The 56,263-nt window shown below is 41.8% G+C and overlaps 1 protein-coding gene across 2 annotated transcripts; it reads left to right on the top strand.

Annotated features, from left to right (window-relative positions):
• Positions 1-16,723: 16,723 nt before the first annotated feature.
• Positions 16,724-51,469, top strand: LOC310873365 (cell adhesion molecule CEACAM20). Of its 2 annotated transcripts, XM_083785733.1 has the most exons (11): positions 16,724-16,844; positions 17,174-17,512; positions 22,243-22,410; positions 22,827-22,949; positions 27,124-27,402; positions 31,704-31,976; positions 32,685-32,945; positions 33,798-33,915; positions 42,532-42,568; positions 45,324-45,362; positions 48,696-51,469. In XM_083785733.1, exons 1-9 carry the CDS (start codon positions 16,796-16,798, stop codon positions 42,563-42,565), a joined length of 1,644 nt encoding a protein of 547 aa, XP_083641859.1. In that variant the 5' UTR covers positions 16,724-16,795; the 3' UTR covers positions 42,566-42,568; positions 45,324-45,362; positions 48,696-51,469. The 2 variants fall into 2 exon arrangements, with proteins under 2 accessions (XP_083641859.1, XP_083641860.1); XM_083785734.1 differs by lacking the exon at positions 42,532-42,568.
• The last annotated feature ends 4,794 nt before the right edge of the window (positions 51,470-56,263 follow it).

Here is a 56,263-nt window from a genome sequence, read left to right as displayed (position 1 = left end):
TTAATCGCCATGCTATTGACAAGCTCTACTTAATACTTAATACCTTATAGGCCTACCTTTTAGAATGAAATCAAACCAACCATCCCCCCGCCCCATTGCTGATGACTGAACCACAAAATTACACTTTTTAAACTGTATACCACGTCTTTTCCACAGGGCCAGGAGTGCTGAATGAGGGTCTTTCAGTTAAAGCCATCGTTTGGATCGTCGTGGTCCTGGGCGCGGTTTTAGGATTTGTATCCATCTGCGTGTGTTTATACTTCTGCCGCGACGGGCCACTTGACGGTGTTGTTGGGAAGAATATCGAGATCATGCCCGATTTGAAAGGGGAAACATTCTCGACCCTGACCTGGTCGTTTAAGGGAGTGGACGAACTGGTTCCAACTGCTAAATTCGTGAGAGGCGGCGGCGACGTGGAGGATAGCACTACTGTCACTGAAGATCACAGAGAACGCGGGGTGCTCATCGATGGACTGGTTCCAATTGTTACCTTGGTGAGCGGCGGCGTGGAGAATATCGCTGAAGATTACAGAGGACGCGTGTCCATCGATCCGACCAACGGCATGCTGACGTTGGGCCCGCTGAAAACCACAGACAATGGAGATTATCAAGTGAAAATCAAGATCAGTACAGAAAGAACGCTGACATTCAAAACCACACTCCAAGTCTTCCAATCCAGCAGGGGCAGAATCCATTTGTACCGGCCAACAGGCCGGCCGGTACACACCTAGGGCGAGGATGAGAGACCCCTCAAATGGTAACTCTGTCATTTCTCTACCGTTTTGGACGGGGGTGGGCTCATTTGAATCGTGTCGCCCCCCCCCCCCCCCCCCCCCCCGGGGGCGTCTTTGAGGGTCTCAAGGTTAATAAAATGTAATGTGACATGTTTTGAATTACATTGCGGTCAAATAATAGTCATTGTCGTAATATTATGTGAATTTGATATGAATTGATTCGCCAATTGAGTTGCTGTTGTTTATGTTGGTGTAAGTTTTAAATTTTAATAGACATTCAAAATGAATGTATGAAATACTTTGTTTTATCTCGTGCATAATTGTAATGTTTTAAATAATTAAATAAAAAAAGTATAAAAAAAAAGCTTGTTGAATAAACTATGATTTTAGGCAATATGTAGATGTTTACTTGACAGTTTCAAAATGCATGAGAAAAGAGTTAATTTTAATCAGGCTTCTAGCTTGCATGCATTCATTCTCTTAGAACATGAAATACTAAAGTGTATTTCATAATGAGTCTTATTCAAACAAAAGTGTTTTAAATTCAAACATAAATCAAATGCAGGGGTTCACAGCAACAACCACTAAACGGGTCTTCGCTCTTCGCGCATGCGCACATCTACAGTACCCTGTTGAATGCATATTCCATACACTTGAATATAAATCCCAACAGCTATAGCCTCTGTACACCCACGCCAATAAATCACACCTGCATATCATCATACTATAATTAACCGAATGTCTGAGTGTCTGAGTGTGTCTGTCTGTCAGAAACAGTGCCGTAGTCCTTACTGCCTGCACCAATCACTCCCACTTTTCACACAGGCATTGACCATATGAATATGGAGGGCGTAACGAAGCCCTTTTTTCGATTTGACACATTAATGATTATTAATTAATTTATTAGTCAATTACAAACCGGGCGCAGTACCCTTCACGGGGGGGGCAAATATTTCACAACGGGTAAGGACTAGTACAAATAATTACCCATCATGTTACAAAGCTCTAACACTAATGTAACTGCCTCTGTGTCAGTCAGCGCGTGATTTTTTTAGTTCTTTATTTACGTAGGAACCAAAGTTCTCTAGGGCGGAACCATTGCTCTTTTCCGCCTGACATTTATTAGCGTTACACATACCCGAGGAAGTCTGCTGTTTTCCGCATGTTTCAGTGTTGGCAGTTTGTGTATCTGCAATGTGGCTCACCCACCCCTTTTCCCCCTCAATGTATGTTTCTTTTCCCTTTTCACCTCCTCTATGATGATTTCCTGTTTTGACCATATAGTTGTGTATATTCGTACGTCTAATTGTTTTGATTAATTGAAAATAGTGGGCCCTATTGTAAACAAGTGTATTGCCTTATGGTGCCGTCCACTCACAGTTAACAGTTGTATTGAGTTGTACTTGAAATGTACTGTAATTCTGCAAACTTAATAAACCGATCAATCAATCATGACTTGAAAAAGAAGTGTGCAAATGCACAGAGACTTTAGTGGCTTGTATATCTGCTGTTAATGGTGTGTTTCGTCTATTTTTGTGTTTACAGTAAAATGTACCTGCTTTGCACTACTGCATGCTTCAATGAGGAATGCTAACAACCGAACCATGCTAGTTAGCTCACACATCGTACGGACTGGTCTAGTTTATTGTAACCACAGTTTACATTAGTGTATGTGTTTATTTCTATTTTTTTTTTATATAAAAGGAACAAAATACATTTTCGTTGTGGCTTGAGTGTTTATTGCACAGTAATTGAGTAATTGCACAGTTTTGTCGGGTAACGGCGAGCCTTGTCAGAGGGAAATAGCTTCCCCGTCCAAAACGGTAGAGAAATGACAGAGTTACCATTTGGGGGTCCCCGAACCTTGGGGGGGCGACACGATTGCAACGAGCCCACCCCCATCCAAAACGGTTGAGAAATGGCCGAATGGCCGACATATCCACGGACCGGCCGACATATCAAACGACCGGCCGACATATCAAACGACCGGCCGACATAGCAAACGACCGGCCGACATATCCACGGACCGGCTGACATATCCACGACCGGCCGACGGTGCGCACCGGCCGGCCCGAAAGCCGGTACAAATGGATTCTGCCCTCAAGTTCTGGGTGAGTTGCTGTGTACCCCACTTTATTTTAAGTTGAATAATTTAAACAAAAATAATAATTAAAAAAAATGCTAATTGTAGGAAGTTAAAGTTAGTCCTAGAAGAAAGGCTACCTTTACAATAATACTATGGTCATAGAAAATGTAAATAAAATAAAAAAAGAATTGATTCTCAAAATGGACATAACCTTCATCCTACAACATGAAAGTCATTTACAGTAGGTGTTTTCACTGTACCTCTTCAGGGTGTGGCCCTGGCTATAGCTACCCCCTTGCCTGCCTGTAGGCCTCATAAGTTGCAGCTTTTGTGTGTGAATTGAGATCATTTATTAGAATGTAGAAGAGCCAAATGAGCTGGCAGATATTTCAGATTTCTGAGCTGTCTGTATCCCACTTTCTGTATATCCATCCATGCTAATTGAACTGGAAAATGTGTGTGTGCATGCCTGTGTACAGAGGTGTCAGGGTGTATACATAATTCCCATTCATAGAAAGTTGTATTCTTAAAAATTATGTAACTAATGGTTGAGTACAGTAGTGTTATGGGCGGGCTGTTTTTCTGTTGTGTTTCTGTTTTTTTTCCTTTTCCCTATATGGTCTGGCATGGGCGTGTGACTGGCTTCCTGGGCTGTGACGTGGTATCTACCTCCTGTGGAACTACACACCTTGACCTCATCAAGCCCAGCTGATATAAGACCTGCAGGCTCTTCACTCCAGCCCTTGCCAGTTTATTCAGTTACGATCGGTAAAGTCACTGTGCCTCTGAGCTCTACGATTTTTGCTTGCAATCAAATATATTTCTAATTCCTTGTCTCCTTGTGCCCCCAGTGTTCTACGCCGCCTGCCTGCCTGCCTGCCGACCAGCTCAACATAGCCCTACAGCCCCAAGCCTATTTTTGTTTTTTCCTGTTTTGTGAATAAATACCTGAGTTTGTATTCATCTGGTTCTGAGTTCTGCTTTTGGGTCCTATCATACTAAACCCAACAGAATAAACTGGCCACTATGGACTCAGCTGACAGCTGACAGATTTACGAAAAATTCTTGAGAACCAAGGAAGACTATTGGGACAACACCAACAAGCTTTGCAAGAACTTTCTAACAGCAATCAACTCATGATAAATCAGATTGGCCAATTATCCGCTGGCATGAACCTGTTAACCTCTCAACTCAATCCTGCAGAACCAGCTCCGCCCAACCCACAGCAACCTGCTGACAGATTCATAATTTATGTTCCGGACCCAGAGCCATTCTCCGGTGATGTGGATAAGTGTCGTGGTTTTTTTCTCCAATGCTCCATGGTGTTTATCCAAAGACCACTTACCTTTCCTACGGATCGATCTAAGGTACATTATGTAATGGGGCTATTGAGAGGAAGGGCTTTGGCTTGGGCAGAGGCAGCAAATTCTAATCAACCTTTGACTATGCTCACAATCAATGATTTTGTGTCAAAAATGAAGGGAGTTTTTGATCATCCGGATCACAGTGGTGATGCCGCTAAACGTCTGCTATATATTCATCAAGGTTCCAAGAGTGTGGCAGACTTCTCTGTGGACTTCCGAATCCTAGCTGCTGATGCGGGGTGGTGTGACCAGTCTCTTCGTGGGGTTTTTATTAATGCTCTCAGTGAACAGATGAAGGATGAGCTTGCTTCTCGTGATGATTCCACTGACTTTGAATCCCTTGTTTCTCTTGCCATTAAGCTGGATAACAGGCTGCGTGAGTGATGCAGAGAGAAAGGGAGCCGTCCTCGTCCTCGTCCTGGAGATGGGTCGAGCCCACTTATCCCCTGATGAACGCTCTCGTCGGTTCCGGGTGGGTGAGTGCCTGTACTGTGGTCAATTAGGTCACCTGCGCGCTGCCTGTCCCACCCGACCAAAAGACCTGGCTCGTCAGTAGAGGTGGGGGTACTGGTGAGCCATGCAGATTGTTCAACCCTATCCAAAACCAGAATGCAGATTCAAGCTACTTTATGTGTTAATCAGGTCCCTTTGCCGCTTTTTGCTCTTGTAGATGACAGTTTTTTGGATAGCCGTTTTGCCGACCAGGCTAAGATCCCTCTTATTCAGTTGGAAAGACCACTTACTGCTAATGCTTTGGATGGGAGATTGTTGGCCTGTGTAACCCATCAAAATGTACCTGTGTCTTTGGTCCTATCTGGCAATCACAGGGAGTTAATTCAGTTCAAGATAATTATCTCTCCTCAAACACCCCTTGTGCTGGGCTCTCCTTGGCTAAAACTTCATAACCCTCACATTGACTGGTCTGCTGGAAAGATTATTAGCTGGAGTCAATTTTGTCACTCTTCCTGCCTGCGATCTGCTCTGCCCCCTGCTGAGGTCACTGTTGCCTCTCGTCCTGAACCTGTTGATTAGTCCTCCATTCCTGCTAATTATCATGACCTGGCACAGGTTTTTAGCAAGGATCTGGCTCTCTCTCTACCGCCTCATCGTCCTTATGATTGTGAAATTAATCCGCTCTCTGGTGCCCCTATGCCGTCTAGTAGACTTTACAATCTGTCACGTCCTGAGCGGGAGGCCATGGAAAAATACATTAAAGACTCTTTAGCTGCAGGAATTATTCGCCCATCTTCCTCTCCTGTTGGAGCGGGGTTTTTTTTTTTGTGGCCAAAAAGGAAGGTACTTTGCGCCCTTGTATTGACTATAGAGGGCTTAATAACATCACAGTGAAAAACAAGTATCCTCTGCCTTTAATGAACTCTGCTTTTGATTTTCTCCATGGAGCAACTGTGTTCACTAAATTGGATCTCAGGAACGCCTATCGTCTCTTGATGATATTCTTATTTTTTCCAAGATCATGTCTGACCACGCTTCCCATGTCCGCCAGGTTCTCCAAAGGCTGTTGGAGAATAAACTCTACGTGCAAGCCGAGAAGTGCGAGTTCCACGTCGATACGGTCAGTTTTTTGGGCTTCATTGTGGAGAAAGGACAGATGAGAGCAGATCCAGGGAAGGTCAAAGCAGTTGCAGAGTGGCCTACACCCACTACCCGTAAGCTACTTCAACGATTTTTGGGGTTTGCTCATTTTTATCGCCGCTTTGTGAAGAACTATAGCAAAGTCGTGGCGCCTCTTAATAAGCTCACCTCCACACATTTAAATTCAATGAAGGGATTTTTGTGGTTTAAACTGTAAACCTTATAGAAATGGTAACCTGTTAATACTATGGTTAATTGGTTAATTATTACTATCCCTAAAGTCAGTGATGTAAATAGGTTTTCAACGTTAAAAATAAATAATAATAATTATATATATATATATATATATATATAATAAAAAAAAGTGATTGTGATAAAGGACCGAGAGAGTCAATATATGTGCACTTAGGATACCAGGATGGACTGTAGTAAACATTCATTACTTTCCCCCCTCCTGTATAAACATCAGGACATCGGATTTTTTTTTTTAAATAAAAATAAAAGACGGCTGGCCCAGACCGGCCTGGACTGGACCGGCCATTCGGGAGTTGTCCCGAATTTCCCAATGGCCAGCACGTCTCTTCTGTAACTATTATGCTCTGCTGTCTGCTCTAAATGAATACAAAATAATTGAGCAAAGTGAGCAAAGTCTTCGGGCACATGATCACTTATAGCCGTTTAGGCTGGCCTGGCTTGATCACCCAAATAATTCTACACAGTGAAAATCACTGTAGCCTACTGGTATTTCATTCCACGTATATAATGCATGGTCATGTCATGTTTTTATTTTATTGTATACAGCACCCTCTAGTGGTGGTTTTGTCAGTTATATAAGCGCAGATCAGCGTGTGTTTTTCAGTAGAGTTAGTACACATCACCTCCATTCATCGTGTGAATCTCTGTGAAACATATGCCTGTAAGTTTCAAGCACTGTACCCTTTGTTGTCATAATGTAATGTTGCATTGATACATGTTTTGACATTCATGTGGGTATTTTGTATTTTGCACACACTAGTTTGGATAATTGCCAATTAAGGGCCATGTGCTCTGTAAGTTTGTGTGTTTGTACTTAGGCAGTGCATTTGTTTGCATAAATGTATGTACTGTAGCTGTTTCATTTCATGTTTTGAGTGATATCCTTTTGTGTTTATGTTACAGTTTTACAATTACAAAGAAAATGGAAATACAGTTTTACCAACTAAAACTAAAAGACTTTAAACGGAGGAGTTTCAAGCGTCAATTCATTCTTCATTTAATGTGTTAGCTATCTGTCTACTTGGCATTTAAGTTGGCATTTAAGTGTGTTAGCTATCTGTCTAGTTGGCACCTCTGCAAACGAGGGCAAAACTAGAAAAAGTGCCCTTCTGGGCACAGGTCTCCACCAGGATAGGAATGTAGGACATTGCAGCTTGCCTTCATCTGGTGGTTGGATAAAAGGGCAACAAAAGTAAATTATCCACAGATCCATGCAGTTAGAGGTAAAAACACTTTTCGGCCAGTTATAGCGCCACCTTGAGGCTGAGTTGAAATTGTTCATGTGGCATTTCTTCCTCGGCCTAGTGGGAATGTGGGTGCACAATTTCACAGAAATCACGCGATGTGTTCATGATTTGCAGCATTTTGTTTGAAACTGAGCACTCCTGTGAACTTTGGAAGCCAATCTTAACCAATCAGGATGGAGTCTGAGAAATCTGAAAGACCGGTTTCGTTGAATGGCTCTAGAGAGACTGTGTACCAATTTGCGCAATGTTTGGACAAAATCTGTAGGTGTACTGTGCAAAAACTTGTTTAGCACAAAGCGGCCTCCTGGTGGCGCTATAACAGGCCGTTGTGGAAAGTTTGGGGCAGAGGTTCATCGTTGGCATCCAGGGAGTGTGTGTGTAAAATGTGGCATCGACCGGGTTAACGGTGGCCGAGATTAGCTGCTCACGGACACACACACGGACACACGGACGGACGGACGGAGTGCAAAACATACTCTCCCCCCATGCCTTCGGCCTGGTGGAGACAATAATCACCATTGCTGTTATATTATCATAGACGGACTTGGTCATGACCCATTGGAAAGAACCTTGGGTTACCTGTTGTTTATAAATGTGCCACATGAATAAAGATGACTTGATGTTCTGACTGTCTGGGGAGAAAGGTTTCATGTAGGTGTAGCAGTATGGGCTTTGGGTTACCTGCTGTGCAGCCCACATCATTAGTGGGTTGATTAGTAATAGTATTTAGGCTGCGCAGCTCTCACCAGCAGCAGCTGTCTGTCTCTAGTGGCTGCAGCATGGCCACGTTTGTTACCGGCGTCATGTGCTATAAAGGTTTTAATGTTCACCAGCACAGCCGTGCACAACAATGTTTGGCGTGTTGGTTGTTGCTGCAGCGCAGCTTCAATGTTACTTCCTCCTTCTGGAGTGGTGTATTCCACTATTCCAGTGATACACACAAGGTATGTTTGGTGTCCTTCTGTCTCCACACACATTAATTAATTCTGTGCCTTATTGGCACCATTGGAATGTAATGGTGGACTTTGTTGTTTCAGTGTGTTTCTATGCAACGACGTAGCCCTCCAAGCAGAACCCAATGCTACTGAAGTTTCTGACATTTGTTAGACCCAGTGCATTGGGTCCTGTTGCATCAGTATCCTGCCACCTGGTACGTGGACATTCATAAAACATAAACAACATGGATATCGCCTGTCTGCGCTCTTTGACGACATTTTTTTCGTGTGAGGGTTTCTGAATATGTGAAGTATAAGTACCCATACATGCCGCTGCGAATATCTCCTGTGGCGCGGAAGCCGTTAAGCCGTTAAGTCTTTGTTTGACCGATTTGGTCGCTTTGATTCTTCTCTTCCTTCCTTGTTTATTGACACCTCATTGTACCGCCTATCTGGCTAGCTAGTGGCGCTATAGCTATGACAGAGCAGATCAGAGGCAGGGACGTAGCCGACACAAGCCAACCGCACACCGGGAGGCGGTACAATAAACGGTAAACAAACAAGAAGAAATAAAGCGACCAAATCGGTCAAGCAAAGATTAAAAATACTTAACGGCTTCTGCGCCACAGGAGACATTCGCAGCGGGATGTATAGGTACTTAACGTTCCCGAATTCAGAATAACTCAAGCAAAAAAAGGCCGTCACACGCCGCAGATACGAGCTTAGAGAGCATGTTTACGTCCGCGTTACAGAATTCCCATACGAAAATATAGTCATGAACAGGGACCCTACATAAAACTCATCAAAATTTCAGAAAAGCTTTATGTAGGGTTCCGAGAGGGGCTATTCTGTAGCCTACCCAAAGGTAAAACGCACCCGCCGCCTATGATCTCTCTCTCTCCCTCCGTATCTCTCTCTCTCTCTCTCATATAATAATAATATAGTCCTGAAAGTCCTCACCTTGACTTGGACATTGGCCTATAGAAGCTGCTTTAAAAGTACCAGCGAAAACAACTTTTCCGCGCTGCGGGGGCGGGGACGGGCCCCCTTGAGGATTGATCAAACTCTTCGGCTCTGTTTCTATGGCTGTTGCCCGTCACCGTGGCATTATGAAAGTGTGCTACTCTGCCTTAAAGACGTGGTATGTTAATGTTGCTTTTCTTTGTCTGTCTTTCCGGATTTATTGTAGTATTGAATAAGTGGGCTAACATGGCCGTTTATATTGCAGGGCCAGTGAATGACAACACTGCTGTTTTGCTATAGCTTATGCAAGTTATGCTTCACCAACCATACAAAGTATTCTGAATGTCAGTCTACACTCCTTCCCATCCACCGCCTGGGCTCCCATGAGATGGACTGGAGCCATGCTATCTGAGAGAGAGACTCTTATGTATCATGTTAATATTATGTGGTTCACCCTTTGTAGCCTCGGTCCACAAATGCAGGCTTATAGCCCATCATGTTTTGTTATTTGGGTTTGTTCTGTCTTGTTATTTGTGTCCATACCAGACTGCAATCTAGTTCTAGTAGGCTAAATGATGTACTTTGAAGGTATTTCACTGAGTCCCTAACTGCTGTTCTGTGTTCCCCTCTGCAGGACGGGTGCGGGGAACCCCGTTTGGGACCAGGTGGCAGCCCATGGCAGTGGTAACCCCCTTTCTGTTGTGTTTGATTTCAATTATTTGGTTTGTAGGGGTGCCACTGCCCTGGGTCGGTCAGCCTGGCCCTCCCCTCTTCCCCTTAGCACTGGTTCCTTTCCTATAGGCCCAGTATAGTGTTGGCTAACTCACTGTTTTAATACTTTTATCCTGACTGCATTACCCTTTTTAATGACTCTGATGATACAGATGAAACTGTTAATTATAATAAAACCCTTTTGTACTTTGGTTATACCCGTTTCTGCCTTTATTCATTTAAGTGTACAACGAACCTGGTGGAGAGTAATTCAGGTTTCAGGTGGTTTATCTTAATTGGAGTATTTACTAAAACTATTTCCTAGGGCGCAATCCCCTAGGTGGCGTAGTTGGCTATTCTAATTTATACCGCCATGCCACATAGGCTATATCAAACAATAATGGTTGTAGTTATATCTTTTCCTTTCCATTGCACTAAAATCTTAATTCAATTTTGGATGCACGTTTACACGCATAGGCCACGCCCACGCACGTTCACGCACATATACTTATATTCTCAATGAATATGTTGCTAAAGTAATTTCAGCTTTGATCCATTCATAAATATGATATATAATGAGTAAATAATCAAGTAGCATGCATATTTATAATACCTTTTCGCTGTTCAACACAGAAGTCCTGTAGAAGGATAATATTAGAAGTAGAATAGAATGAAAATTACTTTTTAATGTTTTTTAGAGCAACCGGAAGTTGCGTCATCACACCAATATGGCGGAGGCATTGGACGCTGGTTGTTACTATGGGGTTTAATCTACTCTGGGTTTAATTATTTTTATATAGAATCTCTTTGAGCGCTCTGTTGCACTTCCGCATTTGAGCACCAAAATGTTGTGTGTTTGAATTTATAAGTACTTGTATATCACTCAACAGCCCTGCTAGCCCTATAATGTCTCTGATGTTACATACATTGGCAAGTATTTCTAAATACAGAGCCGGTTTGCGGCGGCATGAATGTGGTCGGGTGTGTACTCACTCAATAAATAATTCCAACGACTTGTGAGTCCTCTACTTTCATATCCATGTGATATATAGTTCTGTATGAGTACTTCCAAAAAACAACACTTGGAAAAATTATCACCTGCACAGAATTTCTACGGTGGTGATTTTTATGAAACAAACACTTTGCACATAGCGGATAATTCAAGCTTTTCGTACGGCTGCAAATGTTGGTGAGTTTAACGTTGTTTAATACAATCAGATAGGACTTTTCTGTTTGGATGTATGGGCTGTCAATGGCGGCTGGCTGAAGTGAAGGGCGCTCTTATCATACATCACATTCCGTGCTCAGCCAATCAATTCACCACATTCCGTGCTACAAACACACAAAGCTGTGCATGGGCCCCTCAAAAAACTAGTGTACTTGCAAATTGCGGCTAGGGTGCCCACTGCCCACTTTTCCTGTATCCGTTGAAACTCCCTGTAACTTATACCACACATGACTTGATGATATGCTAATTGTGTTTTTGCCTTGTAATTTCAGAGTACCTACTGTTCCACTCTGATCCAACCTGCAGAGGCAATCAATCGTTCTGTTCAGGTGGTGAATCTGGATCCTGCAGCAGAACACTTTGACTACCCAGTCATGGCAGGTCAGGACTGTCTGCCAGCTACATTGGCAGCCTTTCTTCCATTCCGACTTTATCCTGAAAATGGCAAAAGGCTCTATGCACACAGAATAACTCTTCCTACTTCCTTCAATTTTACAATTTACAATTTAGGCATTTAGCAGACGCTCTTAATCCAGAGCGACTTACATTTAAGCAAGAACAAAAGCAAGGGAATACATCACATAAAAGCATTTATCATGAAACATGCGTAAGCTAAGAAGGTAACAGTGGAATATCTATATGATGAAACTATACATACACTATACATAATAAACTATACATATTCACTACTATGCTATACATATGTACTATGGCGTGCTATGACTATATACAATACAATTATAGTGCTGTCTACATAACATGCTATAAGTCTGTGTCAAATGCTATCTAAGCCAACAGAAATGCTATCTAAGGGGTTAGGGTAAGTGCTATGGGCCATGATGGAGTCTGAAAAGGTGGGTTTTCAGGCTACGGCGGAAGATTGGGAGTGATGCTGCAGTTCTGACTGCAATGGGAAGTGCATTCCACAGTTTTGGAGCCAGAAGGGAGAAGAGTTTGGGACGTGTGGAGCGTTGTCCCGGCGTTTTTAGTGAGGGTACTTCCAGTTTCCCTGCGTTGGCTGATCTGAGTGCGCGGGAGGGTTTGTAGGGTTCAATCATACTTGTAAGATATGGGGGAGCCATACCTTTGGTTGCTTTGAATGCCAGCATCAGAGTTTTGTATTCTGTGCGGGCAGCGACCGGGAGCCAGTGGAGGGAGCGGAGCAGGGGGGAGACATGTGAGAATTTTGGCTGGTTGAAGACCAAGCGAGCTGCTGCATTTTGGATCAGCTGGAGAGGCTTAAGTGCACATGCTGGTCACAGTTGTTACCGATGATACTGGAGGGTGTCTGACTCATGGTGTCTGACTGTTGGTATGTCTAACTAAACACATGCACACTCTCGGGTGCAGTACGTTGTTCAGACTAGTCATTGGTCCGACAAATGACAACCCACCTCATCTCCTAACCTAACCATAACCGCAAGCACGGGAGCAGACGCTAGTCCGACATGCGGATATGCCCTGTCTGAATTACATGCGGTCCTCCACACTCAGAGTTATGGGGGTCCTTGAAATTAAGAAGTTTGAGAACCACTGTACACTAAATGTAACAGAGCCTTCATTAGTATCAACTATCATCGGTAACACCTGTGAAGGACGTATGGAAGGGTGCCTGGAAGTAGGAAGAGTTATTCTGTGTGCATATACTCATACACTGTACCGGTATACCCTATTGGAGAAAGAGCATTACCATTTTCATCACCACCCATGTTCAGTAGAAGGATAGTTGCTAAGGATATTTAAGCTCCTGTTGTTTATTAGTTATTGTCAGAAGAGAATTCAGGGGTGCTCAATATTTATTAAACCATGCGTCTCCAGGCTGTAAACACTAACCAAACTTTTCTCCTCACTTGCCCTTTCCGTGCTCTCACTTTAATGCAGTTTTAGAACTCAGGAATTTTATTCTGGGAGCAATCCTACAGCAAAGGTAGCAAATCTACAAGCTCACAATGCGTTGTTGTTGTGACACATTGTAAGCTTGTAGATTTTTGATGAATACATTTGGTGTGTAGAGAGTAAATAGGAGGGGATCAGGCATTTGGTTTAGGGATCCTGGTCAACTAAGTATAGGGTTTAAGTGTGGTGAGGCATAATGTTGTAATCGTAATCAATGAGGTGAGGTACGAGCCTGTCAAACCAGGGCCCTTGGAATGTTTCCTGTTCGGTGCCAATGACCACTGACGATTGTGTCGTGTATTTTCACACAACTTGACCAACTAAACTATAGAGAAGACTGGAGTTCTCTAGTAGGTTTTACACTGACTGCACCTCACCTTTTGGTACACTGTACCCCTCTCTCAATGGATCAGATTGATTTAAATGATGACGTGTGAATTTTCATTGGCCTCACAATTCGATTAGATTCACCTGATTGTAATTCTACAATGCATCTAAAAAATTTTCTACATTACTGCTCATGGCTACACTTTCATCAGTTATTACAAGGTGTTAAGTACATATTGTTAACTCCTTTTTATTCATAATTTGCTATGAGATGTGCATAAAATCTCTCTCCTTCAAACAACATTAAATTACATTTTGTAAACCAAAATAAATGATATAGCCCCAGCCACTAGTGGTGCGCGGGCCGGCCCGTTGGGGAAAGGGGGGGAAACCCGCCCCGCCTGCTGTGCAATTATCGAGCAGCGGGCGGGGCGGGTCACCCCCCCTTTCCCCAGAAAAGGAGAAAATCAGCATTCCGGTACCTGCTCTCCTATTCCTCCTGCTGAAATCATCAGCTTGTTCTGTTGCTCATCTTGTGCTGAGTGAAGTGAACCGTTCCAAAACAGATCGGCGGCGGCCTATGTCATGTCACGTATGTGTATAAGGGCCGATTCATACTCCTATTTTACCGCTGTTTCGGCGCTGTAGTGCCGAAATGATTTCGGCTCGTCAGAAATTTTCAGTAGCACCGAAGAGCCGACTTTAGGACGGTACCCGCCCCCCCAAACCTCAAATGACGTCAAATGGTAGGCTCTACAGCGCCGAACCGACTTTTATTCGACTCTAAAATAGCCTAGGAGTATGAATCGGCCCTAAGTGTTGGGCAACTTGGGCTTAAGTTTTAAATGTTCATCCGAGGGACCGTCACCTCTCTATCTCTCTCTCTCTCGCTCTCTGGCAATCAAGAAAATGCGATTATGCATGCAATGCGAAAACGGGCGGGTTATTGTTTAATATATTGTTTTGTGGGGCAGGTTGGTGCGGGCTGGCTCCTGTGGCGGGACGGGACGGGTCGGGCGGGTTATGCAAAAAAGCCGGCCCGCGCAACACTACCAGCCACCCTATTGTGAAAATCCTCAGTCCTCATAAGCAAGACAAATTACTCTGCAGTGTTCTGCACATAACAGCTTTAACTAAGACGAGGGCACAGTTTAACTCGTGCGCATACCCGAGTCTACGTGCACGTCCATGTCTGCCCTGGCAAATACATATTCCCCCTTAGAGTAGTAATCACTGCAATATCTTTAAAATCTAGTAAAATAATTGTGACATAGAATCCACTACTATATATATATAGTATATACTATATACTCTTGTGTTCGTAGTGATGTGACAATATTCCCACTAAGGAAACACTGAATAAACTATGGTATGTTATCGAGCTAGACAGCGTTTTAAAGTCGCTTTCAAATATTCAAAATTTTCCAGATAATGGGATCCCTCACCATGATAACATTTTCTTTGAGTGTTGAGTCAAAGTCAAAACTCATAATACATCATGCAGGGAGTCCGTCCTCTTCATTGAAATTGTGTGCTTGCGTTGTGTCTAGATTGATGACTACAGCATGGTGAGATTCCTGCCGTTTGATCGTACAGATGAGGAAGGAATCAATATAGTGCTGCAACACATTGATTTCTCTATACAGTATGGAGAAGATCTGGAGGTCAAAGAACCAAAGGTAAATATAATGCCTGACTTATACTTCGTCATACTTGGTGAACCATGCCAACGCCCAAAATAGCCTATCTACAAACAAGCTCACAACGCATTCTGAGCTTGTAGATCAGCTGTTTTAGGCGTGCAGTTCCGTCATACAATGGAGTATAAATTGAGCATAAGGGCACAGTTACATTTCCGCGTATGAAGCATTGTAGCCAATGCAAGCCTGTTGCTTTGCAGGTTGTTGACAGTGCCTGTGAGACTCAGAGACAGCTCTTGTGCTGATTTTCTGGTGTGTAGCCTAGTTCATTTCACTTAAGTTCTCATGGTTAGCTCACTAAAAGAAAAGTACAAGTGAAATGGCTGCTAAGTGGGGTTCATATTGGTCGATGCCTGATAAAGGTTCACTATGTTGAACTCCACACGTCACTGACGTCAGGTGCAATGGACACAATTCAAAGCTGTCAACGCACCACAACTGTCTTTGCTCCCATCGGATGGAAGTGAAATGGGTTGATTAACCATGTGTGACATGACAGTGCTTGATAAGTGCAAACTTATCAAATTAGGTTGAGGCAGAGCCAGGTTACGAAAATTATGATGAATTATTTCAAGACAAGACAACATAAGAAACCGAGAATATGAAAAGTGAACTGCATGACAACCATATGTGGAGCCATCCTAAGTGCGTCAGTGCAAATGGCTGTTTTTACCTGCAACAATCAAAGAGAAGAGTCATTTATGGTTGAAGTGGAACTTTATCACTGAACAAGTGATGTCAAGGGGGAAAATGCACATTCATAGCCGACTTCTGAATGCTGGGAATGACTTGTTTTAAGACGTTATTTTTGTTTGGTCTGTTAAGATATTTGTACTTTGGCTTATTAGCAGTTACCCATTATAACACTTTCACATCTTTACATGTTTTCGCGTTGCTGATTATTTGTGTTGCATCTTTTGCGTGTAGAGTGTAGCTCAAAGTATTTTATGATATTGAGAGCAATTAACGATACGGAAACAATCGTGATCATCTCAAAGAAGAGAAATGTAGAAATGTTTGATAAACAGCAGCTCACGTAAAGTGTAAAGTGTGTTTGTGTATGTTTGCATTTGTGCGTTGTGAATGCTGAGTCCTGAGTGAATCTTGTAAATGTAATAAATTATACTGACATCACATGAGTTGCTTGTTTGATTTTAGCTTCTAGTTTCACTGGAATTATTGTGGAATTCATAATGCAATGTATTTCTCAACCTTTTTGTTTTCTGTACATTTCCACCAGAGGTCAGTAGTGTCTTGTTGAACAATTACCAATCATTTCAATTTACAGTTAGGCTGTACAAGATATCTCAACTTATTATTGTTATTGTACTGTAATAGTGAAGTTTTTTCTTCTGTGAATACCTGACAATTTTACAATGAAATGTGTGATTCTAACTATGGCTACTACGGTTTGTGTATTTTTACGGTTTTGTACGGTTTGTGCCAAGGCAATAACGCTTCACTATTTATGTTTTGTTATTATACAGATATATGCATGTTGCTTAAATTAACTTGGAGTTGTACATTTGTGAATGGCTGGGTAAGTATACGCAAAACAACCTTTAACCCACATGGAATGTGAGTAAATCCTGCTGAAATTACTCCCACCCCATCGCACAGTTCTTTGTGAAGAAGAGGCGGTCTGATAAGCTCTCACCTTGACTGGGTGTGCACCAAGACTACTGCACTTTTTAAAAGCAACAGGTAGGAGTATTGTTCACTGTCGCCTTGCTGGATAGACTTGAATCGTTTCAGGATGGATATGTTTAACTTGAAGTCATTTGTGTTATTCTTATCCGTATTTGGTAAGTTTTTATTATTTTAACACAGGTTACATAATACTAGGCTACATATGGAGCAAATATATTGCCATAAAGGTTTTGTGACGCAATTATATAATGGAAAATGTGTAAGCTATTTACACCATTTCTAGGCTATGCATTCCGTTTATATAATAACCTATTCAACCTATAATAACCTATTCTTCAGTTGTTTAAAATTATTTATATTCGTAAAATAGCTTTGCTATTTTATTATTACCATAACCGCATAATTGAACTGCACTTTTAGACTATTTGATTTGTGAAATCCAAAGCGTATAGCCAACAATAACTTAACAGGTGGTGCTTTATAGGATGCTGTGCGGGGCAGGACCTTCTCCCACACGACGGGCCACTTGACGGTGTTGTTGGGAAGAATGTCACCATCAAGCCCGATTTGGAACCCGGGGAAACCTTCTTGACCCTGGCCTGGTCGTTTAACGGAGGGGACGAACTGGTTCCAATTGTTACCTTGGTGAGCGGCGGCGTGGAGAATATCGCTGAAGATTACAAGGGACGCGTGTTCATCAATAAGACCAACGGCATTCTGACGTTGGGCCCGCTGAAAACCACAGACAATGGAGATTATGCAGTGCAAATGGTTAACAGGAAAGGAGAAACGCAGACAGGCGAAACCACACTCCAAGTTCTGGGTGAGTTGCTGTGTACCGCCCTTTTATTTTAAGTTGAATAATTTAAACAAAAATAATAATACAAAACAAAATGCTAATTGTAGGAAGATAAAGTTACTCATAGAAGAAAGGCTACCTTTACAATAATACTATGGTCATAGAAAATGTAAAGAAAATGACAAAATAATTGATTCTCAAAATGGACATGATCTACATCCTACAACATGAAAGTCATTTACAGTAGGTGTTTTCACTGTACCTCTTCAGGGTGTGGCCCTGGCTATAGCTACCCCCTTGCCTGCCTGTAGGCCTCATAAGTTGCAGCTTTTGTGTGTGAATTGAGATCATTTATTAGAATGTAGAAGAGCCAAATGAGCTTGCTTGCAGATATTTCAGATTTCTGAGCTGTCTGTATCCAGTGCAAAGACATGAAGCAACCCACTTTCTGTATATCCATCCATGCTAATTCAACTGGAAAATGTGTGTGTGCATGCCTGTGTACAGAGGTGTCAGGGTGTATACATAATTCCCATTCATAGAAAGTTGTATTCTTAAATGTAACTAATGGTTGAGTACAGTAGATATAATCAACTCTTAGTAATAATATAATAATAATAATAATAATTCATGTCATCCACCCTGCACAATCCATTCATGTTCAGGTTTGTTGGTTTGAATGTGAACAAACCCCAACAAATCATATCAGGGGAGTGTTGCGATGTCAATTAACCCAGGAATGACCCTGGCTGCACATCAATGGTTCAGGTGTGTTACCTGTTTACTATAGGCTGCTGGCCACAACTAATGAGTCCAGACATTACAGTAGAATGTGAGGTTGGGAAGACAGAAGAGGGGGGAAAGGGAAATGGATATTTGTCTCATCAGCAGCAATAGGGAATAATGGGGAACCTGGAAAGAGACATTCTGACAAACCTCAAATCATTTGACAATACTTGTCCAGCCAAGTTGAAACGTCAAACGGCACCAATGCAACTCCTTACAACTGCCATTGGGGATAAGGGTTTCATTCAACTATTCGCAACCGATTGGTTGCAAGGAGATGCATGGCTAATCATTGGTGCGGTTTCATAAGTATGTGTCACATGATTCACATCAGTAACAAAGTTCTGCACAGTGATGGTAAGAAACGGAACTTGCTTGGCAAGACACTTTCAGACAAACCTCAGATCATGTGACAAGACTTGTAAAGCCGGCAGTGAACTGAGAAAAAGAAAGGAACTGAAACTCATTCTGAACGTCAATCTGCATCATACTGTCCATCATCTGGTACGTCAAGCTGCCTCCCGCCCTATGGGCCTCATGGCTCGGCAAGGCTACTTACTTATCATCTGGTGAATGTTTGTAGATCTTTGACAACAGTCCTGAAATACATCTTAAGTGCCCCAAAAGCTTGCCTGTGTTATATAGTATACAGAAGGTCCAGTGACTGTGGGCAACCAGAGAGGACAGTAAATAAAGCCTTTTGTGAGCAGAGATGCTAGAGATTGCACAGAAAATCCCTATAGGACCCTTATGATCATCTTGAATGAGCCTTCCAGGTATAGTTGCCTGTTTTTCCTGTTCATAAAATGTGCCACACTTTATGTGGTGTCTTTTTGGTTCAGCTTCTGAAATTCAGAGACAGGCTCTGGAACAGTGGGTCTCAATGTTTTGATCTTTGGGCCTCTGGGCCTGGCAGTCCCATTCAGGGATCCATTGCTGTTTGTCACCCGCTTTGGGGTTCTGACCTGCTACTATGTGAGAACTATCGTGCGATGGGAGACATGAGCCTAAAGCCTAAATATAAAGGACATTAACTCATACAGTACCATAAATTAAATAATACATTCACTCACATCTGAAGTGGCCCCTGTTACTCTTGTCAGTTAAGGACTAAACACATACAGTATACAGATTAGTCAAGCAGCTTGACCTTATAGTTTCTCATTCTGTCCAATGTGACTAATAGGCCAGTCCATCTAAACTAAAAAAGGGCCTGACCAAAAAGAAATTAGTAATAGTAATTGTTCAAGGTTTTTTATGATCCTTAAGGTCATCCACATTTTAAAATTTGAGTACCATTAAAAACCTATAGGCAAAACAAAATCTAATTTGAATGATGCTTTAAGAAGCATGCAATGTGTCAAACTAGGGGGTTTTCATGTTTCTGAACCCAATGCACATGTTTCCACATGTGCTACTGCTGACCTCATCACATCATTTTCTTTCGGGTCAAATGTTAGATTGACTGGCCTATAATGTCCTTCAGTTATTATCATCACTATACCAAGAGGTTATTGATACCACGTCCTAATGTTTTCTAGATTAGATGTACTGTAAGTTGACCGTGAGCTGTAGCCATTTCATGCAAAGGCTGCTGAAATTTCGTGACCGTTATTCAATCTGGGGGGAAAAGCGCTGGTCACGACACGTACATCAGGGTCAGACACACAGTCAGCCCTGACCGCATCAGTACTGTACTACAGAACTCTGACGGTGTTAATCATTGTTAACCATTATGTATACAAGGAAGGTTTACTTTGCACGTATGCTGTAGCCAGGTGTGACATGTTCATCTGAGAGTTTCATTGAATTGCTTTATTTTCTACCTTATTACTTTAACCTTCTTCTTTCCGTGTGTCTGTTGCCATTCTTCCTTTCTTTCTTGTGTGTTTCATTTTTGTTAACCTCCTGTCAGTCTTTATTACACCAGTAACCACTTAAACCCTATACTTCGTTGACCGTATTCCCAAGGGCTCTATACTAGGCCTCCTCCTGTTCTCGCTCAACACTAAATATCAACACAGAATCTAGGGTTCTTCAAGTGGTAAAAGGTGTTTTATTTCCCTCCCTCCCTTTCCAGCATGCGCATGCTCCATTCTTTTTTTACTGTTGTAAGCCACCTGCAGTTATGTCAACCACCTTTCACAACAGCTCATAGTAGCCACTCCTTCACTCACTATTCATCTCTCTCTCTCTCTCGCTCTCGCTCTCTCTCGCTCTCTCTCTCTCGCTCTCTCTCTCTCTTTCAGTCCCAGGGCTGAGTTGACAGACACTGCTCTGCTTGCATAGCAAATAACCTGACCCTCCCTCTCTTCACTCACCTCAGGGTTTATAAGAGCACTTAGAATAATTCACCCTTTTGAATGTGTCAGGCCTACTTAAAACTTTGAATTTTGAGTAAGTGCTTCATTTAGCTTCATAGGTGTGCACAACTCCTCTAATCTATGGTTCAACCAATGGTTTCATTATTTTAAGGCCAATAATTGAGAAATTCCCGTGCAAATAAATCAATTAAAAGAAACAAGAAATTACTAGGGGAATAAAAACATATGACTAAATGGAATGGGAAAAGGAAAATAATACTGCCCAATCAGAACTGAGCCTGATGCCTACTTCTTTTTGGAGGCTTTATTGAGCCTTTATTTGATAGTTACTGCAGAGAGAGACAGGAAACACGCCGCACCCTCATACAACTCTGGCTCTCTCTCAAAATGTTATTGTTAAATACCTTATACTGACACAAACATACACAGCCACAGTGTGTATGTGTAATATTGTCTACAACAACATAATTTCTTTCTTGCCCTTAAAACTTGTGTCAACAACAGACGCGTTGAACGCATGTTCAATATTATAAACTGACCAGTACGTTTCTCTGTAAATCTCTAGTCAGAACGGGTTACTACTCCTTTACTTTCCTACATGATTAGCACATTCCTACTAATGCCTCATCTCTAATGACATTGCATTCATGGATACAGATCTATTGGAACGAATCTGGTTCTAAAATACCAGATTTGCGCAAACACAAACCTGTTTTGAATAAAGGCAGAAGAACACTGAATCACATTATGCGCTCATAATGGCATGCTCTCACAAAGCACAAGTCAACGCTATAGCATTGTGCTGAACAGGTGTGGTTTGTGAGGTGCTAGGGACATCTCATTGAATTAGGGCTGGGCAAATGATATCGATTTTTATCGGTGTATCGTGTGTGAGTTTTTAAATTAATTTTCATTTTTCACACAATCTTGTTGTCTAAATTAATGATAAAAAGCAAACAGTCTGTATCCTCAAAAAAGTTACCTCTGAAACAATTGATTTTGCAGCTTCCATTTCCGTTAGGTCCAATATTTTGACCATCAATGATACCTTATTTAATAATAAAGGTGCCATTATGTTCTTGATTATCGCAATATAAATGTTTTCCACAGCCCTATATTGAAGGTGATTTTAATTATGCTGGACCTTTTACTTTGGAAAAGCTGTACCGAAAATGCCTATTCTGACTATGGATTCATCAGAAAAGCTGCAGGACACTGTATGTATTCACAATATACCATGCTATAGCTTTTACTGGAGCCTCTAACCCTGGCAGAATAAGTGCCATGCTCTAACCACAGAGCTACAGTAGAAGGGGCCCCTGTACCCTGTGCAGTGTGCACACACAGGGTTTGCTTGATGTTTTGTGTAAAGCACATTGAATTGCATCGTTGTTGAAATGTCACTGATATACAAAAACCTTGACGTATACATGACTATTTGACCATGTACATGACAACTTCTTTGCCTGACGCTGAAGAAGGCTTGACGGCAAAACGTGTCCGTGTGTGCCTTATGTGTCATTAAAACGTACATTTATGTGCTGGCAGTTCTTTGTTTTAATTTTAAACCTACTTTGCCTCCCTTCTCTCTCTCTCTCTCTCCTTCATTCTCGCTTTCTCTACTCTCTCCTCATTGAATCACAGTGCCGATAAGTGAGGTTGCCATTAAGTCCAGCGTGACGGAGGCAGTGGAGCTCAACAGTACCGTGGTTCTGACCTGTTCTGCCAAGGGTTCCTTCATCACGTTCGCCTGGAACAACGGAACCACACCCATAGTGGCCGACGGCAAGAAACTCACTTTGACCACGGTGGGTTTGAGGCTTTCACCAAACGATTGTGACTGAGGTAGACTGAGGCATCTTTGTATGAGGAATAAAATGAAATTGAAATCTTGTCTGTCACATCACATGCAAAAGCAGAGACGATTCTGTGGCTACCAAGGTGAAGGTGGGGTAATTCATTTTTATGTTCCTCAGCCACGCTTGCACAGACAGCATTACATTCATAGAAAACCGCCCAATGATAGAACCGCAGATGTTTTTTCTTGACAGAATTTTCGATTAATTAAAACAGTTAATTAACTAATTTAACTGTTATGTTTAATTGGATAATTTCTGAAGCATCGGTTAATAATTCATGATTAATGATTAACTATTAACATCCCTGGTTGTATCTGTTTTATTCTGCGTCTATTGTCTAATTTGTCCGTTGAACTGTATTGCAGATAGACACCTCTAGTACACTGACGGTGAAGGATCCTCTGAGGACAGACCTAGTGGGACCCATCTATTGCTCCGCCACCAACAAACTGGACTCCCAGAAGAGTGCACCCTTCAGCCTCTCTGTCAGCTGTGAGTACACGCTACTGTAGTTTCGTTTCCTGTTTTTGTGGTAATGTTGATGCAGCCAGTGGCATCCAAATTAGCACCACAATTGTTCCATCAGTATGTCGCTCTGTTCCTTGTCTTTGCAACCAAGTGCAACTTTTGGAACCAGGTTGCACAAGTTGTTTATCTGATCAGTTTTTTTTTATCTCAGTCAAGTTTTGTTTTATCAAATTAAATTGAGAGGGAAAACAAACTAAAAGTTTGAGAAGGTTTTGTTTTGTGAAATGTGAAATAATTCGGTTTCACAAAATGTGCTTGATTGAAGACAAATGACAGGCATAATCTCTTCATGTGCATGGTCAGTGCATTGCTCCCCATCCTGTTCTCCACAGCCCCAGAAAGTACATTCAGACAAAAAAAAATATTTTACTTAAGTAAAAGTACTGATTCTCTACTTGAAAATTAAAAAAGTACAAGTACCCATTAAGAAAGTTACTTAAGTAAAAGTATAAAAGTACCTCAAATTAAAGGACCACTTCACCACTTTTCAACCTATCTTCGTATAATAGGTTCTCACTAATAATCATGAAAAAATTGTGCAATTCTTTTCTACTTGGTCTGTGTCTCATAGGAGGGCTGTGGGCAGTTCAGAAACCGTCTTCCAGTGACATCATTGATGGGGAATACAAGCTAATAAAAACTGCAGGCTTTCTAGTCCTGAAAAGTTGCAATGCGAAATGCCATCGTTCTCACGATAATGAAATTAAAAAAATCTTGTTTAAAAAATAATCTGCCTAATGATGATGTCACTGGAAGACGGTTTCTAAACTGCCCAAAGCCCTCCTATGAGACACAGACTGAGTAGAAAAGAATCGTGCCATTTGATCATGATTATTAGTGAGTACCTATTATATGAAGATTGAAGATGAAAAGTGGTGAAGTGGTCCTTTAAATGTACTTAAATACAAAAAGTATACCGGTGTAAAATGTACTTAAGTAAAAAGTACAACATACACTCGTCTCGAAACTGGCCATTCATTATCAATATTTTGGCATTTAATGTTTGTGTTGGGATAAACACTAGAAACTGGCCATTCAATGGCATTTAATGTTTGTGTTAGGACCTTAGATTATATATTCCTGGTCTCTAAACTGCCTCCCCCTGGCCAGCCGGGACGCCTGATGGAGGGGAAAGGAACTGGTTGGAATAACGTGTTCCTTCCACGCGCTACGTCCAACCAGGGAAACTCCCCCCTGTCAGGTGTAAAGGAGCAACTTGGACACTCAAGCATGAAGGAAGCATGAGTTAAGTCCGTTTCTCTCCCTAGGTTGGCGGAGGGTGTGTAGAGCCCAGGATCACATCACAGGATGATTGACACAGGGGTGAAAAATGGGTTACAAAATCGTGGGACAAAAAATATAAATTAAAAAAAATATAGATTATATATTAATAGAGACGGCACCCGGAGGAAACCCTGAGGCGAAATGGACATAGTGGCCGAATTTGTCATTGCAGCTCGAACCCGTTGACTATCACTGTTATTGGGCCCATGACACGTGAACCAATGTTTCATACGTGAACGCGCGCAAACGGCGCAATGATAGTCAACGACCAGCGCGTTCATGTTATTGGGGCAATCCATCCCAGAATGCACTCTGTTCCTACCCGGAAGGAGGAAATCGCCTCATGCTCGTGCTCACCTCGTGCTTTTGAGCAACTTAATGCAAGTGGATGGGAGGAGGAATCCGGTGCCGTCTCTATTAATATATACTCTAAGGTTAGGACAATGTTTGTGTTTACATACACTTACCCTCAGGGTGCAAGCAAGCTCACACAAAAATATATTTCAAGATCAACAGTCCACAGTTATTTAGGGGAGAATGGGGAGAGCCATTGCAATTTGCAAAACAGACATAATTGCCTGAATTCACGCATTATAATTAGCCCTGTCCTTCTGTCACCCATTGAGATGCATGTTAAATGATTTCTTCATAAAAATAATCGATCATTTCAGTAGCAAGAGCTTGAAAATGTCTTCTAAATCTAGTCAAAAAAGCCTGCAGTAGGCTATATACAGTATACACTGGACAAATGTGGATGACATTATTGGGGGAGAAAGTTGAAACGGCTATCAACTTAACCGTCCCGTTCGACAGACGTTTTCATGCAATGCACGGTGAGACTACAGTGATTAGTATTGCAATCACCTGGATGGGTGAGTCGTGTAACGTTCCTTGAAGGCTTATGTGTTCCACAACACAGCCATGCAAAATAACAGCTATGATGACATAGAACTGAACTGCAACCAGCAGATGCAGCACGCGTCACACACACACACACACACACACACACACACACACACACACACACACACACACACACACACACACACACACACACACACACACACACACACACACACACACACACACACACGCACACACACACACGCTTCTCTGTGTGAATGTGAATGAATGAGTGAGGCAATGACTTTATAAACTTTATGCGGAAAATGTGAAATCAAGCGAGCCCTGCATATTTCGCATATTTTGCGCGGAAATATGTGTAGCGAGTAACGAAAGGTGTCCAATTTTAATTAAAAAAAACTTGTAAATTTAACGAAGTAAAAGTACAGAAAAATAAAAACACTCAATAAAAGTACAAATTCTCAAAACGTGTACTTAAGTACAGTAACGAAGTAATTGTACTTCGTTACTTTACACCACTTAACCGTTTAACCACTGTACACACACAGCGCCCTGTGGTCACACTCTAATCGACAGGAAGTGGCGCTCCCTGAGACCTGTTGCTACAATGTATCACACTGTACCTCTGTTAATCATTAACTGAGAATCAGTGAACTTTGGGAGGAAGAATTCGATCAGTGGAAGTGAATCGGATGCTAGGATGAGGTGGATTGCAATGATTGCATTAGACCTGATTTGCATGGCCCGGGCTGCCAGCGTGGCGGTCCAGGCACCGCTGACAGCATGTTGCAGGTTCGAATCCCAATCCCGACGACCTCCTATCAATAAAGACATAACCCCCACCCCCCTCCACAATTATTTTGCACGATACTCTTATCATGCAATATTTATCAATATAAAAAATAAATAAAAAATACAAGTAAATTAATCTGTTTTTATTATGGATAATTGGAAAGTGCTTTGTTTATTAGGCACACAGTGAGTGGGAAATAAATCATGTATTGGAATCGTGATGCATTGGTAATCGATTTATAATCGAATGAATCGGAAACGAATCGTCAGGTACCCATGTCCGGCCCAAGTATAGAGTGTATACAATAAAGATTGTAAATGTGTTGCTCAGTCAGCGGCTGATTCCAGTCGGGACTAGTTGGATTGCAGCTGGCAGGATATAAAGATGCGATTAGATCGTCCCTTTGCGTACATGACAGGAAAATCTGGCTGTGGCTTAATGGGAGGACCCAAGGACCCCTGAGCTGTTCTTTTCACCTGAGAAATGTACACTGATTAAGATGAACTGTGGAGTGTGGAAGCGGAATAAATATCAGGATTCAGGACAGTTGGGGGGGGGGGGGGGGGGGGACTGTGCCTGGGTTGATGAAGTAATGAAAACCCTGAATGAAACTTCTCACTTTCTCTCACATGCAGTATCATTCTTGAATTCTAGATGATGAACTCGTCACAGTTTAGGGACTTAACTCACCTGCTCCGTGTTGAACAGTAGTAGGCCTACTAGTATCCAGTGTCTTTCTTTTGTGGCAGCACGTCTGAGTGCTGAGTGTGTGTGAACAAGAAATTTGGCGCTGGGTTGCAAGAATATCTCTGGACACACACACAGAAACCAGACAGTGGCCTTGTGGTTAGAGTGTCCGCCCTGAAACTGGGAGGTCGGGGGTTTGATCCCTGGCCGGGTCATACCAAAGACTGGGAACATGGGACAAAAATGGGACTCTGCACTCAGCGTCAATGGGTTGGGGGGTCAAATCTACTAATCAAATGATTCCCGAGCGCGGCACGGCTGCAGCTCACCGCTCCTTGGCTGCGGCTCACCGCTCCAGGAAGTGGGTCAAATGCGGAGAACAAAGTTCACTGCGGTAACGTGTGTGACAATCGTACGACTTTGACTTGACTTGAACTAGACGGCTAAACTCCTGCAAGCCACATCGGCATGAATTAAGCTTAACCCTCCGTATTGTTGCTTCCTTTATAGATGGTCCAGAAATGGTGGAATTAGCCGCCACGCCAGCGATTCCAGCCAGCATGGTCCTCAGAATGGACGGCAACCTCGCGCTGTCCTGCGCCGTACAGTCCAGCCCCGCTGCTACTGTCGCATGGCACCACAACGGAGCAGTGCTGGCAAAGGAAACCGCCGCAAGTCTGGTTCTGGAGAAGCTGACGGAAGCACACAGTGGAAACTACTCCTGCGTGGCCAGCAACGCCAAGACGCTACGCTCCGTGTCCTCCACAGTGATCCATTTCACCGTGATGCGTGAGTGCTCTAGTCTATCTAACTTATTATTTTCCACTTAATTTAAGCCCTACATCTCTGCTGTCGGGAAGAAACCAAAATGTTCATTTTTCAGGAAATGAAAAATATTTTATTTTCAGGAAATGAAGAAAACCTTATATTTTTAAAACGAAGCAATACTGACTCATCAAAGTAGGTGTTGTGACTTTATATATTGTCAATTACTTCCATGACAGGGGGAGAGGAAGGTCCCAAGTACTTTTTACTACTTTTCATTGGTACTATATTTTGGAAACGACACACAGACGGATGGAGTTAGGTGGTTTCCTCCTGACAGCAACGACTATACTTTGTTGTACACCAAATAGATAAAATAACTGATCTATAAGCTCACAATGCGAAACACTGTGAGCTCATAGATCGCAAAATGTTCATGTGCCTAGTCTATTTTTGGCCTCATGACATGCCCAGAATCAGGATTTTAAGGTACATGTCTTAAAAATTAAATTATTTGTTTATTTATAATTCTTATTTTATTTGCTAACACTGTAATGGCATGCCCAGAATAGGAAAGCTACTAAGTGATTGTGTTTATGTTAGTGCTATAGCAATTATGACACTGAATACAGTGTACAGCTAAAACAGTCTGCAGTGAGAGAGTCATTGTGACATAGACAGAATGCTAGCACTTCCTACATTATGGGACTGTGTTCGTAGAAGGTATTCATTTAGCAAGCCTAAGCTTTTACAATGACTCGATGGAAGAAGAAAAAAACGATCAGAACCTGTTTTTTTGGCTCTGTGGCCTCCAGGCATGAAACTGTTTTGTCGACACAAACATGCACGCCTGTGCGTGTCCGTGTATGTGCGCGCACACACACACACACACACACACACACACACACACACTGACTCCCTTGCAGGTTGTACAAAACACACACACACACACACCCACACCTGAGAGCTGCTCTCAGGCGACCAAGCCGGTTTGTATCCTGTGAAGTGTGTAATTAGTACAGGGGGAATTTTGTGCCTTTTTTTCTTCTTGGGGGGTGTCGTAGACTGTGAGGAGGGGTTGTTTTGCACTTGACGGCAGACAACCTGTGTGTGTGAGCGAACGTGCGTGTGTGTGTGTGTGTGTGTGTGTGTGTGTGTGTGTGTGTGTGTGTAAAACCTGCTTTACTAGAACATGGTCTTTCCGAATGCCCTAAAGGTTTTGGCAGGGTTCTTTTCTTATGAGAAAAAAGAGAAAAATAAAAAAGAGAAGAGGGAAGAGGGAGGTTAAGACCTGGGAAAGAGATATTTCCATTTCATGCATAACATTTTTGGCGGTTAGCCCACAATCTTATCTAGAATTTGATTGCAACGTACTACAGTGAGGACAAATATGATGACTCAAGTTCCAGCATTGCCAACATTACATTTGGTTATTGTGTTTATTCTAGAACAATAATTTAGACAGAGAAATAGGTGCTATGAGGTGAGAGAAATGTTTACAGGGGACGCAATGTGGGTCAGGGCAGAAAGAGAAAATCATATTTTACTTGTAAGTAACATTTTGTTCTGTAACCAGGTTTGGTGACACAGAACAAACATAAATGTTAAATATTTAGCAAGTAACATTTTATAACGCATAGTAGTTGTTATGGGTAAAGGGGATTGTTTATAGAGGATAATGCCTTGTAATATAGGAAGTGTTTATGACAAAAGGTCCATACATAATGTTGTCTGAAAACCCATTGAATTGTAATGGGACCAGACATCATACATAGTTTGGGTTAAGAAGACATACAGAGACCATGGGTATATGCCAGAGAGTGGATGTAATGACACTCAGCAATGGGATATGTCCCCCTCTGATTGAATGTGTGTGTGTGCAAACTGTGCATGCATGTATGCTGGAGTGTGTGCGTGCGTGTGACGTGCGTGTGTGCCTGTATGCTGGTGTGCGTGCGTGCGTACATGTGCGTGTGTATGGGTGTGAGTGTTTAGGGACACCATGAGGTACTCAGGGAGCATGAGATTAATGCTATAGGATGGGGTGTCACGGGAACAGCACTGTGATATTCTATTCACATAAATAGCACAATAGGATTCAGAGTTTACTCAGGGAACACGGCCGTACGCTATAGACCGATTCACAGAGGGTTTCCTGGGTGCGGCCATTACTGAGGTGTACCATTAAGTGCAGCAGCACTGATTAGCTACACCTGGTCTACAGAGCACCTGCACCATGTATTACACCTCAGTAATGGCCGCGCCCAGGGCACCCCTCTGTGAATCGGTCTATAGGCATGGGTGGCGGCCGGGAACATCCATATGATATCCAACTAGCAGAAATAGTACAATAGGTTGATGGATAGATACATTTGCGGGAAAATCAAATGAGGGACAACAACCAGGGTTCTGGCAAAAAGGCCTTGTGTCTATATGGACATACGTGTGTGTGTGTGTGTGTGTGTGTGTGTGTGTGTGTGTGTGTGTGATTAAGAGTGCATGGGTTATCCAGTGACTTTATAAAATGTCTTACTTGATTAATTGGTGGCAGATGAGCTAATTATTTATTCCATGGGTTAAAATGGTGTTCACCCCTAACTCTGTGACAGCCTATAGGAAGTATTCTACAGTATATTCTGTAACTAACTATACCGCCTTTGGTGTGTTTAAAGTAAAACATTTAGTAAAATACATATAGTGCATGCATGTTTAATAGTATAATTGGCATGATTATGGGGATGGGTTTTTTTTAGACCACAAGATTTAGTTAAACAGAGTTCATAACATTTTGTATTCAATTCATGTCTGACAGCGCATCTCACATCTCTGTCTGTCTGTCTGGTAAAAGGCATCAGAAAATCAAGTAACTTTTTTTTAACCCCAAACCTAAGCACTTTAAAGGAGAATTCCATGCTAGAATGCTTTCTTATCTTTCTTACCTTTCTTTGTAGTTGTTACGTCCCCACCAAAGAGGTCCAGGTGTTTTTTTGTGCAAAAACTCCTTATTGGCTATTTTCCCTACCATAAGCCCTCAATGAATTGCATTGCATTGAATGGGAATTGAATGGGGCTATGGGGTGTTGTGCTAGTTCGCTTATTTCCATCGAAAGAAGTAGTAAAGTGTGCCGCTTGGGATATTATTTACATTATGAAGAGAGGATATATACAAAGAAATTATCATTTTGAGCGATGGAAATAAGCGAATTAGCACAACACCCCATAGCCCCATTCAATTCCCATTCAATGCAATTCATTTAGGGCTTATGGTAGGGGAAATAGCCAATAAGGAGCTTTTGCACAAAATAACACCTGGACCTTTTTGGTGGGGACATAACAACTACAAAGAAAGGTAAGAAAGCCTTTTAGTATGGAATTCTCCTTTAATGTTCAACTGATTTGCCAACCATAGTTTTGCCAACCTACTGTAAACTACCTCAAACAGGTTGTCGTCCCCAATGAAATATTCTCATGCACTATATGCTAGAGTGCAGGTGGATTCACTCACATGCTGGAACAACAAACAGTGAGTGGCTGCCTGGCTGAGCATCATGTCCATTATTCCACCATAACACAAGACCACATTCCACTCCACTGCCTTCAGTACCAGGCAACACCTGGCCTGCACTGGAAAAGCACCCGCTTCCACAAGAAAGGCTCCGTTGTTTTTTGTGGTCTTGTTTACTTTGTTCTTACAATTTACAATTTACAATTTAGGCGTTTAGCAGACGCTCTTAATCCAGAGCGATTTACAATAAGCAAGAACAAAAGCATGGGAATACATCACAAAAAAGCATTTATCATAAAACATGCGTAAGCTAAGAAAGTAACAGTGGAATATCTATATTATGAGACTATACATATAAACTATATATATATACTACTATGCTATACATGTACTATGGCGTGCTATGACTATATACAATGCAATTATAGTGCCGACTACATAGCTATAAGTCTGTATCAGATGCTATCTAAGTCTACAGATAGCATCTGATACAGACTCTTGTAAGGGTTTTTTCACCATAACCTTTCTTTGTGTTTTGTATATAATTATTTACTTGTAAATAATTTAACTAAAGCTAGCTCTATTAACGGAACATAAAATGACTAACTCATATTGATTCAATTTAATTGTTAAAGTTATTAAAACGCTAGCCTATACTTAAAAGCCTACTTAAATTTAATCTACAGCAACTGCTAGGGATATTCTTTCTGCGGTAGTAATACTGAAAAGGTGCATCAAGACAGACATTTACCTAGTTTGAGGACCCTTTCTAACACTAACACCCATCTCTTGTGATGTCTCTCTGTCATAATATTTACAGAGGCAGTGTCAGGTACAACCCTCACAGGCCCCACGGAGACGCTCCTCGCTGGCAAACAGACGGCCAATCTGAGTTGCCAGGCGACCGTGGGCAAGGCGACGGCACAAGCTTGGTTCAAGGATGGCAAGCCACTGTCTCCTGGCGACCGCGTGTCTGTGTTGGCAGACAAGGTGTCAATCAAACCTGTGCAGAAGGAAGATAACGGGGAGTACCGTTGTGAACTCACCAACGCTGTCAACACTGACTCTGCCACCTACAAGATGGTGGTCAACTGTGAGTAGGAATGATGATCACTTGTACACATGATCTCTCTCTGTCATGCGCGCACAAACACACATGCATGCACACACTCACGGGTCTCACGCATTCATGATGCCAGTGATGCCAGTGATCCAGCATGCACCAGCATTATATTGGTGAAGCACTGAGAAAGTAATGGATAGTAAATAAATGGTAATTATTCATGAAAGCTTTAGATTTAGATTTTAATTGAAGGGATAGCCCCTTGATATGCAGCATTTTCAAGGGGGACCCATAAAAACATGAACAAGATACATAGAAACAAACTGTGTATATATGCATGCATGCATCTGTATACTGACAGCTTGCTCCGCCCACCCCACCCACCAGCCACCACATCACCAGCTGTTAAACAACAGAGGAAAGAAGGGCACAGTGCAAATACATCAGTGTCAATGTCAATACTGGTACTTAGAACTTAAGCATAAACAAGTTGAATCAAGATGTGTATGTAGGGAAGTCCTGAAGCCAATCAGATGGGGCTTTGTAGCAGAAAGACCTCCGTCTAACGACATTAAGGATTTTTGGTATTTTATAGTAAGCGTATTGTTGAGGTCTGGATGTGGATGTGACAAAGTAGACTGGGCCAAATACTGCTTCAAGTAAGAAGGGCACCTAAAATATATACATTTATAAATGAAAAGAAATCTATGTCATCTCTCTCTTCCTCTTTGTTTTCAGACGGTCCCGAGCCAGCGACGGTTGCGGGTCCTGAAGGAGGTGCCGTGGAGGTCACAGAAGAAGTGAAACTGACGTGCGCGGCCATGTCCGTGCCCGCCGCCACCTACACCTGGAAGTTCAACGGGACGAAAACCGCCGTCACCACAGCCGAGTACCTTATCGAAACGGCCGCCTACAAGAACACAGGGATGTACACCTGCGAGGCACACAATGCTGTCACCGGGCTGAGTGCCTCAGCCGAGCATAAGCTCTCTGTCAAAGGTCAGAATAACATATGATACTAATACAAAATATGCAAGGGGGTAATGAATGGCTAGGTGGTCATTGTTGATAAAAAACTAATCACAGACAGGGTGATTAGCCACCGACGAGGAGCGGAGGTGGCTTATTACACGGCTACTTAATGAATAGATTAATACATTTACCAAAAAGTAACAACAAAACGAAGTGCTGGCCGTCCGCCCAGTGCAGCACAAGTCGCCTCGAAAAACAAGGAAGTGAGTTGTCTGTAGATGTAATAAAATATGAAATTGTATTGTTTGTCATTTATCTGCACACTAACTCAACTGGTTTGTGACCCATCCCTTGTAAGTTGTCATACTTTATTACAGGTGTGATTCCGTTATAAACAATACATTATTGCAACATATATGTTCCAATAATGATAATGGTTCACGGTAATGATTTATTTCAATTCAATTCAATGGAGCTTTATTGGCATGAGAAAGCATACATTTACATTATCAAAGCAAGTGTCAAAATATTATAAAAACTGTTGAAAATGGGGAAGTTGGAAGGGGTACAGCATTGTGTAAACTGATGTCACATTGCATCGTTATGTATGTTATACAGGGTATAAAGCTTTTTTTTTATTTTTATAAATAGCAGTAATCTTTCAATAAATCTTTTATAATTATAATATTATATATTTGATAAAAATTACATATGCAGAATATCAGACATGAGCATCTTAATCGCCATGCTATTGACCAGCTCTACTTAATACTTAATACCTTTTAGAATGAAATCAAACCAACCATCCCCCCGCCCCATTGCTGATGACTAAACCACAAAATGACACTTTTGAAACCGTATACCACGTCTTTTCCACAGAGGAAGGAGCGCTGGATGAGGGTCTTTCGGATGGCGCCATCGCTGGGATCGTCATCGCGGTCTTGGTTGTCCTGGCTGCTGCCATCGCCGGGGCTGTGTACTTCCAATGGCAACGATCGTAAGTTCTAGTAAACCCATTTTCTTAGGTTTCTAAAAAGATGCTGCAAACTAAAGAGCTATGACTCATTCAGTGGTGGCATCAGAGGGTAGTTACCAGTTATAAAAGGATACTGTAAATGGTACATTTATATAGCGCCTTTATCCAAGGCGCTTTACATAGATTGTGCATTACATTCACCCATTCACACACACATTCATACACCGATTGCGGCGGAAGCCATGCAAGGTACCAACCAGCACATCGGGAGCAATTTGGGGTTCAGTGTCTTGCCCAAGGACACTTCGACATGTAGACAGGAGGAGCCGGGATTTGAACCGCCGACCCATGGATCATTGGAAGACCTGCTCTACCTCTTGAGCCACAGTCGCCCCATACTGTGTTTATTCATCTCCTTTATCTATCACATACATACCATATCTCCTCACAGTCGTTCTGCTTTAGCCGGCTATATTGTTAGACCTTAGTGGGCCACTGACTCTGTTTTAGACCTTGTAGTGGAGCAGATTGCTGAAACAATCGTTCACTTCGTGATACAAGCACCAAATTTGGCACACAAGTGCTTCGGAACCTACTCTCTCAGAAAAGTACGTTGTCCACTTGAAAAAACTAAATGGACACAATTTTTCAAGATGGCTGCCTTTCGAAGTGGTTTTAAACAGTGTTTGAACTATATTTTGATTGAATAATCTTATTTTGATGGCCTATACATGAGTATGAGAAATCCAATTCTGCATTTAAAAAATCTAAATTATTGAATTATTATGATAATCATGATACAATGGGAATTAAACAAAAAGGTGGGGCAGATTAAGTCAATATTCCATAAGAATCTTTTACTTGGTGGTACCACAGCACCACATTTGGCACAAATGATGTCCAGGATGTACTTCCTTAAAGGACCACTTCACCACTTTTCAACCTATCTTCATATAATAGGTCCTCACTAATAATCATGAGAAATTGGCGCAACACTTTTTCTACTCGGTCTGTGTCTCATAGGAGGGCTGTGGGCAGTTCAGAAACCGTCTTCCAGTGACATCATCGATGGGGAATACAAGCTAATAGAAACTGCAGGCTTTCTAGTCCTGAAACGTTGCAATGCGAAAGTGGAAGCCATCGTTCTCACGATAATGAAAATCTAAACATTTTTGTAAAAATATCTTGTTTAAAAATATCTGCCTAATGATGATGTCACTGGAAGACGGTTTCTAAACTCCTCCTATGAGACACAGACACTGAGTAGAAAAAAATCGTGCCATTTTATCATGATTATTAGTGAGGACCTATTATATGAAGATAGGTTGAAAAGTGGTGAAGTGGTCAAGTTATCCAGCTGAAAATCCAAGATGGCCACCAGTGTTCGAGATGGCCACCTCGTCAAATGAAAAAGTAGAACTTTAATGAACAGAAATGTGTGATCCACACATTGATCCAAACATCAAGAACTCAATGGTGTCAATTAAATTCCAATATGACTGCCAGTTTTCAAGATGGCGGCTATTACGCAACACAAAATTACTGTTTTCAGGAGGGCTGCTCATCACAGATATTGTTGAAGGGCAACATCATCCATTGATCATTCATTGGAATGCTGTGATCAAGCTCTATTGGTTTGTAATTTTGTATAAGAGTGATGTCAAAGCACAACCAGGACACACTGGTGACATCGCTGCTGTGAGACTCAGCATGGGGTTCAGTGTCGGCTTGTAGCGTACTACTAGCTGTAGTTGTGGTTTACTAACTGTTGTAGTGGTGTACTCACTGTAGTTTGTAGTATACTTTAGTGTCCTTAATGCTATCTAATAAGCCCCAGTATAATATCTCCACTAGAAGTGTAGTTAGTTGTAGTATTGTAGTTAGATAGCCAGACCTGAATTGACAAGGTGTGCCAGCGTGGGAGAGCTGAGACAAGGGTAACGGGGCTTCAGAGTCTGTGTGACAAATGCACATACAACTGTTATTGTATTTATCTGCTTGATCTATGAATGTCCTATGAGAGGTAACGGGTCTGATTGAATGATTGAGGATGTCACCCAACTTTATGAATAGGAGGAGGACAAACGGACCCAGCGTGACGACGACAGAGATGATAGAGCTGACAAAGCCAGATAGGCCTATCGTGTAAAACCACTGCACTAAAGTCGGAAACGTGTAGTATCTGCAGCCAAGACAAAGGACGTTCGACTTAATTGAGCCATCGGGACCAGGAACGCGCTGTTGCTGCCGTTGGATCACAGTCGTTTGGAATCTTACTCGAGACTGACAGAGACGTCGCTTCTGATGAGATCATTCCAAACATTGTCCTTGTTGGATTATAATAAGGGGTACCCCGAACTTCATTTGGAGCAGACGCTTCCTTCCTTGACATGCAAAAATCCGAAAAGTGCAGCGGGTGAGATCTCCCCCCCCCCCCCCCCCCCCCCATCGAAAACCCTGTATGACGATTGTTGTGTCAGCAAAGCTCGTGGAATTATGAGGGACCCAAGCCATCCCAACCGCAGACTGTTTGAGATACTGCCACATTGAAAACGTTTTTTTTGCAGTCTCAAAGCCACTGGAAATAGAAACAAACTGATAAGAACCAGGGCGAAAGTTTACCTAACTTTGCTATTACAGGGAAAGCATGCACACGTGCATATGTTACTATTTTTCTAGGACTCTTTATTCTATATCCCTTTGTTGTTGCTGTGTTTTTTGTTGTTTGAATATTATGCTATCTATGCTGTTGCATTGTCTGTAAGGAAGCCAAACCAAAATAGGTTTTACTCTTATGTACAGTACCTGTACACACAAGATGTAACAATAAAGTACAAACCTTGAACCTTGATCTATTGTTGTAAAGAATGTGCATGGGCGTGTCTCGTCTGTGTTGGCCTGTCATTGCGTCTGTGTAGGAGCCATTATGACAGTTTCTTCTTGGATATCTAAGAAATTCTGCTCATTCCTGTCATTTGTTGCTGTCTAGCGACATGCCATACAAACATGTATGATCCTGTCCGTGCACTGACACCATACTCTTAGAAATATATATTTTTTTGTGCTAGACTCTGGTGTTAACCAGATTAATTCTGGTTCTAGTTTCCCATATTGTAGGCCTACCTAAATTATCTGGGTCTGCATCATCAGGGTTGAGAACCATTGGTCTGTGTTTCAGATACTCAAGGCTATAGGGCTGTATTTTGCTTGTCTTAAGTACCAGGTCTTATTACTTAACTTAAGACCTGGAGGCGTGTTCAATGCCATTTGGCTATTCTGAGTGGCCAAAGAGCATTGACCACGCCTCCAGGTCTTAAGTTAAGTAATAAGACCTGGTACTTAAGACACGCAAAACACAGCCCTTTGTTTGCAAGTTGTTCTGCCCAACAAAGAAGGCCACAGCAAGAATTTATTCAACCCATAAAAAATTACAACCACACTAGTTTCCTAAACCTAGTGTAGGTTTCATTTCACCTACACTAGTTTCGTTTTTATTTACTGGTGATGCAATCCTGACACATCCTAAAACCTTAGTCCATACCTGGACTTCCTGAATTCCACACATACCCTCGCAAGTCGTCACCGCAAAAGAAAGAGCAAACCGTTTTACTCACTGGCTGACACACCTTTTTGGGGCCAAATGATAAACAGAGTGTCCTACAGTAGTGGGTTCTCAAAACATTTTCAAGTTAAGGACACCCAAATTAATATGTATTTGTCTGCAGAGCCTCATTTGAAAAGATTGTGTGCCAGGGACCGCCTTTTCCCGTCAACTCCCTTACTTCTCCCTCGTTCCAGCCAAAAAGACTTCTGGGCTTCACATATAGCCACAATTAACTCCCTCACCCTCGCTCACTCACCCATTCTCCTACCCCTCCACCTCACCCTCGCTCACTCACCCATTCTCCTACCGCTCCACCTCACCCTCGCTCACTCACCCATCCTCCTACCCCTCCACCTCACCCTCGCTCACTCACCCATTCTCCTACCCCTCGCTGCTCCCTCGGCTCTCTCTCTTTGGCAATCGTCCATCCGTTACCCTAATAGAGTGCTGACAGGTGCAGTCATGTGACCCGACAGAGGTTGCCAGGGGTCAAGCGATGCTAGTAGCTAGTTGGCGAGCGGGGCAACGGAGATGATCAGTCGGTCTCGCTCCGCCTCATTGGTTGACCGCCTCATCCGTCCATTCCTCATTTGTCTTCACCAAACCACATCGTCATTGCACGACAAGGTTTTTGTTGTGTGATAGGAAATCCCACTGTCTGGTATCTAAAAGACTGGCATGGGGCTTAGATCTTATGACAGATATACCTGCTCTCTCTTTCATCTAACATCGGAGGGAGCTTTCCATGTAGGTTGTTTGCTGTAGTTCAGTAACACACAAGCAACTGTACACTGTACATTGTACACTGTAACCATTTTAGAGGCTCACCGATGTGTCCCAAATCTCATATTACTAACGTATAGCCAATTATTTTTGTATTTGCATTCATGAAAGATAACTTCGTGTTTGTGTCCTGTCAGACTATACCGGAATACCCTCTATTCTGTGTTAGTGCTTAACTTTACTTAACTCCTTAACTTTTGAGTTGTTCATCTGGTGTACTCATCCTGTGTAATTTACAATGAGTGGACAGGGAGGGGCTCTGTGTCTTGTTGAAAAACACGTTGATGGGACACGGGGGACAACCTGTGACCTTTCTGTTACCTGCCCAGATTTAGACGTTTTATTTGTTCGCTGGTTTGAGATGACCTGAAACCAAACACATACAGTAGGTTGCATTGTTTTTTGTCCAGGTGTCATTCTGTCGGATTATAAAATACAATGCACAATTTTTCCTCTCACAGTTTTACAGGAGCGTGGAGACACTCATGCAAATCTATACTCGACTCTCTTCAGTGCAGACAGAGATGTCTGTGTATGATAGTTTACCGCGCAACACACACGCACGCACGCACGCTACACTCACAGACCTGTTTGCATGGGGGAGGCATAGAACCGCATGTGATGTTTGTTGATAAGAGAGACTGTTGAAAAAAATGACTTGGTTAGCTCAGCAGCTGGACACAGGTGTAGAGACCTTAAACTATTCCCTGTATTTAAGTGTATTTTGTTTTCTTGGTGAGGTCAAAAAGATTCATATTGTCTAAGTGCCGTTCTTAGACAATATCTCACTGCCCTAGATACAGTATTATAACTAGTGAGTGAATATAAAAAGATAAAGGGGAATATGCCAGGCATTAATCTAGATTTCAGCCAACAAATAATATCCATAAGCTTAAGTAAACATTGTTCTGCTCCATTGTTCTTCGGTCGGTCTCAACTCACACATGCACACTCGTGCGTCCGTGCCTGTACACCTTAGCTTTGTCACCTAGTATTACGCCTTGTGTGGGTTTCGGGTGTTTTTGAAAACACCGTCGGACCACATTCCAATGCTCTCCTCTCTCAGCACTGACATGTCGGTCACCTCAGACGATTCCATCAGAGCAACGGCAATAGGGGGATGGGCTGAATACATGGATGTAAAGTAGGCCAGCTGTGTGTGTGTATATGTGCTTTCATTCTAACAAAACTCTAATCTAATCAATTACTGCATGCTTAATGAGAATCTGCATATATCGCACTGTGACCTGTGTGCTTGTAGATCTGCTATGTTGTTAAGAAAAACATCATGGAATCTTGAAATATTAAAAAAACACAAATCTCCTCATGACACAACTTTTCAGATGGCGGTCTGCAGCCAAATGCTTAAATGTTTGAGAACCACTACCCTAGTCCAGTGGATGGACTCTCTGGCTCTTGTTTGTCTATTCAGATCAGCCAGGTTGCATTGATTTACCTGACATAAATTTGCCTTGACTCTTGATTATAAGGAGAGAACCAAAACTGGGTTTCCCCATGTCAAGATTTAGGAACCATTATCCTTGTTGTTCGGGAAGGACAGTCCTTTAATTGCAAGATCGTACATTTGATCCCAGCAGCAGCCGATATGTACAAGAGGCGTGGTAGAAGCCAATGTTCGCTATGGTAGTTTATTACCAAGCAGAGTAGGGCCTAACCCCCTACATATACCCATAAAACTCTACCCAGCACTACTTGGGCAATCGCCTCGGAATATAACTGTTCTAGGTGTGGTCGCCCTGGGGGTGCGTACGTGCAGAATGTGATGTATGAGGATGACGTATGATTATAAGAGTGCCGCTCTGTTAAATATTTATTAGGGCTGTCAAATGATTAAAAATTTTAATCAGATTAATCACAGCTTCAAAATTAATTTAATCATGATTAATCACCATTCGAACTATGTCCAAAATATGCCATGTTTTCCTGTTTATTGTTGTGGAAATGGAAATATAAATGACAGAAAGCGGATATACATTAGTTTTTGAATGTTTTTTGTTTTCTAATGCATTTAGTATAGACATGATGTGATGTGAGCATTTGTAGGCCTAGCCTACACTTTGAGTTAAATCAACACTGGCTTTTGGCCATGTAGACTGCGGTCCCCCAGGAGGAAGTCACTAATGTTGCTCTGGAGAGGGAAGTCTGGAACACTCTGGTGGAGCTGTTGCCCCCGCGACCCGACTAGGGATAAGCGGTTGAAGATGGATGGATGGATGGATGAATGGAGACTGGGGTCCCAGTCCAGAGATGAAAATCATAATAAAATGGCCTAGGCTACTTTCTATCAATTTAATTTGGGGGTCCTTGAAATTAAAATAGCTGAGAAGCAATGGGTTAAACTTTAGACTATAGTTAATTGAAATTCACACAATACAATAATGGCACATAAGCATTTTTGGAAACAGGGCTTGGTTTAGAAAAGCCTATATTTTGCGCTAAAGTAATTATTGAATAACATATAAATGTAGGTTTTAAGGCTAGAATGGCATTGTAGTGGACTGTAGTGAGAGGCGAGATTGTCTCTCCTTCATTGCGGGACTGCAGGACTAGTCTGGAGATAGTTAGTCGTGAATCAGCTTCAGTCAGTGTTTTGGTTCGTACCTGGAGTTGTGCATTATCTCCGCTGTGCACAGCAGCACAGGGGAACTGTCTTTAATATATCCATGGTCGTTTTCAGTTGCTTTCCATGTGCGACACAAAAGTACCATGTGTTTGTTTTGGTAATAGCCTACTGCAGGCGCAGCCATGCTGATTCACGTAATCGCGTAGGACAAAACGAAACCAGCCGGACAAACATTAATGGCATTTTCAAAATTTTCAAACTACAATACACAAGCTATCTCTCTGGTGTTGTTCAATCATGACTGTGTGCTACACAGTGACAGATTTGTTATGCTCTGGACGTTCCTGAGCCGCGCGCACGGGCGCATGTTAGGGGGAACACTAACATGCGTTAATTGCGTTAAATATTTTAACGCAATTAATTAACGCAATTGATTAATGCCATTAACGCGTTGTTTTTGACAGCCTTAATATTTATACAATATTCAACACGTTTAAATATTTATAAAATATTGTTTAAAATGATGCAAAGCTCTATAATTCAGGCGGACAACTCAAAGGAGGGCCAATTCCTGATAAGCTGATCAGTCACATGCTCATTCCACCTGTTTAAACCTCCATGCTGCTCACAGCTTTATTGTTCTTGCTGCTCCGCTCCGCTATGCTGCTGCTCTGATGTGATTGGTGCTTTGTGCTCTGCTCCATGAAGCCACCACCACTCACCTGTGGGCTCTCTTTCTATTGGTCCATTCCATTCCCTGTCAAATCTAGTTATTCAGTAATTCATGCTTACAGGGATAAATATCAGTGGCGTGCACAGATAGACACTAGGGGGTGCTAGAGCACCCGCTGCCCTTTTGGCAATGTGCTCAAAAAAAAGAGAGAAAAAAAAACGTTTTATTTATTTTCTTAATTTGTAGTTTGTGGACCATGTGTGACATTGATCAATTCTTGATAAAACGCTTCTATATTATTTAGGCCCCCACAATCTAAAGCTATGTTTCTATGTCAGTGGTTCTTCGATTTAAAAAAATAACAGACCTACAAGCTCGTAGTGCGCCACTCGGTGGCGCGCTATGAGCTTGTAGATCTGCTATTTTTCAATAGCTAAAATGTGCTGCACAAGGTGCCCTTTTTTCACTTGAGCACCTGCCCCTCTAAATGTCTGTGCACGCCACTGATAAATATATTTATAGAGTTGTCTGACTGAAATGAGTTTATTTGTGTAATTAATACAATGCCAATACAAAGTCAAGTGAGATATAGTAATATAATATTATCAGTTGGTAATGCTTCTGTCTTAAACAATCAGAATATTATCTAAGCTATTATCGAACGGTACTGCGCTCGTGCACTCGGTTGTTTTTTTATGGCAACTTCTAGGTCATAATGTTCTCTTATCTATGTGTAAATGCAGATGAGCCTTTTCATTAGAGAACTACTATTGACTAAAAGCACAACTCTCACGTAATAAGAAATTATCTTAATAGATTAAGGAAGATTAGATTAGAAAATAATAATACACATGTACTAGAGTGACAATTTTATTCTTTATCATTCTTTTTATATATACCAGTCAAATATTTATCATGAATGCACCAAATGCAAAATGGAACTAAATGTAAACTCAGAATGTTTCACTAACTGAACTGAATTTCTGTCAACAGACGGCCCTACGAAGCTGCAAGTCAGGCGCCCTGAAAAGTAACCGTTTTTCAATTTCATATCTTATATTTAAAATATAACCGGACATACACGTTTTCCGCCTGACAGTGACAATATTAGTGTGTGCGCAACTAATAACTAGTCTGACCTTAGTGATCAATGGCTTGGTGAGCAGATAACTGTGGTGACACAATGTAGAGCGAATGCTTGGAATGTTACTGTCATGTCTGCACATGTCTGTTTTACTACAGCTTACTGTCCGCATGGCTTTTACCTCTGTGTTACTGTTGCTCTGTTTATTTCTCTGTCCTTTTCTCTCTTTCTCTGTCTTGAAAAACCTGTGGTGAATTCTTTCTCTCCTCTGCTCCTGCTATTTATCAGAAGGTTCTGAGACGGCAATCCCCAGAGGCAGCCAGTGTACAGTTGCTGTATTTCCCCAGAGGCAGCCAGTGTACAGTTGCTGTATTTCCCCAGAGGCAGTCAGTGTACAGTTGCTGTATTTTCACAGAGGCAGTCAGTGTACAGTTGCTGTATTTTCACAGAGGCAGTCAGTGTACAGTTGCTGTATTTTCACAGAGGCAGTCAGTGTACAGTTGCTGTATTTCCCCAGAGGCAGTCATTGTACAGTTGCTGTATTTTCACATCCTGCTCCAAAAAAACTAAAAACCCACAATATCTGCATAACGTGAACTTTTCAGCAATAAAGCAAATAATGTTGGAGATAGTTTTTTTCTTTCAACTGCACAATTTTGAAATTTTGCAATGGCATTTGAAAGGTTGCAAAGTCTTAAAAGTCAAGCTCTCCTCTCCCTCCTCCTACTTTTTTCCACGATATGGACTTAGCCCCACGGTAGTCAACAGTACTTATTGTAAGAAATTGTTGTCATTGTAATGGACAACTGAGATAATGAGACAATGTTTACATTACATATTATTATTTACATTTCAAATGTTATATGCCTGCTCTTAATGCGTGGTCCCAGAATCCTCCAGGCTACTAATGCTAACCTGTCCTTTGTCAACCACTCTTTCTCCTTTCATAGTAAATCAGTCAAACTTGTTCATGTTTCACTAAAACATAAACAATCTGGTTTGGTGGTTTCCGCCCACTTGATTACGCAAAGTTATGTAATGAACCCGGACCATGTTTAGTCCCACTCCCATTTCTGACCATTCCCTCCCACATGGTTTCATTTCTGACTGCCGTTTCCGCAACCCATAATCCCGTAAAATTACTGTCAAATTGCTGCATAATCCTGTAATATTTCCAATGAGACCCAAAAACATTACCAACAGAAACACAGAATGAGAGAGAGTGGAAGAGAGAGAAATACAGCCATTACAGCACCATGGACAGCAACACCATTGAATTGCTGGACAGCAGGTCATTAACCCATTTAGGCCTGACCTCAAAATAAAAAATAAAAAAAAGTTTTCTAAATCATGACAATTTTCGGAAAGATTTGATGCACATTTTAACGATTTAAAAAAAATAGCAGACCTACAAGTTCATAGCGTGCCACTCGCTGGCGCGCTATGAGCTTGTAGATCTGCTATTTTTCAATAGCTAAATTATAACATAATGTTTAACTAGATGCATTATGCACATACTTGTCAGGGACAATGTTTCCAAACCATAAATGGACCAAGCTATAATAAAGCACGGCCACACATCCTTCAACCAGCTCAGTGTGGTGATAGTGTCCACCCTGGGACTGGGAGGGCCGGGTTCCATCGCCGGCCAAAGACTCTGACAAAAAAATAATGGGACCTAGTGCCTCCCTGCTTGGCACTCAGGATCAAGGGTTGGATTGGGAGTAAGTCCCCGTTGACATACTAGCGTCATGTCCAGGGGGGTGTACGTGTACATGAAGCTGCCTCACACTACAGAAACAGGAGATAGGCTCCTGCCCTTATATGGGCCTCATGGCTCGGCAAGGCTTAGGTGCACGATATCTGGTTAATTGCAGGACAGTGTGGAGGACCCACAGTTAGTTTTTGGTTGTCTTTATTACCTAAGCAAGGTATTTAAAAACCAACTGCTCCCACAAGATCTGCTTTGTCTCCTGCAGGATCCAATGGATCCCACTCTTAACGCAGGGCTCTACCACATATTTCTGTCTCACTTTCAAATACAATAAACATTCAAAAATATATAAGACATAAATTAAACGAGTAATGTCAAAATCACGCCACCCCCCCCCCTTGCGCAGAACCAAGGACTGTTGTTTTCAATGAATCTATCATAGTTAAAATGGAGTTTGAAGTTACAAACATGTTTTGAAAGTAAAATATCATTTTAAGAGAAAAAAAAAAAGAAAAGGAAACTGGTTTAAGTTGTCGCTGTCTGGGAGGTTTATGTTGTTTTGTCTGCTGCTGTTCAGTAGTATAATCAATAGAGGGTATGACATCATCATCATACCCGGAAGTTATGCAGGAATGCCTACTGAGTGTCATTAAATGCATTAAAACAACATTAAATTCATTTTGTCACTCACTTTGCCACTCGATTTGCCACTCGATCTGCCATTCACTTTATGCATGCGCATACCCCTCTATAACAAATTTGTCCAAAATCACTTTGAGACGGTAATGTGTAAATAACATAACTCTCTAACATGTACTGTAACTAATAAAATGTGTCTTGTGTAAATTCTAAATTGGGTCTCACACAGTGACACTGTTAGCAGAAAGTAGAAACATTACCATCAATGATGAATCTGACAGCACACTGACGCAAGGCCATTCCTGGTTAATTAATCTAATACTGTTTTTGTTTTTGTTTTGTTTCCAGGGTTGAGTCGCCCTACTAAAGAAGTCACTGTACATGCTGGTAAGCCTCTCTTGATAAGTGTAATCTGTGTATCTCTGAGCTACGTACTTTTGCTCAGGCATGTGTTATGCAGGGTCAACTGCATGCTGGGTTTTATTCTGAAATGAAAACGGGGGTGGTCAAACCACCTCTTTTTTTATCTACAATGTGATCAGATTGAGCTATTGATTTGATCATGAATTGAACAACCATTATTATTCAATGTGCATTGTGCGTAAGATCTTTTCTCCCCAGATAGTCAGAACTTATCTTACCTTTTTTTCACATACAATTGTGACTGATTCGTTCTTAGGTTTTATGATTAAATTATTGCTAATTCTGTGGTTGGAATTTTATATTTGGCAGCCTATAATAACACGCACAATCAATTGTTGTTACTTGTGATCACAGCAAAAAGAATGGCTAAATGATCATGTGCTCGAAAAGGATATACCAGTAAGACGCCTTGAGGGCGAGAAGCGACCGCAGGAACTAAAGCATGAAGACTTACTAGCAAAGGCTCTTGAAAGCACATGAGACGGAAAAGCGCAGAGGAGATGTGCACACGTAGAGACAGCCTGCCAAACTGATCAAAGTTTCAGGTGTGCTTGTGTGTGTGTGTGTGCGCGTGTGCAATGCATGCACGTGCATGTGTGTGAGAGCAAGAGAGTAACAGGAAAGCGTGTTCGCAGGAAGTGCGTGACAGCTTCCTGCTGGTTTTCATAGTAACTGTGACTTGCGGTCGCAACGAAAAGTTATATGAATACACCATCAACTAGAGACCAAGTTGTGAAACCACCCAATAGAGTTTTTGTAATTGTCTGCCATGAAAACTTGTGTGTACTTGACCCTCTGTAGCATCTGGCTGCACATCAATACCTTAGCATTGTGTTTGTTCACTGAGTCTTGTGCAGCGTGAAAATGGCCTCAAAAAATGCAATCAAAACCGGTCAGATATAACAAATTACTTAAATTTAAATATACCAAGAAATGATCTAATAATTGTATACATTAAAAGGGACAAATAGCAGCATGGTGCGTTATTAGATTGTATATCTGCTATTTCTGCTATTTTTGGAAATTGCGATTAGACGATTATGTAATAATTTTGACAGGCTTAACACTTGCACTGGTAACATAATGTGATCAGTAGGATCAGACGCATGAGGACAGGTGATGCCTAGCGATGAAATGCGGAGACGTTCGAATCCGTCCAAGCATATATTCGGTGAATAATTAATAATGACATCATCATCATGTCCCTGGAGGTGTTATCTTGTTCCCAGTGCTGTGCCTTTTGATATCTGTGTTTTCGCTGTCAGTCGGGGCGACAGGCCGGGTCTTATCCCTAACTGTTCAGAACTATCTCTTGTGTTTTCGCTGTCAGCTGGGGGCGTCAGGCCGGGTCTTATCCCCACTGTTCAGAACTATCTCTTGTGTTTTCGCTGTCAGCTGGGGGCGTCAGGCCGGGTCTTATCCCCACTGTTCAGAACTATCTCTTGTGTTTTCGCTGTCAGCTTTAGGGGCGACAGGCCGGGTCTTATCCCCACTGTTCAGAACTATCTCTCACAAGGCTGTCTCCACTCCGTTCCCTGTGGCCTTGCTGCTGTTTGTGTGTGTGTGTATAATACATGTGCGTGAGTGAGCTCATCATGTCTCGCCATGCAAATGTGTGCACCAGTTTTAGTGTAATGTGCTAGAGTAGGTTACATACCGCCCTATCACATAACACTGTAAGATAAGATTGTCTGCATGGCGGGCTGTCTGTCATCATACTCGTCTGCTCTGTGCTGAGCAGTTGCTTATCCAATGATGTATAAAACACATGGAGTTGTATGCAGTAGAGAGCTTTATAATCACGTCTATGTTACAGGTTTTATTTTTTATATGTCACTCACTCATACTATACAAGTATGTGCAGTCAGTGGAATGTTGGTGTGACATGCTCTGCAGACTGCTTCCACTGACAGTGTGTGTGGTATTATACAAGTTAAGAAAAGGTTAAAGGTAAATAATTCAGGGTTTTTTTAGCAGCATATACAGAAAATGTACCGAATATGATGGGAATAATAATAATTTTGCAGCCTTCATATAGAGAATGGACAGTATAACATATCTGTAACATAACTGTAGTGCAAGGTACAAAGTGCTGTATGTTTGACAGAGAGACGCTGCTGTGACATAACATATTCAGAGTAATAAGAATCAGTGTGATTTTAAGAGCCGGTGACAAGTAGACATGTATTCCCTATTTAGAATGCTCACGTCCAGAACAACACTTAACCCTAACTGGCCCTGTAGGATGGAGCCCTGCCTAAAACATCACCTGTCCTAGTACACAGTCAATCATCAGTGTCATTTTGACTCTCTTAACCCATTCTGACCGGGCACCCATTTTGGTGTTGGCATCATGTTATGCTTTAGCTATTGAAAAATAGCAGATCTACAAGCTCATATCGCGCCACCGAGTGGCGCGATACGAGCTTGTAGGTCTGCTATTTTTGAAAAATCGAAGAACGACTGACATTTTTAGAATCTGATCTCAGGTCAGAATGGGTTAATCAGACCAGTGTGTGTCCAGTGGAAACCTCGTATGAATCTGATCTCAGGTCAGAATGGGTAATTGTGTAACCATTTGTACCATTTAACAGTAACACTGAAGATGTTACCGCCCCCCTCGTAACTTTCCTACGGTCTGCCGAAATAAAGGGGGAAATGCAAAATTTCCTACTGAAAAAATGAAGAATTTAAGGCAACTGTCACCAGGACATATTTGCATATTACAAACTGGTTGGAGTCTGAATCAGCTCGCACACATACTGTACAGGGGGTTTGTGTCATATGACAAGTATGACAAGGACTTTGTGTTCAATATACCTGTTTCCACTTGAAACTGAGTAGTCTTCCTGGCACTATAGTTTTTAGCCATGAGCATGAGTTTACTCAAGGTAAGTCACTCTGAATAAGAACTTTACACAATGTCAGGTTATCTATTGTTATGACTTACTGTGACTGACTGGTGGTATTTAGTATTTTGCTCAAAGACACGTATAGGACATGTGTGCTGCTGGCAGTGGTGGTACTCAAATGATTTACTTAAGTAAAAGTATCAATAAATAGCAGATCTACAATCTCACAATTGTGTGAGCTTGTAGATTGACTATTTTCAAATGGCCGAAATGTATCTAGGACTGAAGAGGGTAATGTATGTTTTCGAATTATAATCAATTTTATATAAGGAACTAGTATATAAGAAGCACACAAAGCTCAGCTAATGTTGGCAAAGAACTGCAGGTGAGCATTTAATGTTTAACATGCAGTCTCTCTCTCTCTCTCTCTCTCCTCTTCCTTCAGGAGGTATCAACCCAAAGTTCCACCCATTTTGATTACCATGATCTATGTTTGTTGGGAGCACCAGTCAGAATCAGAGCCTGAGACCTGCACTGGTCCGAAGAGCCCACCCCCTCCTCCCTGTCCCCGTTGGTGTCTGCACCCCAGGGACCATCTGTCCTGTTACAATGAGAATCACCGGCCTTGTTTTTGAGGGACTCACAATGACGGATTTGATGGGACTTAGCAGGGCTCAGATTTTGAAATGAACTTGAGACTCCAGTTAGTCCAGTACTGTTCCAACAACACACTTCTGGAGAAAATTACCATCTACTATTGCCTATATACCTCCCTCTATTATTGAGGGGCGCTTTCAGACATGACGTCACGTGGCAGCCAAGTCTATGGACTTTTAATGTTTGTTTTATCCATGCGGCCCCAAAAATCAGTTATCCCCCCCACCCCTCCGGGGAAAAAAAACAGTCCCCCACTCGTGATGTCATGTGGCAGCCAAGTCTATGAACTTTTAATGTTTGCTTTAAGCAGTGTCGTCATGTGGCAGCCACAGTGGGCGCCCCTCACTTCACACGAGTGTGATTGTTTTTCTATACACTCCCTTCCTTCTCACCTTTTCTTTCTCCCACTCTCCTTCCACCCCTGACCCCTGACCTTCCCGAGTATCACCTATTCAAGCTTTTGTCATCCAAACCAACCCCTTGAATAAATGGCAGAAGCAACCCTGGACTTTTGTGTGTAGGAGACGTACCTTGACCAACCCCCACTCCCCCCACCCCCCCAATGGATACCTGAGGAGGAATTTTGTAGTCCAGTGATATGCATGGACCCCACCCTTACCCCAGAGAATGTAGTAGTAGAAAGTCACAGGTCTGTGATCACTGGCAGAGAGACCACACACACACACACACGCACACACACACACACACGCACACGCACACACACACGCAACCTCAGGTTGACACACCTAAATGTGTCTACATACCAGACCTGGTTCAGATAGTATTGGCAAATTCTTAGGGTTTGTTGTTTGTTTTATTCTACTTAATGGTGCCAGAAGAGTGGAGTTTGGTCATTATGAGCGTGTGCGCGCATTAGAGTCTCAAGAATATGGGGAACATCCTTTTTCATACTTCTATTATTAATGCGATTGATACTATTATTAACATTGCCTTGTTGTGATAGGCCCTACCCAACTAGTTATGAAAGGGAAATTTAACCCAAGACTAGAGAACAATCATGGCGGAAACATTTTCTCTATTACATTCTTAACTTCCCCAGCGCAGTCTTTCCATTATGTCTCACACTAGAGAATGCCATTAAACCAGAGAGAAATCCTACTACTAAAACTACACTAACAAGTGTCAACATGCAGGGAAGGGCTTGAAAAGGGGAGGGAGGATGAGAGATGAACGGAAGGCGGGAAGGTTTTATTTTCGTTGGCAGCAACATTCTTTTGGTTTTGGAGGGAAAGTGTGTGAGCTACAGGCTGGTGTCTGTGTACTGTACAGGTTTAACGTATTTCCCCACCTTCACCCGATTGGATAATCTGTTTTTTGAGCTCATAACCGTCGACACAAATCCCGGGCTCGGGTGTGTGGAGTCAGTCGTCCAAAGCCTTTTTTATTAAAACTGAAACTGCTGTATGTTTTTAAATGTTTTATTTTACCTGCATCCTTTTTATTTGAAGTTTTACGATTTGTGGAATTACAGCTTGTTCATTTGTTTGATTCAAAAGTATTTTTGCTGAGACCTCAGATGATTTTAGCATTGTATTGTGCATTGAACTTTCTGGTAAGCTTTTGTGTGTGTGTGTGGTGTGATGTTGTTGTACATTTTGCCATGCACTGATCTTCATGGAGTATTTATTTAGTTTAAACTGGACCTAAGCATCATTACTTTACAAAACCCACTCATCCATACCCAAGCAAATACACTCCAAAGCCCACCGTTTTTGTTCATATACACACTCTTTGTTGGTGTGTGGCATTTTCTTCCCAATCCTGATGGAGATGCTCAAAGAAAAGTCACAAATTTGTAATTTTCTTCCGTTTCAACATTGATGACATGGTGTGATAGATATCATAGATTATGCTGCAAGTAGGCAAACAATGAATTATTGTGTGTATTATTTTATGGGTTCGTTTGTTGTTTTCATATTACACAAGGTTAAATGTTGAAGAATTCCACTCAGCCAATATAACCTCAGTTTAAGGATCCTTACTTTTTAATATCTCTTTCTTAAACTAGTAACTGCTGAGAGATAAAACGGATCTCTGACAGGCTATTTCTGATCAAGCCTCTTGATTTGAGGTTTAACATTCAAATAAAGTATAATCTTTTTTCAGATTTCAAGGTATGACACATTTAAACGCTTATAATCTGCACTACTTGTAAAACACTGTAAAAACTGAAAAAATTACTGCCTTACATAGCAGTGCATTCTGTCAGACCCTGACTATGTGATGTCGAGTGTGTTGTACCTCAAATCTCGTCTTACGGTACAGGTACGGCTGTACTTATTCTACTAGGTAGATAATTACATTCAGCTAATGTCCCAGGTCTAAATTAGCCGCTGAATTCATGGCTAAAGTCACTATTGTGGCATGCAAATCCTGTTATGAATGTATGCTTTATAATAGTGTGTAAGCCCTGCTGATAACTTTGCCTTGTTGTAAATAATACATGCTGGATGTTTTTCTGTCTGCTTTACAAAATGTTAGTTACTTTTGTATTTTATTTGGGGTTTCTTGCTTATTGTGATTAAAACATTTCTAAAGACCTTTTGTTTCCCCTGTTCATCTTAAGGATATTTACAGAACGACCATAACACAATCAGTTCAGTAAATTCAGTTTTATATTAAACGGTGTGTGGTGGACACTGTGGTGGCAGACTTGTTCACATGAAAATAAATCTACCAAATTATCGATTATATGAAGTTCAAGTTGTACTGTAGGTCTGTGAGCCAGTGTGTCTGGACAAATATGCCCACACACACTGGCTCACAGACCTACAGTACAACTTGAACTTCATAGAATCGATAATTTGGTAGATTTATTTTTAGAGTGAAACGCTCGCTGTAATGTTATTCTATCAGCTCATCTGTGCCACTGGAAATGTTTATTCTGTCATGTAATGTTTTTAACTGTTTCCCTCCCTTTCCGGCTGTTTTAGTTTCTCACTGTATTATTCTGTTGCTGCATGGCGTAGTGAGTGACACGATCTGAAGTCAGGTAAGTCGGGTCAACAGTTTAATCACATGCTTGCATCTTTTGAAATTCCACATCGCGTGCGTGCGTGTGTGTGTGTGTGTGTGTGTGTGTGTGTGTGTGTTTCCAGTGAGCTAACAGCCAATGGGTTTTCTTACCAGCCACACCTCAAATCTTCTTGACTCTTTGTCTACATACACGTACAAAATACACACGCCCACATCAGGTTTTTTGTATGTCTGTGTGTGTACACACCTGTGGTGGAAAAAGTGCTCAAATGTTTTCCTTATGAGTAAAAGTAAAAGTCCGGAATTCAAGATTTAATTGAGTAGAAAAGTTGTCAAATGTACAAAAGTATTTAGAAAATATTATTAGTGCTGAAGTGGTTAATCTATGCTTTGTAATATTAATCAAAATCTACAACGTAAATAATAAATGTACTTAGTTACTTTACACCACTGGTACACACACACACACACACACACACACACTCGCACACAATCACATTCTATCACTTTCTTTCACACACACACTGAAATGTGTGATGGTACAGGTTGTTCCTAAGGGGCACGCTAACCTCCTGATAGCTCTCTCCTCTCCTTGGGAACACCCTGAGTAAACACTCATATACTGTATACAGGATAGTTTGATGTCAAGGAAACCCTACCCTGATATTCATCATATCTGGGGATTAAAAGTGAGGTTAAAAAATAAAGATATCTACAGCGTAAACAACTGTTTCCCAAACAGTGGTTCACGGACCATGAGTGGTCCATGGCATGATTAGATGATGGGTGGTCCATGGGAAGATATAAAACATTATATTAGTATCTTTGTTAACCCATTCTGACCTGAGATCAGATTCATACGAGGTTTCCGCCAGACACACACTGGTCTGACTAACCCATTCTGACCTGAGATCAGATTCTAAAAATGTCAGTCGTTTTTCGATTTTTCAAAAATAGCAGACCTACAAGCTCGTATCGCGCCACTCGGTGGCGCGATACGAGATCGCGATACGCGATACGCTATTTTTAAATAGCTAAAGCATAACATGATGCTGACACCAAAATGGGTGCCCGGTCAGAATGGGTTAAACATATAAAAAATAGTTTAAAGTATTATTTACTAAGTCTATAAAATGTCAGAAAATCTAGGTGTTTTGTGGGGGGAAAAAGCTTTAAATTAGATATTGGTTGTGTATGGGCTTGATGTACTTGTTGCATGTGGTGTTGCACACAGAAAAGTACTACAAGCTCATCTCATAAGATTGTCTATTTTCGGTGTCTGACACCAGCTCACAACTATAAATCCAGTTTTAAGATGAATCGTTAATGTTTAACTAGACGGTACCGGCCTACTATGGGATAAATGCAAATCATGAAAGAATGATGTAAGTTGGAAATGCATGCCCCACCCGGTTATACAATACCTGTTCTACTTGTCCGAGTACTCACTGTACCCCGTTAGAATATCCAGTCATGGTGCCCAGGTCTCGTGACATCATCAGGGATGGAGATGTGGAGACCCTGATGTCATAGTAAATGCGACCTGCTGACGCTGTTAAGCCCACATTATGGAGATCCCTGATGTCATAAATATTGGGCCAGAAACTCTACATCTGACCTCAAACCCTTAGATCTCCATATGTCATAAACTGTTCTGACATTACATTATGTTGATCCTTCCCCATCCATCCTTCCTCTTCGATGTCTCCCTTTTGACTTGTCCATTCAAATTTCAAACTCTAGACGGGCCTGACCCAAAGTTATTAGTGCAGCTGTGCCCGGCAGCCGGCGAAAACTAGAGTTCTCAACAGGCCCGGAAATGAAGACCCAGCCCTACCTGGGCCCTCATCAAACCCTGTACACTCAAGAGAATGTCCCCGCTACCACCCTTAGATCTCCATATACTGTATGGAGCTGACCTGATCTGACATTCCATATGTTGATCTGACCTCATCAAACCCTGTATACGCTCAAGACATGCTCCTTATATGGCCAGTACAGAATTCATTATTCATTATTATTATACCTACAGTATAAGTTAAATATCTGTGTGCATACGCTTCAAATGGTACTTAGGAGGATGATAGTTCTTTTAAGCATACCTACTGTGTTGGCTGTCTTAAGTGTTGTGGCCAGATCATGGTCAGCAACATTGACACAAATGGCTCACTTCTTCGTTTGTCGCTTTCCTCATTCTTTCTCCCTTCACTATCTTCCTCCTCCTTTCTCAATTTAAAATACATTGGAATAAAACGCATGGCCTTTTTGCTGGAACCTTTCTTTGCTTTACGTTACGGACTGCCGAGTGGTGTGTCCAGCTCTCCATCTTGTACAGCACCGTTTTTTGTTGTACACGGGCAACACGGCAGATAGTCATAGTTGTCATTTGAGTTGTGCTGGCTTTAGATAGAATTCCTCATTCCAGTCCTTTTTGGTTGATTTAACCTCTATGTAGCGAGTTGTTTCTCCAGGGAATTGTAATGTGATGTCATATGGCTTGTCCCTCTCTCTCTCTCTGCATTTTCCCATGTGGCTGCCGTGCCATGCTGTGATTTCAAATATAGCCCGGTAAATTGTTCTCCCTTCGATGTTGGATTTGTCCTCAGTCAGCAATGTCTGTAAAATGGAAAAAAAGTTAATGATGATTGTTAGTAGTTTGATGTCCCGTTCCCGTTTTTCTGCTCCCGATCCGATTCCGTTCATTTGATTTTGAGCATCTGCCGATACCGATTTTTCCCCGATCTGATATTAATATTTTATAGAACACATTTATGAAATATCAATAATAGTACAATATCCCAAATCACAGACAATTTATAGTCTATCCGATTCCGATCATTGACAAATAACGTATATATAAGGTATATATATATATAAATATAAGTGCTTAAACTGTTATTTTGCTGGGGACCTACCTGGAACCCCCTCAATGACCCTGCAAGTCGGTCCCCAGACCCCACTTTGAATTAAAACCACTGGAATAGAGTACACGATGGCCCCTATTATCAATATATAGTACAGTAAAGTCATGATTACTCACCATATCAATATATTCTGTATTCATCTCCTGCAAGTAGAAGAAACGGCCTTCTTCGCTGCAGTTATGGTTTATCATGTGCTCTTCCACAGGCCAGGCGGGGCCTCAGGCCAGCCCAGTTAGGGCCCAGGTAGGGTCGGGCCTGTTGAGAACTCAAGGTCGAGGTTCAAGGTTTCTTTATTTTGTCTCCCAAGGGAGAAATTTGTCTTGGACCCTGCAGCATACAGATACAATACAATACAATACAATACACAATACAGGACAACAAATGCACACAGTGACCCGTACAACATTAAAAAACCACACACCAACATACCTAGTGCAAAAGAGGAAGAACATCACCTCATAACCTTCGACCCCTACCTTGTCTGCCCTCTGCAAGGACTCTGTTAAGGAGTGTGATTGACAGAGGGACAAAGGAATGCTTGTACCTATTGTACTTGCACGCATGGACCTCGTACCTCCTACCTGATGGCATTAGCCGATACTCAGGGTATAGTACATGGGAGGAGTCAGACACAATCTTCTTAACCTGTCCAATGGTGGCCTGCTCAAAGATGACCTGGGGTGTGATCGGAGGTGTAGACATACCCATGATCTTCCCTGCCATTTTGGCTAATCTAAGGATCTCACATTTGTATTTTACAGTTGGGTTTCCAAACCAACTGGTAATAGCATACCTTATAATTGACTCTATACCATAGACTGTAAAAAATATGGACAAAGCGTTCGCCGGGTCTAACATGAACGTAAAATGAAGCCTGTAATAATATGGTAATTCCTGATGTAAGTCGCCATCTTTCTAGATCCGTTTGGTACCAGCTGGCCATTGGCTGGCTCCGTTTTGGACCAGCTGGCCATTGGCTGCCCAGACAACGAGGCGGGACTTCCCCCCTTCTTCTCCGTTGGTTTTTATTTTGACTCGAGTGGGAGGGGAATCCCGATCATAGACTGTAACGGTAGCCACGCCCCTCAGAACATACGCGATGTTTTTTTTTCTTTATGGTCATTTTTTTAATTAATGGGACCATAATTTTCCAAAAAGAATATTATGACATTAGAAATGAGACTTTAAACTAGTGACTGGAAGAAGAAAGTATTCATGACCATGTTTATTAAGGTAATACAGTCTAGGTGAAGTTGGGCCAAAATACATGGGCCTCTATGGAGCTATGGGGCTTTTTGGGTCCAGTCCAGCGCCACAACAGGCCATTATATGAACTACCGATTTCAAATGAGGCTTCACGAAATATCTGGCTGACTGCCCCCCTGCTCTATACTAGCTCTATAGAAGATCAGCATTATGTTTCTACTTACACCAA

The sequence above is a fragment of the Protomyctophum parallelum genome (genome assembly GCF_964188405.1).
Source record: "Protomyctophum parallelum genome assembly, chromosome: 1".
NCBI lineage: Eukaryota > Metazoa > Chordata > Actinopteri > Myctophiformes > Myctophidae > Protomyctophum > Protomyctophum parallelum.
Note: the sequence above shows the minus strand (reverse complement) of the source record. Positions and strands in the feature narration are given on the sequence as shown.

What these genes read in the sequence shown, in the direction of transcription:
- LOC310873365 (XM_083785733.1), top strand. Translation starts at nt 16,796, where the DNA reads ATGGATATGTTTAACTTGAAGTCATTTGTGTTATTCTTATCCGTATTT. An exon ending in AACCACACTCCAAGTTCTGG is followed by an intron (nt 17,513 to 22,242) that starts GTGAGTTGCTGT and finishes ATTGAATCACAG; the next exon opens with TGCCGATAAGTGAGGTTGCC. An exon ending in TACTTCCAATGGCAACGATC is followed by an intron (nt 33,916 to 42,531) that starts GTAAGTTCTAGT and finishes TTCTGTCAACAG; the next exon opens with ACGGCCCTACGAAGCTGCAA.